Source organism: Dipodomys ordii, unplaced genomic scaffold (genome assembly GCF_000151885.1).
Source record: "Dipodomys ordii isolate 6190 unplaced genomic scaffold, Dord_2.0 Scaffold4, whole genome shotgun sequence".
NCBI lineage: Eukaryota > Metazoa > Chordata > Mammalia > Rodentia > Heteromyidae > Dipodomys > Dipodomys ordii.
The window spans coordinates 23,499,477-23,561,787 of record NW_012267220.1 but is presented as its reverse complement, the minus strand read 5'-3'; the positions used below and the strand labels follow the sequence as shown (position 1 = coordinate 23,561,787).

General features: G+C 42.2%; 1 protein-coding gene across 1 annotated transcript; it reads left to right on the top strand.

The window, feature by feature from the left end:
- Nucleotides 1-2,016: 2,016 nt before the first annotated feature.
- Nucleotides 2,017-45,805, top strand: LOC105993581 (tyrosine-protein kinase SgK223). Its single transcript, XM_013026875.1, has 5 exons — nt 2,017-2,417; nt 4,389-6,205; nt 25,115-25,272; nt 37,706-38,463; nt 44,255-45,805. The coding sequence occupies exons 1-5, from the start codon at nt 2,097-2,099 to the stop codon at nt 45,386-45,388; spliced, it is 4,188 nt and encodes a 1,395-aa protein (XP_012882329.1). The 5' UTR covers nt 2,017-2,096; the 3' UTR covers nt 45,389-45,805.
- The last annotated feature ends 16,506 nt before the right edge of the window (nt 45,806-62,311 follow it).

Sequence of the window (62,311 nt, the reverse complement as noted above, 5' to 3'; positions counted from 1 at the left end):
CCTCCTCTTCCCCTTCTCTTCCCCCTCCTCCTCCTGTTCCTCCTCTTCTTCTTTTAGAATTAGCAGCAAACTTCAGTTCTCTATGGCCTGACACTGCAGGAAAAAGAAAAACCTGTCTTATTGAAGGCCAGTGACTCCTCTGGAGAATTGGCTGGGGAAGAAACTGCTACTTGGTGTTATTTGGAGGAGAACTTAACCAATTTTTCAAGAAAGAGATTTATAAGGAAAACCCTGTATCTTAAAGATGTCATTGACACGCATGCATCCTTGTTAACTTTGGAGGGGAAAAAGAACAAACCAAAAACACTCAGTTTCAGCACTCATTGACTAAAGCAGTAAGTGTGGGAGACAAGAAAGAGAGGGCTTCCCACAAGACCTCTGGAATGATCTTTGATATTCCTGGCACAGTCCACCTTGTTAGTCTTGTTTGAAGAGCATCAACTTCATGCAAAGTGGAGTAAAACCCCTAGAGCAAAACCTTCCCCACTCCATGAGAATCTTTTTATCTCAGGGTCTCAAGAAGATTTCCTTTCTGGAAACATTCTCCTGATGGGGTGGCAGTTCATTCCCCATAGGAGAAGATGAGCGGTGAGTGTGCTGCTCAGCATCCTTAGGGGTTGCTGAGGTGACCCAGCAAGTTGGCTTCTCTTTCCCAAACCAACACACTCAGTATCAGTGGACACGTCTCAGTTTTGGCCTTTGTTGTAGTTTTACCATTTGTATGCAGAATGGAGATCCCAGCCTCCTGATGGGGTGTTATTCAGGTGAACTGCTTTATGTTTGCTGCCGCTGAGCTACTCTTTAAGAGTGAATTCACCAGGAATTGTGGGGCAAACTGGGCTTTCAACTTTATTCTCAGAAGCAATAGACTCTGGAAAGTTGATCCCCTTGTCTTCAGGTCTATGCTATTGTCAAATACCTATCTGATAACCTCCTCTCACATTCTCTCCCACAGTGCCTAGAGGAAAACTGTAGTGTCCATGCATTTCTTGCCTGTTTTCCTCCTAAGCTGACAGCACCTAGCTTTGTCAGCTTGGGGGTTGAATGAAGTATATTAAGCAAGGGGAGGGGATGGAATTCCCAAGATGCCAGACCTCCTGACAGCGTTTCCCTGGGGGTCAAGCCAAGACCACAACAATCTACCTATTCAGCAGTATATATTACAGGGGCCAATTTCAGGCATTGTGTGGGCCCAGAGATACTTTTCTTCTTATATAGTTCTTGATAAAAAAAAAATTGTGCATTGTTCCTGATTTATGGAATTGAAACTTATTTGTACAACTACTTAATAATTCCTTTTCTTTTTGTTTCTTTCTTTTTTTTTTTGTCGGTCGTGGGGCCTGAACTCTCGGCCTGGGCGCTGTCCCTCAGCTCTTCAGCACAAAGCTAGCGCTCTACCACTTGAGCCACAGCACCACTTCTGGCTTTTTTCTGCTTATGTGGTACTGAGGAATTGAACCCAGGGTCTCATGCATGCGAGGCAAGCACTCTACCGCTGAGCCACCTTCCCACCCTTAATAATTTCTTTTTAAAAAACTGACACAAAAATGGAGAGTTACCATCTGATGGCTATTGCTTTTATTTGCCACACTACTCTGTGGTTCTTGTTGCTCTGAGGAGCTCATACTCCCCCCCATTCTCAATGTCTCACAAAATGTATGACTTACAGTCACCTCAAACTTACTTTGCTGTTGGTGGTGGTAGTGGTTGTTGTGTTTCCTTGTAACTTCCCCAAACTTCCAACATTTTACAAAAGTCTTTTGTGCTTCCTGTTCATGTAACAGAGCTGGGTTTAGCTTTCACAGATTCTTAAGGCCACTCCATTATCAAGTATGGCAGAGCGTGTGACAAGTGAGTAAGTGCCCCAGAATGAATGAAATACTCACCTTTCTTCTGCTTGCCTTCTTCCTGCCCATTTTTTCCCCCAGTCTGCTAATCGGACTGTAATTGCTAGGGCACCCATCTTCTGGAGGGGAAATCCTAATCAAGCCAGCATTCTGCCTTTCCAGGAGGTTGCTCTGGGATCCACCTCTGCCTCCTACAAGTCTACACCAGAGAACTGGGCACAAAATGAACCAACACACTATTGGCTCACAATGCTCCAGACCATCCGACTGAACCCTGAGAGCCCAAAAATGTCTGCGTGCAATGACTTTGTGGAGCACATTTGGAAGCCTGGGTCCTGCAAGAACTGCTTCTGCCTGCGGAGTGACCACCAGCTGGCCATTGGCCATCCCCAGTCCAGAACAGGCAGCCTGCCCCCTCCCCCTCGCCTGCCCCCCAGGCCTGAGAACTGTCGCCTGGATGATGACGGCTCACCCTACTCGAAGCCTACCATTGCTGTGAAGCCCACCATGATGAGCTCCGAGGCCTCTGATGTGTGGGCAGAGGCTAGTCTGAGTGCTGAAGTCTCACAGGTGAGGCTGACTAACCCCTGTGGAATTTTTACAGGAGCTGCTCCTCTTCTAACATGAGGTGGCTGGATGGCAGCCAGAGAGGGCTGTTGGAGCAAGAATCCTGCAGGATGGCTGCCCATGGGCTTGCCCTGAGATTGTTTTTCCCTGGCTTCTTGCTGTTAGGCTCTTTCTACCCTCCTTTTGCTCTGTCCCTTTAAGCTAATAACTATTCATCCAATTTCCTCCAATGATTTGGAGACGTGTAAAGGCAGACAACAAAAAGCTCTTTAAGCCAGGTGCTGGTGGCTCAGTCCTGTAATCCTACATACTCAGGAAACTGAGATCTGAGGATTGTGGTTTGAAGCCAGCCCAGGAAGAAATGCCTTATCTCCAATTAACCAGCAAAAAAACAGAAGTGGAGGTAAGGCCCTAGTACTGGATAGATCTCTCTCTCACTCATATTCTCTCTCTCTCTCTCTCTCTCTCTCTCTCTCTATATATATATATATATATATATACATACACATATAAATATATTTGTGTATATGTATATATATAGCTTTAAGAATATTTTCAGAAATTATCAACCACTAGTCAATCATATATATCATATAATTATATATAATATTTCTATTATATATACATGTTTATATATTTATATGTATTTATATATGATATATAAGTGTTATGTATAATATATTAGATGTAAATGTTTTCAGAAATTTTGAACTTAATAATATATATGATCACAATGCCATTATCACAGTTAAAATATTACCACCATGGCTTATGATTATCTAGTACCCACCCAATATTCATACTTCCAGGTTAGAAGGTTGAGTTTTGCTAGCTTTGATCTATGATAATTAAAGCAGTTACATCTTAGAGGTTAGGCCCATCTGTTCATCTCACTGGTAACCCTTACAAAGCTGTAATTATTTAGGGTTTGTAGACTTAGGCAGCTGGACACATCTCAGAGGCTATATGCTTAAGACATTCCAACAATGTCTTGCTTCAGATTGACTTCTTTGTATGCTCTAGATTTTATTAGCTAAAGTAGTCAAGATATGTGGTAAGTGTATGTACAAACAAAGGTCAGTTTGAAGTCAGGAGATTCTTAATGAAGACTGGCATTTCCTGTGGTTGCAGTGAAGTCCATGTCCCTCTCAGGGCTGCTCTGTTTCCTTTTAGCTGGTTACACCCATTCACCAAGCCACTCTGGGACCCCTTCAACCTTCACCTATATAAGCCAGGAGTCTTGGGAAAGGATCCAGATGCAGGCCATACTTCAAAACTGCATTTAACAGTCTTAACAGAGGAAGTGAGGAGCTTTGAAAGGGAAAGAAGGGGGGACAGTGATTTCTTTGATGGGAATGACTGGTCCACCTCTTGTAGCCCAACCACTTAATCAAGTTGGGGCTGAGGGCACCATTGTTAACTGGAAGAGAGAACAAATGTTTGGCATGACTTACCAAGAAAAGCCCGGACCCATCCCAAAGCCCTGATCACTAGGTGTTTTAGAAATCATTTTGATTTTATTTCTTCAGAATGTGCTGGAGCAGAGTTGTTTAAAAAAAAAAGAAAGAAAAGAAAAAAGTCAGCTAGCACAAAGCAAATATAAAGCCCCAAAGCCCAAAATTGTATTTTCCAAGCCTGGAGAAGAAACTAACTCACCTAGCAATTGTGAGGGAGAAGACAAAATGTTCTATTTTTTTCCCGAAGTTTTTGTTTTTGTTTTGTTGTTTTTATTTTCTTAACTCATAGACTTAAGTGAAAAACCTTACAGACCCTGAGAAGATAGCACAGTCAGTATCTGGAAAGATAAGTGGCTAGGGAGCTACAACAATGAATATAAGCTGTGAAGAGATCAGAAGGTGGGCAGGTGTATAGCTTGCCCAGAGTCCACACCTCCCAAGTTTCCCCAGACACTATGGTTGACAATGTCCCAGAACACGCTCTAATGTAAATCTTTTGACCTTTGGGCCTGTGTAGGTCATCTGGAGACGAGCCCCGAGCAAGCTGCCCCTCCCGAAGCAGGATGACGTGCCCATAGTCTACCTAGGCAGCTTCCGAGGAGTTCAGAAGCCTGCTGGTCCCGTTGCCTGCACAGAGGGCAGCTCCCACTGCCCGCCTGCCTATGCCATGGTTGGCTTGCACAGCCTAGACCAAGGGGAAAGGAGCATTGCCTTCCACCCAGTGAGCTACCCAGAGGAGAAGGCCAGGCGAGAAGAGAAACCTTCATTTCCCTACCAGGAGCTGTCCTCTGCTCAAGAAAGCTTCCGCCAGAAACTGGCTGCCTTTTCTGGGATGACATCTGGCTGTCACAAGGGCCCTAGGCCCTGCCCATCTCCACAGCCCCTACGGGCGTCCCTGCCCTCAGAAGATGACAGTGATCAAAGGTGCTCACCCTCAGGGGACAGTGAAGGCGGAGAATACTGCTCCATCCTGGACTGTTGCCCAGGAAGCCCAGTTGCCAAGGACACCATGAATGCTGAGGGCTCCCTGGGCAGACATGGCGGAGGGGACTGCTCACCCACATGCTGGGAGCAGGGAATGTGTGCCCAGCCAGGGCAAGAGGAGAAGCGCGTTCTAAACTTCCCCAGGGAGTTTTGTGGCCAGGGTCCCACAACGAACCCACCCCATCTGGTCTCTAAGAAGCTGACCTCAGAAGCTGCCAGTTCTGATGGCCTGTCCTGTGGCAGCAGCAGTGGCACCAGCAGTCCCTTTACCCCACACCTGGAGAGCGATTACTGCTCTCTCATGAAGGAACCTGTCCCGGGGAAGCAGCAGGACTCTGGCTGTCATGTAATGACCTCTAACAAATGCCTGGGACTAGCTGTGGAACCCCAATCTCCAGCCCAGCCCAGGGAAGCAGTACAGCCTGAACCCATCTACGCTGAGAGCACTAAAAGGAAGAAGGCAGTTCCAGTGCCTTCGAGGCCACAGGCCAAGGCAGAGCAGGCAACAGCTGCTCCAGGCCAAACCCATGGCCACCAAGCATGGGCAGGGGATACCTGGGCTCAGAAAATACCATCTGGTTGGAGCCGGGACAAGGAAGGCCCAGATAAAGCTCCCCAGGTGGCAACCACCATTACAGTCATGGCAGCACACCCAGAAGAGGACCATAGGACCATCTATCTGAGCAGCCCTGACTCTGCAGTGGGGGTGCAGTGGCCACATGGACCTGTGAACCAAGACTTAGAGGCCGGTACAGAGGAAACATCAGCCCGGCAGGGACCCAGCTCCAGGGAAAGCCAGGCTCATGGTCTGACTGAGACCACCCCCAGGGGGAGGCCTGCCATTCCCCCCAAGTTGTCTAAGAGTAGCCCTGGAGGATCTCCAGCATCACCATCGGCCTTGACCCTAGCCGATGTCGGTGATGGGAGCTCCAATGGCAGTGGCTCTGGGTCCCAGCTTTCTTCTCGAGGCCCTGCCGAGCTCACTGCTTCCTGCCGAGCCAACAGTGCCACTGTCAGTGAGCCTGCCAGGTGTCCTCCTGCAGTGTCCTCTTCGGCCGTGGACCAGAGGCGGCCCAAGTACCAGACTGGCGCCTGGAGTCGGATAGAGGAAGAGGAAGAGGTGGAGCAGGAATTGTTGAATCAAAGCTGGGGAAGAAAGACAGAAAATGGCACTGCAGCCCTTTCAAACTCTTCTACCTGGCATCGACTCCACCCCAGTGATGGCTCCTCTGGGCAGAATGGCAAAGTTGGGACTGGGATGAGCAAATCAGCCTCTTTTGCCTTTGAGTTTCCCAAGGACAGAAGTGGGCTGGAGACATTCTCCCCGCCCCCTCCCCCTCCCAAGTCAAGGTGAGTACTAGTGCCTGTGTGGGAAGATACAGTCTGGCTGTAAAGGAAGCTACTCATCTGTAGGGCCTTTATTAGAAACCTTTGTTTTTGCTGTATCTAACTAAGGCCCAGTCTTAAATCCTGCCTTCCAGGCACCAGTGTCTCTGTGAAGGCCCTGGTGCTTTTATGTTAATTTCTCAGTGTAGATTTCAGGCTCTGTAAACAAACCTACCAGCAGTGCCCTGCTTGGATTGGCTATCTGAAATAAGAAACATGGGGGGCTGGTATTGTAACTCCGTGGTAGAGCTGATGCTTAGAAAGTATGGGCCTAGCCCTAGCCCCTTCCTCCCCCGCCCCAACCCCCCAAAACCCAAATGAGCTCTTGCCCATGATTTTAGAATCCAGTGCTCTTTTTGCCCACATCTCTCAGAAGTGTCTTCTACAAGCCTTTTTAAGGAAACTGACACTTCATTTTGTTTAAGCAGGCAAAAGAGGGCCAAAGGAGGTTAGGCTACAAGATTTGGAGAGGCAAAATAAGCTAAGCTAAGTGTGTGCTCCAACTCTTACTGTGATGGTGAGTAGGCTTTGGTGCCAAAATTAGAAAAGAGGAATCTTTGCACATGTGGGTTATTAGAGGAAAAGAATAGAGTTTCATGCTAGTATGCTGGAACTCACAGCTTTCTCCACTGCCTCTCTGACGTCCTACCAGTTTAAAGTACCTTTGAAAAGCTCCAAAAAGTAAATGCCTTTTTGAAGCTAGTGAGCTGTGCATGGAATTTAAATTCTGGAAGAGAAAAAATTTCCCTCAGTGAAAGCAAAACTGATTTTTATCAGAGAAAGGAGAAACCTGCTGTTTAAAAAAAGGGGAAAAAATGGCAGCCTTTCTGAACAGAGACTTTCTCTATCTGTGTCATTGCCAGTGTTCTGCCAGAGCAGATGTCTTCTAGATTGATGTCAGGGACAAGGGAATTGACCACAGAGAGAAGAGACTGCCACATTTGACTTTGAACATCAAGGCCTCCTAGGCTGTGATCTGATCTGACAGGGGCTTGTTCTCATAACCAGTGCTTTCTTTGTTCTGGGATTGCCTTGGCCGCCCACCTTGCAGAATAGACATCTTCCATAGCCTCAGATGACTGCAGACTCTCTGGTTCTTTGGCTATAATTGTATTTCATTGAATGAATGAGCAATTCAGCAGCTAAGATGAGCTCCCATTTATATAGTGCTTCCTATGGGCCAAGTGTGTACTTTAAGATGTTAGACTTAATAACTTATTTAATCCTTAGAACAACCTGATGAAGGAAGAATTATCAGCCCAGCCCACAGACAACAAAACAGAGCTCAAGAGCTGAAATAATCTGCCTAAGGATGTTACAAATCTTTTATCAACCCAGCCCTAAGTCTGTGCTCTTGAACATGTAAGAGGCATAGAAACCAAGCAGAGTGTGCACCCAGTTTTGGGTAGCTTTAATATCAGAAAACCTAGTTCATATCTAATCTTTCTTACTCTCTGGTCGAGTAACCTTGAACAAGCTATTCACTGTGTCTGAGTCCCAAGCTTACTCTTCTCTAAAAATGGGATAAGACTTTCTTAACACTTCCTTATTGAAATGAGATGTGCAACAGAGACCAATGGGGAGGCTAGTTATTATGTAGGCAGAAAGCTATATAATAGGTGTGTCAGTGGCATCCATACCCCGCAGGACTCAGCCTTGCCCAGACCTGGAAACACTGTCTGAGCCTTAGAGAAAAACTTTCTCACTCAAGCATCACAGGGTTCTGAGAAATCCTAGTAACCATGGTAACACGACTCAGAAAGTGTTTTAATTATCAGCTAGGGTGAGATCTGAGTTTTTTGGTCCAGTGTGCTATGCTAAAACTTAGATTATGTATAGCTCAAATCAGGTAGGGAACATCAAAAGTTCTAGTTTCCAACTCTTTAAGATCGAAACATAAAGATAACATTGTTTTCAGATCTTTTGGTAGAAAAATTTAATATCTAAAATGAATTTAAGGGAACATGGGGGGAAAATCTTGCTATTTTAAATAAAACAAAATTGTCCCTTTAGAGCAGAGTTTTCCAAGGGTTGCTGACATTATCTTTTGGATCATTGTGTTTCCCTTGTGAGGGGCTAGGTGGGCAGGCTTGAATACAGTACTTCCTGAGTTCTTCTGGGGAGGTTACCTGGAATCCCAAAGTGCTCCAATCCAACAGGAATTCAAGGTATAGACAAATCAGAACATTATTGTGAATAAAGACCAGAGTTGATTTGGTACCAGTATGAGCAACACTAGGAATTATGGCAGGCAGTATTCCAAGATGGAAAAATGTGTAGCCTCTTTAAACGATGAAAGAGGTTAAGTTGTTTACTTCCCATGGACTCATCTGTTCAGTGGGGCCTGTTTCTAATGATGAATTTCTTCATGTGTGTGATGTGTGCTCAGAACCCTAGAGAAAGAATTTGTGTCACAGAGATGTTTCTTCCTCCTTACCCTGTGTGGAGAGACAGCCAGACCATCTGATGCCCTTCTTGGGCCATCATTTCTACAACAAATGACACTTATTTTTAGGTTGCTTTGTGAAAGTAGCTGTGACAAAGATACATGTTCAGAATGACTTTGACTTTCCTGTTGTCTTGGTGCAATTATTCGTGGGAGTAGCCATCTGAGATTGTGTCCTCTGAAATCTATCACTTATGTGCTGGTGAAACCTCTTGACATAAACATTCTGTAAGACCAAGAGGCTCCATAGCCATGTCATATGCCGAAGTGTAGTTGTGCACCCTCTTCCCGGGCAGGTAAGGAAAAGTCTGGACCCTTCCTTGCGCTCTGTTGCTGAGGTAACTACCTACCTATATCTGCAAATTCACACAGATTTGTAATGATTGAGGCACCAAATCTCTGGGTCATTGCCCTGCCCTAATTTAAAACAGGGTAAATAGGTAAGGACTGAAAAATACTGTTGGCTGAGAAACAAACAAACCAAAACCCCCCAAGAAACTGCAGGCAAGAACTATCAGCTGTTAATTTTAATATCACCTTCAAGACTTAAGGCAGTTTAATGAGAAGCCATAGTTCCTGGGGAAAAAATTAAGATGCAAAAAACAAAATCTCAGGTTTTTTGCCTTTTATTTCCTCCTCAGATGCAAGACTATGTTGAAATGACTTGTAACTTGTGAGTGACAGGTCAGAGGAAGGAGAATCATCTGGTTAGGACAGACAAACATTTTACAAAGAAACTCCAAGTAGGCCTGAGACAGTGTGGAACTGAAGATGACAGGTGAATGAGAAATAAGACAGATTTGTGGCTTCAGTTTCTACATAGTCTGTTTCCAGGTGAGACTATTCAAAACAAAAGATTTCCCCCAGAAAGTGAGAGATGGTTTTCTTTTTAAAGTTCTCGTTGGAAAACTTTAATTTTAACCCACCTCTTCGTAAAATTTCCCCTTCTTTCTTGGCATGCTGGGCAGAGGAGGTTGAGTCTGTTCTGGGGTTTTGGTCTTTCTTAAGTCCCCTTCTGCATTGATTCTCAGTAAAGAAAGAAATAGCATCATAAATAGAGTTCTCTTTTTTGTCCATAGAAGTGATCACTTTGATAACTGGATGAACCAAAATAATGTATAGGATATTCTGTTCTGTAACATGGTCCTCTCAGCCCACGCTCAAGGATGAGAAGAGAGTAAGATGCTATTTGTGTCCAGCCTTTTTGTCCAATCTAATTAAAGCTTAAGTTCTGGACACCTTTCCTACTGTAGCAAGTTGCAAGGGTACTAGAAAATCCCACAGTCTTGCCATGGGCTTGTCTATATGGCATTTTGAAAGTCAGTTTGCATTTTATTTAGGGACTCTTCTGTAACTAATTTGAATAAGGAGTCTAGAGGTAAAGTTGGTGAGAGTGAATGAATACTGGGCAGACTTCAGTGGGAGAAACTGTTCCCCTACCCCAAACACACAGAGTTTGGCAAATGGAACAAAGCAAATGTATCAACAATACAAGTTTATAGTGTGCTCATGCCAAAGGCAAATTAATAGTTGGCCTCTCTCCATGAGTTTGTGGATGGAACCTGCAAACACAAGACCTCTTATAAACAGAGTATTGAAACTGATTCCTGCCCTCCTGTTCTAATACTTTAACTAATAGTGGCTTGCAAGTAGCATATACACAACTTTTAGGTCTAAGTTTTAGCATGCATTTTGACTATGACTAGGAAAATTCTTTAGTTCATTGGGTAGTTATAAATTGCCTCTCTTTTATTGGACTGTGCAAGGTGGTAAAACATGGTCAGGGACAGGGATTCTGTTTCTTAAGAACTGAGTTGGCATGACTTGAATCAGCAGGTGCACAAATGAACTCCAAAGGCTTGTTCCTACATTGATGAGACTGGTTCTCATAGAGTCTGCATTCTTACTACACTCTGGGTTATGTTCTTTAACACAAAGGTACAATCAGTTCCATGTGTAGAAGGAACTAGTTATAGCCCTCTCCTTTGTCAGGATTAGCACAGGTTTGTAGGCAACCAAGTGTGTGTGTGTGTGTGTGTGTGTATGTGTCCCATTTATTCCTTGCAGATAAAAGTACACTTAGCTTCTATAATTCCAGATCATCCAGATCATCTACTTTAGTGGCTGGCACTTAGTAGATGCTCAAGAATCAAGTTAAATGGATAGTTAGGATAGTTACAGGTTGAAACCAGGCCCTGTTTATTTCTCTTTCAAAGCAGCACCTATACCTTCATGCCTGGCACATGGGTGAACAAGAAAGCTAGTAGCTTGGAATATGAAACATTCTGCACTCAGACCTCCTGGTAGCCTTTGTATTCTTTTCATGCTTCTCACAGTGTGTATTGCTTTCAAAGAAATCCATGTTTATATCTCTTAACTAAAGTACGATCACTTAGGCTTGTTATTCCAGCTACTTGTGACATAGAAATAGAATTGTGGTTCAAGGTTAGACTGGAAAAAGAATGAGACTGCTCATCTTGAAAAACATGTTGGGCATGGGTACACACCCTTGTATCCCAACTCTGCAAATGATAGAGATAGGAAAATCACCATTGAGGCTGTCCTCCAAAAGTGTAAGACCTATTTTAACCAGAATAAAGGAAAACAAAGAACTGGGGCAGTGGCTCAAGTGGTTAGCACCCTTGAGCTCAACCTCCTAATATCACAAAATAAATAAATAAATAACCAAAAAGGGGGGTAGATAGGGAGGGAAGAAGAAAGAGTAAACTCCTAGGAGTTTAGGAACCAAGTCTCATGCATTCTTCCTGCATGTCTCCATAACAATCCATAGCACAGAACCAGATTCTTGGTAGGAATTCAATACAGAATGATACCCATTGTAATCCTGTGGAAGCTGAGGTTAATCATGGTTAATGCTTCAAGGTAGGCAAACACCCTGAGGGCGTAGTGCATCCTTTTCTGGATTAATTACTCTCCAGTGATTGTACATGTTACATTTTCCTTCTGCCACTGGCCTCTATCATGCTGCCTTTTTTAAAAAGGCTGAGCAGGTGTGTGGAGCCTGCCCTCTTTCCACAAAATGTTTCTTTCTGGTAGTAATTATCTAATTTTTTTTTCCACTGGTAAGTTACAAGGAATTCTAGGGTGTGGTTTTACTTCTCTGAGAACAGAGTTTTCATGCTTCCTGGGAGTGGGGCTGGAAAACACAAACTTAGGCTGGATGATCAGGTCTCCTTTGTCCATCAAGCCATCAGAGAGACTTTGTTCGAGAATGGCTTCTGCTTTGTGGGCATGGCAGTCACCAATTGGTGAGAAATTTTCCTTACTAGTGGTGCAAGGGGTGTTTGGTTGTTTGGAGATTAATGTCTTACTAACTGTATACTCCTATCAGGTTAATAGGTCAACTATAGAGAGCACTTGGTGCCTTCTTTCCAGCTAATACATTTCCAAGTTTAAACATCTTCATTGCTCAAGATTGTGTGTGTGTGTGTACATACGTGCATGCGCTTGTACTTTTGAACTCAAACCTCTTGCTCTCACTTTCTTTTCTGCTCAAGTCTCAATCTCTACCACTGAGCCATATACCTCCACTCCTGGCTTTTTGCTCACTAATTCAAAGTAAGAATCTTATAGACTCTTGTTCCTTGGATCTTTAGATCTCGGATTTCTGATTGACTCGGATCCTAGGTGTGAGCCATCAGCACCTGGCCAGGATTTCTTTGTACTGACTTTCGGGAAATCCCCCAAAGTGCTGGGTGTTTAGAGTTCTCATGCTGCTCCCACACAAATTTTACATTTATAAAATTCCCTGCTTTTATAGCTTGCTTGTTCTTTCTATTTCTCTGGCAGACTGACTTATATAAACAATTGTTCTTTGTTGGGTGACAAGTGCAACTTCTAGGTTGAAGATTGATTTAAAAAAATCCTTCCCTTTTTACTCAGATAGTGTGTTAATCTATTAATTACAATGTCTCTTACCATCAAATAGTGGCTTTGACTTCCTTAGAGTTTGGTATTTAGCTGTTTCATGTCTCTTTATATCTGTGCTTTAAAACTCTTCTGAAGTCTATAATGTAGGCCAGTAATTGGTGATACCATTGTATGTTTCTGAGTACTGAAAAGCCATTCAGAATGGCCCTTGCTCTTGTAAAACTCCATTTAGTAGCAATTAATAGGTCCAAAAATATACTGGATATATAAATATATATATATTAGTAAAATGAGCTTAAAGATCAGGAAGAAAGTGAAGGAGTGTCTGAAAATTTTATTTGTGCCAGTACTGGGACTTGAACTCAGGGCTGATGCTGTCTCTTAGCTTTTTTTGCTCAAGGCTGGTGCTCAACCAATTGAGCCATACCTCCACTTCCAGTTTTTTTGCTGGTTAATTGGACACAAGAGTCTCATGGGCTTCACTGCCAGGGTTGGTTTTGAACCTCAGATCTAAGCCTCCTGAATAGCTAGGTTTATAGGCATGAGCCATCAGATTCCAGCTGAGAATCTGAAATTAAAAAATCAATCATCACTTAAAATAATTCTTACTAATAGGTAAAGGTCAAAAGGAAGGTAAGTTTTCATGGCCATAGAGTCATGAACCAAAAGGAACATTGGTTCCTTCTATTTCAATTCTGACCAGTTGGAGTACAGCTCTGGAGCTCTGCATGAAAATTCACTGTGCTGGAAGTTTGCTGCAATTGATTAATACTGTCTTCAGACTACAGAAGTTGGGGTAAAAAGACATGTGCTAGTTATTTGCTAAATCTGCCTTCAAGCTTAAAATGCTGTATAAATAGTTTTCAAGTAGTTAGGATTATAGTAGCTAGGATTATCTAGCTTACCAGCACTTAGCTTGTTTCCAAATATTATATATCTATGGTTAGTTGAATCTGTAGGTTCCTGTGAACCTGTGAATAGGAAGATCTAAGGGTAAATTCATTATGTTGTACAGCCAAGCTCCAGAATTCATTTTGCAAAACTAAAATTCTATACCCATTAAAGAAAACTACTTTTCCCTTTACCATGACCTCTTACAGACGCCATTATTTTTCATGTCTCTTTGAATTTGATCACTCCAGATACTTCATATGTTTGGAATTACACATCTTTGTGACTATTCATTTCACTTAGTACACATCTTCAAGTCTCATTGATGTTATAGCATGTGTTAAAATTCCTTCCTTTTTAGAGCTGAATAATATTCTGCTACATTTTGCTTCTCCAGTCATCCGTTAGTGGACACTTGGGTTGCTTTCAATTTTTAGTTATCGCGAATAATACTGCTCTAATTATGGATGTACTAGTTTCTCTTTAAGACTCTGCTTTTGATTTTTTTTGAAGGGGAATATACACAGAATGGCATTGTTGGATCATCTTGTAACTCTTAATTTTAATATTTTTAGAAATAGCCACACTGTTTTCCATAACTGTTGCGCCATTTTGTATTCCCACTAATAGCGTGTAAGAGTTCCAGTTTCTCTATATTCTCTCTACACTTGTTTTTTTTTCTGGGTTTTTGTTTGTTTGTTTTTGATATTAGGCTCTTATCAGAGGCAGAATTTGCAGATATATTTTTCATCCTCAGGGAGTTCATTTTCACTCAGTTGACTGTGTCTGTTGTGGGTAGGATATGAATTTTGGGCTAAGGTGCTGGGTTAGCAGAGTGGACTTGAAATAGTTGCCAATCAAAGAGGGCTTGAAAGTTCTGAAAGCAGACTGGGCAAAACTAATTGTCTAGAGACAGAAAAAATTCCTATCAGGCATAAGTGCTGTTGGTGGATGGAGTCTTATAGGATGGACCAGAACCATAGTGACTCCTAAGTTCCTGGAAGATTGCTATTGGTTTGATTTCATCAACCACCAGAGGTGTGATCTGGGGGTAAGGAGGTAGTATGAAGATGAAAAGAATCCTAGAAGGCTAGTAATGCTTAAAGGAGATTCTTTTATTGCAAGAGAAGTCAAGCTAATATGGTAAGGTTTTTTTTTTTCTTGTAATGAAAAGGGGGTAATAGAACTTAGAAATCTGATTGGCTGGAGATGGGGTTGAACCACCTGATTGACTGGCTCCTGGGTCTGGGGCTATAGTATAGCTGATCCAGCTCTCAGCCATAGATTATTCAAGCCAAGTGTGGACCGTTATAGACCGTTTTAGGGAAAAATGTATATTCCTAGAACATTCTCTTGACTAGCTTTCTTTGTTGAGGTTCCTTGAAATGCCATAATCAAAGAGTAGGCATCAAGGTAGAGTGAACTTTTTAGGTTATCTGATCTGTATCTCTCTTAGTAACAAAAAAGATGGCTCAATTTACTGATGGTGAGGAGGTGAACTTGTTCAAAGTGCACTGTACACATCTATGGTATTATCACAGTGAGACCCCCGTGTGCTGTTAGTGTATGCTGAAGCATTTACCGGAGGCTGTTAAAGTCATCTCTCTGTTTACCCATCTACTCATCCATACTTTTAAGTGTAACGTACTTTCTATCTACATAATGCTATTTATAGCATTTTTGTAAATGTTAACTCCTTGAATCTTTGTAACATTCCTAAGAGATAAGCATTTTTGCTATCTTTATATGATAAATGGAAAGCTGAAACACAGAGAAATTGAGTCTCCTTTCTCAGGACACACAGACAGTTGGAAAGGGCAGTTCTGTCTCACTGATGAAGTCTTAGATGACTCTGCCTAGATGGCTTCTGAGGTCCTGTTACCCCGTGCCTGCCCATAGACAGGGCAGCTAGTGAGAAGTATCCTTCTGGGGATTACAGTTGTTTGGTCTTTAGCTTGCATTTGTTATTCTCTATTCGTCTTCTCTTCCCCATGCCACTCTGATGTGAACAGTTGTAAGAGCTTCCTCCCTCTGCATCCGTGCTGTGGACTTTGGACATATTATTCATAGGGAAGTGCATTGGAGATAAGTGTAGTGGGGAATGGGTCTAAGGTCTTCAGCCTTCTTCTTTGCTCCCCACTGCTCCATCTCCATCTCCAGACTCAAATGGAACTTCCCTACTTAGGAACCCCCAGTCACCTGCCTTCCTTATTCTTGTACCCAGCAGCCCAGTGCCTCTTTGGGGAAGTACATAAACATGCAGAATGGGGCCACAAATAAAAGACGGCATTTCTCAGACCAAGTGAACAATCTTCAACAGATGTTTATATCTTTCAGTGATAAGGTATATCTTGATATAGTCAGGGAAAATGCCTGCAAATTTCCGTTGAACATCTTAAGCATTTTGATCCTTTACTAAAACCAGTAACCTACATACTGTATATGTGTATTTCCCTGGAGTTACACATGTATTAGTCAGCTCTCTATCTCTATGACAAAAATACCTGAGAAAGCAACTTGAAATGAGGAAAGATTCACTTTGGTTCATGGTTTCAAGAGTATCATTGTGTTTTCAGCTGTGTGCTTTGCATTTGAGGTAAGGTAGAAATCATGACATTGGAACATGTGGCTGCTCACCTCCTGCTCACCAGAAAGTAGGAAAGAGAGAGAAAGTGCTAGGAAAATAGACTGTACTCTCCCTTCAGGTGTCATTCGCAATTGCCAGTGTTACTTGTGCTTCTGCCCAACCAGTTAAAAATCTAGCTTCCCATAACCCATTCCTCTGGCTTGATGAATATGTTAGAGCAGCTCAAAGAACTTCAGGAAACACTTGCTTCTATTTGAGGGTTTATTATGAAAGGTATCACAAAGGATAGTCATGAATACCAGATGGTGAGAGGTACCCTTCAAGACCTGTCATTAAGGATATAGACCTCCTTGTCCATTCTTAGACACCACTCTCCAGGAATCTCTACACGTTCAGCTCTCTAGGAGCTTCTAATCTCGGCCCTTTCGGGGTTTATAGAGGCTCCATTACATAGGGATGACTGCCTAAATGATTCACCATTGGTGATCAACCTAACCTTTAGCCTTTCCCCTCCCTTGGAAGGTTGGGAAGGGTGGTTGAAAATTCCAATCCTCCAGTCCTCCTTGGTTTTTCTAGCTCCCATTCCCAAGCCTCCTCAGGGCTGCCAGGCATCAGTCAACTCATTACCATATGAAAAAATACCACTTGAGAGATTCCAAGAATCTCAAGCGTCTTAATGCCAAGGAAACTGGAGTAAAACCCAAATATATATATTTCATGACATCACAGTTTCCCTATCTTTTAAAATAACTGGCTGTATTCCCATTTTTAAATGATTTCCACTGAATGTAAAAGCCTATAGTGCCCCAGCAGAATGGCTAGGCCACAAACTGCAAATGCAAATGAAAGGACCTGCCCATGGGAACTTTACAGGCCATCTAACCATAAAAGCACCAATTTTCTATATTTATACATGCAAACCAATCAGGCAGAAGCAGAATGGCCCACTCAGTTCTGGCAGGTGGCCTTTGCTCACTTGCAAAAAATAACTCTCCTAGCATCTTTATCAATAAGCACCTAAAACAAAAATACTAATGAGCTTTCCGATTCTGTTAGCTGTCTTTCTAGACCCATCTGAAAAATTTTTTTTCAACTACAAGATTTGTCCAAATTCAAGATATTGTAAGATTGTTGTATTTTCTAGCTAGGAGAAAAGTTTCCTATTAAATCATATTCCTGATCCTTGTAAGTTGCTCAATGTTCCTGTACTTTGCTCTTTTTCCCCCCAGACAACCGTAATTCTTTTGTAAAGAAAGCATTTATTCTCACAGATGCCACTGAAGTAATGAAACAGGAAGATAAACATAATCAAGGAGTATTTAATAATTACTTTCTGTTTTAGCAAATCCTGCCTGTGAAACAGCTCCTCAACTTTTTTGTAATTTTGGGGGTGATATCAAGTCTATTTCACATGAAAAAATTAGAAAAATTTATCCAGGATTATAACTAAATGCCTAATCAGGTGATTCAGACTCAGTTCAGTGTTTGATACAAAGGTGAGGGTCTGGTCAAAGAAGACTGAAATGGCTTGTAAGTGAAATTGGTACTGGATCTTAAGGATAGGTTTGGAGAGGAAAGGGGAGCAGTTCATCTGTTCCCAGGTAGAGAAAGGAGAAGGAATCAGTGGGTGTTTGGAGAACAACCAGAAGATAAACTTGATTTGAATAATAGATATATAGAGAGCTCCCAAAATAGAGCTCTTTTCCTTAAACATACTCACATGCACACACACACACACACACACACACACACACACACACACACACACAGAGGAATCTAGGTTTCTTTTCTAATGTATAGATAGAAAGGGAATTATTAGAAAATGAGATTGTTCAAGTATTTCTGTTACATGGAAGTTGTCAGATGATCCAATATGGCGGCCAAGGGAGAAGCTCTTCATAGGAACTTGTATAGGGCTATGCAGTGTCAACTATTGTGATGAGAGTAATATTTTAAGTCAGATGCTCTTCCTTAAGGCTGCTCTAAATCGTGTGTGTGTGTGTGTGTGTGTGTGTGTGTGTGTGTGTGTGTGTTGGTACTGGGGCTTGAACTCAGGGTCTTTGCTTTTTCGCTCAGGGGTGGTGCTCTACCACTTGGGTTTTGCCTCTTCTGGCCTTTTGGTAGTTAATTAGAAATATGAGTTTCAACAGGCTATCCTGCCTAGGATAGCTTTGAACTGCAGTCTTCTTGAGTAGCTAGGATTACAGGGTGAGCTCCCATCTGTTTGAAGATGTGGCTTTATGTCTAGAGGAGCTTAATAAAGATTTCCCTCCCAGTTTGCATGTTGGTTGAAGCATAGCAGCCTTGTCAGCTCTACTTAATGTATCATCCTTCAGTCACTAATACAGCACTTGGCACTGAGCAGGTAGTGAGCCCTATCTGTGGGACAACCTCATAAGGGTATTCAGGACAGACAGGAAGGGGACACATAGCAGCTAATATAGTTAGAAGAGGAAGTTATAAACGGGGTATTCATATTCACCAACTGAATTTGAATCACTTGATACATTTAGAATGTGGCTGAATAGTAGAAAACAGATGGAGAGAAACTTGATGTGGTTGAGTGTATGTGTGACTTTCTTCTAACCAGGGAGCCAAGTAAGACAATTGGAGATTAGAAGCTGCAGGTCCGAGAGGCAGAGCCGGCCCTGTTTTCCTGTGTTTCTACAGGAAGTGCATTTTATAGAAAAGTCAGAGAGGAACTGGGGGAAAGGAGCGCCCAGAGCTGGAGAGCTGACAGTGGCCCAACAAGCCACTGTGGGCTGCTGGTCCTTTACCCTCAAGGGCTGCGCCATGAGACCCCGAAGTTGCTGGCCGGCCAGCCAATCACAGACTCAGTTGAGGACGACACTTCGGGCTGGGCTGTAGGATGGTAAGCATCTACATTCTTTGATCGAGACATCGAAGGCAACTTTTCACTTCCTCTTAGTGCTTTAAAAGATGCACGGTAGATTTTAACTATATACTTTCCGCATGTGAATGCGATTCTTTGCCCTTTTTCTTTTTTAGATCTTCTTGTCATTACTAAGCCTAATAACGAATGTGACCTCTCCCCAGACTCCGTGCTCTGAGTGTTTCCTAGAATTTAAAGAGTTAGACTCAAACTGCAAGCTGGAAGTATTTGCATTTTCAGATCTTGAGTTCTAGAGGCAGAATGCTTTCCATCAAGTATACGTGAACTCTACAATCAATCAATCTGTGAGGGAAGCTTTGTCTCAGGGCCACTAAATTTCTAGAAGCCATGTGAAGTTTGAGCTAGGGGCTCTGCCACACACCGGGACCCTCGTGTCCCTTAAGGATTGTGGACATTCTGAACGCGCTCGTTCTGGAAGCTCTGGGATATTTTTAGATGAGGCTTGTTCCTATGAATGAGGAAGTCTGGCAGATGGCTCTTCCTTTTGGATTTTTTTTTTTCCAGCTTTCTACCAATGTCGGATGGAGCCTACTCTTGTGTAAAGCTTTGGTTTCCAAGGACAATGGGGGGAAAAGCCATTCAAACAGCAGTGGCAGCAGCTGCAGGGGCTGTCTGGAAGGACGTTGTGCCACCAAGTTGTATTTCACAGAGCTCTCCTGTAACCCTGTCCGCAATCAGCAGTGGGAGGCAGGAAAGGAAGTTGGAACAAGAACAAGTCATTTATCACATGGGGACTAACGACATCTGTGGAGGCCATACTTGCTGGAGCTGATAAGAAAGCCGTTCTCCCAGCAGAGAGAAGACAATAGAGTGTATTCCTTTTATTCACAGAAGCCAATTCCATAAATTAAATGGTATCGCACTTTATGGTAGAGGCTTTGCATCAGTTTGGTGAAAGATAGATGATCATTCATGACATTTTAAAACTGAGTACAACTGAGTGCTGGTGGCTCACACCTGTAATCCTAGCTACTTAGGAGGCTGAGCTCTAAGGATGGATGTTTTAAGCGAATTTGGTCAGAAAAGTCTGTGTGACTCTTATTTCAAATTAACCAGCAAAAAAGCTAGAAGTAGAAGTGTGGTTCAAGTGGTAGTATACCAGCATTGAGAGAAAAGCCAAGTGAGAGTACAGAAGTCCTGAGTTCTGTACCTGCACACACACACACACACACACACACACACACACACACACACGCAGTATAGACTTGCTATATCTTGTTGAGTTTAGTCTTCATAATACCTGGCTTTCCATCCGAGACCACTCTATTAGGGCTCAGAAAAAGTCATATTTGATATATTAGGCCTTTTTCAGGGATTCATAAGAAATCTATTGCACACGCAGAGTTATGAATCAAAGCCATCTTGATGATAGGTGTCTGCTTCGATGGCAAGCCAGCCTTTTATTTTAAACTTGATGTGGTTTTACTCATTGACTAATTAAAGTGGCAATCCTTGAAAAGTACAGTTATCACAGGTTTCCAGGGTAGAAGCTTTTCAATAGAGTTCCTGTGAAATTTGAGGTTTTATTTCTTGGGTTTGTTTTGTTGTCTTGTTTCACAGTGTTGGGGTAAAAACCAGGGTGCTTCACATGCTACCTAGGCAAGCATTCAACTCTTCCTAATATGTTAATGTCAAGGAAAAGAGCACCCCAGTGTGTGTTAGTGCCTTCCCTCCACATTTGCATTTGAGCATTCCCTGTACCTGCTTTTGTTACCCACCTGGGGAGATCCGGAACTTGGTGAGGTTTTCCAGGAAGAAAACAGCAGTTTTATTTCTCAGTCTTCCAATGGGTGCTTTCTGACTTCCCCAAACTCGCGCATAGCTCATAGAACTGAGTCTGTATCACAAACATAGACTAATTTTTTTTCTCCTGTGTCCAATTGGTAAAACTCTGTAGAACTCTGACCTCTCCTTTGTAAGACCAACACTGAAAAGGTTTAACCCCAAGCCTCATCACTAGCAAGCTCACAAGGCTATTAGAAGGGGAAACTAGCTCTCCTGTGTCTGCCTGTTCCCTCCTGGGGCCTCATGGAAGTCCCTATGGGTCTTTCTGTGTCCCTTCTGGCTCAGATGCTTGGGGTGTGGCCATCCTGGGGTTAGGGGATAGGGTCATTCAGACTTTAATTTTTTTCCTACCAAAAATGTTTAATTTATCAAGTATTCTAAGCATACAGAGATGTTCAATAATTTAATTTCAATGACCTTTCCGTGTCTTCGCAAGATTTTTCAAACATTAATATTTTACCTCTTTTAAGTTTTTTCTCTTTATTCTTCCCCCCCTCTCTCAGTTACTATGTTTTATGTTTTTGTGGTACTGGGGATTGATAGGGCTTGAGCATGCTAAACAACACCCTGCCACTTCTAGCCTCTAGACTTTTAAAAATCATTAGTGTATTTATTTATCTGTTTATATATTGCATCAAATAGTTGTACAAGGGAGATTATTTTACGTGTTTTTATATGTATCAAATGCATCTTTATTAGTCACTCTCTTTTCTAACCTGCTTTCCAAACCTGTGTCTGCACCCCAGCCTTTGATTTTTCAAAAAAAGTAAAATACTCATAATATAGTAGGAGTCTCTAGTCCATTCTCATCTCAACTTTCCATTGCTACCCGAGTAATTGCTGTCTCAGAGATCATCATTACATTTTATTTAACCTACCAAAGTTCATTTATTATGTGCTTAAATAATGTGTGTCACACTATGCTTGAGCCTTTTATAAAATTTTATTTAATTTATTGTCAAGATGATATACAGAGGGGTTACAGTTACATAAATAAAAAGTAATGAATAAATATCTTGTCAAACTTGTTACCTCTTCCTAATTTTTTTTTTTTTGGTCAGTTGTGGAGCTTGAACTCTGGGCCTGGGTGCTGGGCACTGTCCCATAGCTCTTCAACTCAAGGCAAGTGCTCTACCACTGAGTGACACTTCCAGTTTTCTGGTGGTTTTGTTGGAGACAAGTCTCACAGACTTTCCTCCTCAGGCTGGCTTTGAACCTTGATCCTCAGATCTCAGCCTCTGGAGTAGCTAGGATTACAGGCATGAGCCACTGACATCTGGCCCCCTTCCTCATTTTTCTCCCACTTTCCCTTCCCCCCAACCCCTCCCAAGTTGTACAGATTATTTCTAACATATTGTCTTGTGAATTTCACTGTTGCATTGGTTCTCCTCTTGTCCTTGAGCCTTTTGTAAACTTTTCATCCTTGATGCTTGTTTCGTGTGTGTGTGTGTGTGTGTGTGTGTGTGCGCGCGCGCGCGCGCACTTACTTTGGTTTACATGTTGTTAACTGCTACATTCTTTTTCACTGTAATACTGTGCTACAAGTTATCTGTTCCATTATTGGTGGATAGGTTTTGCTGCTTATAACACAGTAAATGTGAATGTCTATGTCCATATCTGAGAGTTTTTCTAGATTTGCCCCACATAGCACAGTAGATACTAGCTTAAAGTCAAGTTAGCCCAAATTGTAATATATGTGGTTTAAATGTAAAGCCTACCAAATTTAAGGAGTAGGAGCAAAGAAAAGGCTATAAAAAATCTCATTAAAATTTTATGCTGATTATACGTTGAAATCACTTTTTGATGTATTATGTTAAAATACATTATTAAAATTAAGGTCACCTGTGTCCTTCTACATTTCTAAGTATAATTACTAGACAACTTTAAGTTGTATGTATAGCTTACATTGTATTTTTATTCAAGACCATCTCCCATAGCAGAAGTCAGCAAACTGTTCCCTACAAGCCAGTTATCTTTTTTAAAATAAAGTTTTATAGACAAACATGACCATTCATCTAATATCTGTGGCTGCTTTCCTGATACACCAGCAGAAATGAGTAGTTGCAACAGTCTGTATATTCTGTGAGGCTCAAGTATTTACCATTTGTCTTTCTAAAGAAAAGATCTCTATTGTAGAGTAATGCTCCTTAAATATTTTCTTAAACAGTAGAAAATACATTTACTATCTTGAGCAAATACACATCTGCATATCTACAAGTTTTTACTAATGATATATATTTCTTTTTATCTTGTTGAACTAAACTGCTTGTCAGTAACTGTTGTGACCCTCTAAAAGCAATTAAGTCATTCATTCACTGTTAGTTATTTAAATGACGTTGCTTAAGGATAACCAAAAATAGAGTAACTGGGTTATAAGAACTGTACATTCATCTTCCAGGATTCATTACATTTTCAGCGTGTGTGTGTGTGTGTGTGTGTGTGTGTGTGTGTGTGTGTGTGTGTGTGTACTTCAATCTGTGGTTTCACAAATGATGTAAGAAAATTCGTTTTCCCATATCGTTAGCAATAGCTGATACTGCCAGTGTGATCTTGTTTTAGGTATAATCTGGTTACTAGTAATGTTTATCATCTTTCTATGTGTGCCTTTTCTGCATGCATGTGTCTTGTTCATGTTCATTGTCCTTTTTGTTGTGGTTGTCTTCACTTTTGTTTTTTGATTTGTTATGGTATTAATGAGGTTTGAACTCATTGCCTCAAACTCACTCAGCTTGTTTACATAACTTGCTTGGCTACCACACAACTATTGGATCCACCTTCAACCTTGCTTTTTGCTGGTTATTTTTGCTGGACTTTTCTTTTTTTTTTTTGGATCTGGTCGTGGGGCCTGAACTCTGGGCCTGGGCGCTGTCCCTCAGCTCTTCAGCTCAAGGCTAGTGCTCTACCACTTGAGCCACAGCACCATTTCGGCTTTTTTCTTTTTGCTTATGTGGTGCTGAGGAATCAAACCCAGGGCCTCGAGCATGCAAGGTAAGCGCTCTACCACTGAGCTACCTTCTCAGCCCTTTTGCTGGACTTTTCTTGTGGACTTTTCTGCCCTGGCTATCTTTAAATCACCATCTTCCAGATTTCAACCTCCTAAATAGGTAGGATTATAGGCATGAGCCACCAGCACTAGACTCCATTGCTCTTTGCAATTCATTGGTTTCTTGTGGTCACAGGCATTCTTTTTATATTCTGAGTACTGATCCTTAATTATGTAGTTGTGAACAGGCTACCTATGTAGTTCCAAGTGTTGTAGCATATTTTCTGAAGATGATCTCATGATAGCAAACAAACATTCTCTAGATAATTCTGTTAAAAACAAGGGATTCAGTGATTATGAAAACAAACCAGGCAGGGCCTGACAAAGAACAATCAATGGACTCTTGACTGTAAGGTCATGTGCATGAAGAAAAGAAGCTCTGATGCAGATCAATACTGTTTGTATGTTTCTTATAGCAGATATTGAGATGTAGTCTGCTGCAGTTGAACAAGTGAGTTATCAGGAAATATCAGTTTAGCTAAATGTGTGTTATCACTGATGAGGAAGAGCTGGACTGATGGCTGTCTGTCTTTCAAGAGGCCAGCTGTGAAGATTCATGTAATTTTTGGAAAAGGGGAAGGAGAAAGCAGTAAGCTAAGCACTCTACCTAATAATGGGATGTTTTCTCTAGGGCAAATTCTCTTTGTTTGAAGTTGGTATTCCCATCTCTCATAAGATGATAATGCTGTCTTCAAGATTCATGAAAATATTTCACAGATAATCAAACAGCAGATTCCATGGTTCAAGAAAAAAGGTTAAGTTGGCTCTATCAGGCATTTCACTAGAAATCTGGTTAAAATTTAGATAAATTTTTCCTTAATTTCAAGAAACAACATAGACTTTTCAAAGCCATGGCAAGAGAGTACCAGGAAAGGAACCCCTACATTTTTAATCCTAGTTTACAATTCGTTTGCGATCTTTTAAACACAATTCAATCTTTATAGATCTCTGAATATTGGCTTATATGATGTTTCAATTCTTATTTTTAGAGATGTTTTAAGGGATATAATAGATGGTATAACTATTTCAGCAATTGGATTAGAATGTGAAGGCAGCTCTAAGTCTTGAATTTGGCACTTGTTTGATTTTTATAAACTCTCTTGCTCTAACCCAATTCAAGAAATCTCCTGCCATTCATGTGCATAAGGTTTCTGAAGAACCCCTGTTCTCTCTCCCTTCCAAATCTTTTTTCTTTTTTCTTTTTTAACTTGCTGGCACTGATCAGGGCTCAAGAACACAGTAGATTCATGACCCATTGGCCTGGTCTCTGGAAACCAGCTGAATCACCTTCATTGTGTGTTTTTACCTTTTTCCAGGCACCTTTTAAAAATGAACAAGAGCAGTTCTGATTTGGAAAAAGCGAGCCAGGGCTCTGCAGAAAGCCTCAGCCCATCCTTCAGGAGTGTCCACGTCAGCTTCACCTCTGGCTCCACAGACAGCCTGGCCTCGGACTCCAGGACCTGCAGCGATGGAGGTAACAGATTGACCCATGACAGATAGGCTTTGGTTTTCCTGGGGCTGCAGGCCAGCCTGGGTTAATTGCCAGAGTTTCGAAGGGTTGAACAAGGCCTGTTTCTTGGTCCTGATTTCTCCGTGAAGTTTACCCCACCAAGGAACAGTTAAAGTTTGTTCCCTCATGAATATGTAACAGAAGCCTTATCCATATTATACTGTGTAATTATAAAGTGCCTTGGTGTGGTAACAAGATGGGACATGGTTGCAGTTGAAGGCATATTGGAAAACTATTGAAAGCATATTGGAAGCCATCTAAATATATATATATATATATATATATATATATATATACATTCCCCTTGTCTATGTATATGTATATATATATATATATGGGTATATATGTATACACAAATATGCGTGTGCTCAAGATTAGTTCTGTTCTCAAGATTAGTTCTTATTTTGGCTGGACTTTCAACTCAGGGTCTCATGCTTGTTAGGCTGGCACTCTGCTACTAAACCACACTCCCCATCCCTCTTAGCTTTATAATAGGTCACACGTTTTTGTCCATACTGTCCTGGACTATGATCATCTTATTTAGCTACTTGCATAACTGGGATGACAGACACATGCCACCATGCCTAACGATTGGTTGAAATCGGTCTTGTTAACTTTTCCCCTAAGGCTGGCCTCAAACTCAGCCTCCTAATCTCAGTTTCCTGAATAGCTGAGCTTATAGGCATGAGCCACCGTACCAGGCATAAGAGATCAGTTCAAAGGGCATTCCACACACATTAGCCTTCGGTGCCTTTCTCTCTCTGTCACATCTGCATGCATACATGCACATACATACAGGGCAGGTGTTTACATAAGTGTTTTTTAAATAGAACATGAAGGATTCATCAAGTCACTGTCCATCTCACATTTTATACTGTACTCTAAAACAGGATATGTCCTGTTTGGAGCTCTGATTTTCTGCATTTGTGCCCTGGGCGGGTAGTATTTAAGACCTCTTACCTTTCGACTTTCTTCATGTGTGTGTCCTCTCTTGGGCTTCCCATGGCCTTTCTTAGCATGTTACTCTAGACCCATGCTCACATGCCCCTTTTCCTCATTCCTACAAAAGCATTTTTGGTGAATAGGCAATTTTGGAGTAGAGGGCTCTATTATAAATTCATTGTCAACAGTATTTTTTTATCTAAAAGATAGATCCTGGCTAAGACTGAAGCATGTAAGTCTGACTGTGGTGTGTTGGATGGGAAATCTTTGCTAGCTCTTGCTTAAAAACAGGAAGTATCTTAGCCTTGATTTGGGAAGGATGTAGCAACAGGATTTTCATTTTTTGCAGATTTTTCCAGACTCCTATCATCTTCCTTTTCCCCTCCAGTTGTGGAAACCTCAGTGAAGTAGATTGTTCCATAGAAGGTTGGTATCAGAACCATTAGCTCTAGTGCTGGTTGGCTCATCTAAGAGACTGATATACAGCACACTCCTCTGCCAGCCACTAGCCCACTTGCACTGATGAGAACTGGACTTAATTGCTTCACTACTTTCTTACCAGTAAATGATGTCTAGTCTCATACTCCTAAAGACTCACTAGGAAGAGTAAAGAACAGATGAGTGGATAGGATAAGAGAGGACATTGGTCTGTTCAGAGAATGAAGGCTGTTATTAAGGTTTCCAGAAGAGAGAGACTTAAATGCCAAGTGAGGGCCTTTGGAGAGGGTGAGACTTGAGCTTATTTCTGCAGTGTAGCTGAAACTGAGGTGAGGAAGAGTTACAGAGGGCTTTCCAAGTTAAGCAACAGTAAAGAGGAGCCAAGAGCACAGGGAGAATGCATATGGGGATGGGAGGCCAGCCTGATGCACAGCAGTGCACATAGTGACAGGAATTGGTACACAAGGGTATACATCAAAGACTCCCAGAGCCCATCTGTGGAGGTAGGACACAGGTAACTGCTAGAGGTTTGTGGAGACAACAATGACGCCTAATTAGGACATTTTCTCACATTAGTTTCTGAATAACGTGAATTAAAATGAGGGCATTTTCACAGTCATTTCTTCTTAACAAATTGGTTATTCAGTGGAAAAGTACCCCAAAATCAACAAAAGGTATGTACTCTGTCACTAGACTGACTCCTGTGAGCTAACCTTTTCTATTATCCATTCTTTCGAGTGTCTCTCTACCAGAACAAGGTTTTGAAGCCAGAAAGAGGTCTGAGGGCATAGCTTAACCTCATAAGCACTGGGCCCTGGATTCAGTCCTAACTACTACAAAAAAAATGAAGTGAAAAAGGATGGGGAGAGGAAGGGAAGGGGAGAGAGGGGAGAAAGAAGAGTGAGAGGAGGGGAAGAAGAAGAGGGAGGGTAAGGATGAAAGGATGGAAGGAAGGAAGGAAGGCAGGAAGGAAGGAAGGAAGGAAGAACGGAAGGAAGGAAGGAAAGGAAGGAAGGAAATTATTCATTTGATAGAAATTTGTTGTATGCAAAGTATGTATTGGGTACAATTCTAGATGCTGAACTTCATCAGTGTTTGAAACTGCCCGCCTCTTACTTTCTCTATGGGGCAAACTAGCCAATGCATCAGACAGCAAGCAGTAAGTGACTTGGAGAAGGATCAGGCCCAGAAGGAGTAGAAAGGGGTGGGAATGACTGTCAACACAAGAGACAGGAAGTTCATGAAAATCAGACTTCAGCCAGAGTGAGTGAAAGCTTGACCTTCCTCTACCAAGCGCTTGCACTCCTCAAACTATCACCTGTGAGGAGAAATCATATAGGAAGTCCTGTGAAAGACATCTGAAACTGTCTACCTAATTCAGTAGATTCCCTGCTTATGAAACAGGCATGTTAGCACACTTGATCCTAAATTCATAGATCCAGTTATGCGGTTATGCTGTGATTTCTATCACAATATGCAGCCCTAGACCTCCAACAACACATCTGAATCATGGATTCTGTTCTGGGAAATCCATTACTGAAGGAAGAAGGGTATATCCCATAGGAAAACATACTCATTTTTAAATTTTTCAGTGCCCTAAACTATATTATTAGCAAAGTAAACTTTCATCTTAAACTCTTCCCTTTAAGCTGAAATTCAGAGCTTGGGTCGTCACCAATCTTTTTTTGCTAAAACTAGTACTCTACCACTTGAGCCACACCTCCACTTCCAACATTTTTGTGGTTAATCAGACACAAGACTGTCATGGACTTTCCTGCCTGGGCTAACTTTGAACCATGATCCTCAGATCTCAGCCTCCAGAGTAGCTAGGATTATAGGCTTGAGCTACCTGCACCTGGCTTTAAGCTAAATTTTAAATTGTGTATTATTATCTCAAAGTCACACATATGATAAAAATTCAAACAATACAGAACGTATATAATGAAAGTCAGTTCCATTCAAATTCTCACCGTCGCCACTTCACTCTTTTCTGTGTTGTCCCAGAAATGTCTATCCATATACCACGTCATAACATTCCTTTTCTACATATTTTTGTACTTAATGTAACCTTGAAATTTTTCAGTCAGAACCTTCAAGCCTACCTTATATTAAATTGTAACATTTTTTATCGTATTAATTAAACTCCTCTCTTACTGATGCATATTTAGATTGTGTTCATTACAAAACTGTCACAAGAACTGATGGCATGCATAGCCAGAATTTGGTGAGTCTGATCTCCAGGATAATTTTTTTCTTTATACTAGCCTACATTAGTTGTATAAGAAAGGTTTTAGAGCTGGGTATCCATGGCTCACACCTGTAATCCTAGCTAATCAGGAGGCTGAGATCTAAAGATCACTGTTCAAAGCCAGCCTAGGCAGGAAAGCCCATGAGATACTTATCTCCAGAAAACCAGAAGTGGGGCAGTGGCTCAAATAGAACACTAGCCTTGAACTGAAGAGCTAAGGGACAGCGCCCAGGTCCAGAGTTCAAGCCTCATGACAGACAAAAATAGAAAGAAAAAAAAAGATACAGGGTTTTAACTAGGTGCTAGTGGCTCACACCTATAATCCTAGCTACTCAGGAGGCTGATATCTGAGGATCATGGCTCAAAGCCAGCCCAGGCAAGAAAGACTGAGACTCTTATCTCCAGTTAATCACCAGAAAACCAGAAGTGGTGCTATGGCTCAAGTGGTAGAGTGCTAGCCTTGAGCAGAAGAACTCAGGGACAGTGCCTAGACCCAGAGTTCAAGTCCCACAATCAACAACAACAACAACAACAAAAGGGTTTTATTGTGACATTCCCACATTAAGTATATAGTGTGTTTGGATTAACCTCACCCACTCTACGGCAGCATATGAAAACAAACTTTTAGTTTAACTATCTTGGGAAGAAAACCCTTAGCAATTATGTTATCACCAGCGATTACAACTCCAGAGCAATAGTACAGCTAAGGGCCAGGCATATGGTGTTCTGTAGCCTGTTTCTCAAAGTAAGACTGGCTTCCCTTCTTTTGAATTCAAAGTACATTCTTTTCTTGATTATTGTGTCCTGGGATGATTACGTGATCACTAGAGAGTCCTCAGAAATGCCACATTTGCCATCTAATTGTAAAATACTAACCTGCGTCTAGTTTCAGATCATTATCCTGTCCTTTAAAAAGCAAATGTTCCTTTCAAAGAAATCCTATTGCGTTTCTGTGTTAAAGCAGAATCTGTTCTGATGGTGAAACCAAATGAGAGGCTGCACAATTCTCCTTTGGAGGAAAAAGTGATGTGTGACCCGACAGCATCCTTGGCCCCACCCTCTGCGTCTTCTGCTGTGGATAGGCTTAAGCCTGCATAGCTGCCACCTTGGGGGTGTGACATTGGCAAGGTGCCTGTACTGAGGGATGTATATTTTGTCACCTTTAGTAATTGGGGGTTGAAGTAGGCCACAGGACCTTGGCAAGGTTTTTTCTGTATACTTTGTCCCCAGTGCCTTGCATGGGCAAATCTATAAAGCCATTTGCTGATGGACAGTGTGTTGCCCTTGTCTAAAAACTGACCAGCTGACCCAGCTTCTAATCCTAGCTACTCAGGAGGCTGAGATCTAAGGATCATGATTCAAAGCCAGCCTGGTCAGGAAAGTCTGTAAGACTCTTCTCTCTTAATTAACCAGCCTCTAACCGGAAGTGAAGCTGTGGCTCAAAGTGGTAGAGCACTAGCCTTGACCAAAAAAAAAGACCAACATAGTGTCTTATGCATCCCATTGTTACAATGGGTCAACCTGTATCCCTATTTAAGCATTTTGGTTTTTCCCTTCCCCTCCCCAAATTAGAGAAGTGTATATACAAGATTCAGGGCACCAACATCAAATACAGTGAAAACAGGGGTTATATCATGGGAGAGGAACATACAAAGAAACAAAAAAAAATCATCACATGGCACATTATAAATACGTTAGAAACAATAACAAGGAAAAAAACCACTTGTGTCACTATCTTGGGTTCATTTCTCTTAACATCATCTTATCTGATCATATGTACATAGCTTTTTACAATTAAGGGGTGGGAGGGGGCGGGAGTGTAGTTGTAGAGTTGAGAGGGAAGGGATGGTAGGGGAAAAGCAAAGGAGGAGATAACAATGCTTGATAGGAAATGTACTCATTACTTTGCTCTTGTAACTGTAACTCATCCGCACAGTATTTTTACTAACCCATCTGTACAGTATTTTTACAATAAAAAGTATTTTAAAAAGACCAAAACAACACCACCAAAAAAAAAAAAAAAAAAGCTGAGCACTGGTGGCTCTCTTCTATAATCCTAGCAACTCAGGAGACTAAGATCTGAGGCTCACAAGTCAGTTGAAGCCAGCCGAGGCAAAAAAAGTTCCCAAAAGACTCTTATCTCCAATTAACTATTTAAAAACTGGAAGTGGTGCTGTGACTCAAAGTGGTAGTACACTAGCCTTGAGCAAAAGAGCTCAGAGACAGTGCCCAGACCCTGAGTTGAAGCCCCATGACCACCACCAACAAACAAACAAAAAGATCCATAGAATAGTTCAGTAAGGTTGTTTGCTTTGTCTTGCTCAAAGTTTGAAAGACTGAAACACAAAAGCCAAGAACTTGAAGAGCCTTCCCTAGTCAGGTCTCTCTACCTTTGTACCACCTCCATGCTTGCTCTGGCTCAGCTGTGGTCAGATGGCAGCATTGTGCCTAGAGGAGATAAACAGGACTCATTCAAAAGGCTCAAAACAGCACTAACCACTTCCTCTTTCATCTGGCTGTAGAAACAATCAAAGTACCTATTAAAACCAGCAAGAAGAGAGCACCCTGTCATAAGGTAAACCTCACAGTCCCACACTTGAACTTTTGCCCTACATTTCTACATAGAAGTTAACCTGTCTTCCCTAACCATTGAAATCTTGATATTTCCTTTGCTTTCTTGAATGGAAGGAGCACAAACAAGTGTACCATCCTCTAGCCCTTTAAGATTCTATACATTTGGGCACAGAGGGATTCTGAGTATTCTTTCTAGGTGGGTTCTTCTCTTACATGCATAATTGAAAGTTGAAAGGACAATTTAGGCACTGGTGTTTGGAGCCCTCTAGTCCAGTTCATAAACACAATTATAATAGGTAATGTAATTAAAAGGTAGATGTAGTGATCATTCTCATTCTGTTTTTACACTTACTTGGAAACTAGTATCTTGAGACACTTCATAAAACAAAGATGTACTTGAAACATCAGCATCAAACTAAGATAGAGTTGAATCACTTTCATGTTCCTTTGTTGCTGAGTCCTTTTGGATGTTGAGCAAAGAGTTGTTTAGGAGTTTTTTTAAGGACTATTTTCCTGAACCAGTGGTTTGCCTGTGATTTTGGAACTATTTTGGGGCATGTGGGCATATTTGCTCTTCTTTTTGGCCTTTCTAAATGCAGAGTAGCAGCTGCTGTGTTACCTAAGGCCATGTTTATGGGAGGCATAGTTTGCCAAGAAAATCAAGAAAGTGGCAGAGTGAGTGCCCTCTGATCCCAGCCAGCGAAGATACTCAGCTTGTCAATTTCTTCTAGAAGGGCCACCTGTTAGCATCTATTTCAAAGTAAACCTAGAAATATTAACACCTGAGATATTGCTCTGAGATGTCTGATACTTTCCAAGTGAATTCTGACCTTCTTACCAGTTTTAGCCTGTATCTAGAGAGCTTAAAAAAAAACCCAGAAGTCCAGAAGAACGCATAAAGCTGAAAGGTAATGGACCTAGTGTATAACTAGGATTATTTTTTTTCACATTAGTCCACATTTCTAGGGAGCACTGAGAAGGTTTGCTACCTCGGTCTTTTACTTCTACTATAAGGGCATGTTGTTTCTAATATGGTGCTCTCCTCTGATTGGTATCTGCACCCTTACAGAGATCCTTTTTTTTTGGGGGGGGAACACTTCAGCATCTAAGACATAAGAAAAAACTAACTAGCATACAGGATAATTCTTGGGTCATGCCTCCTCCCTAATGCCCAGTACCCCTGGCCAGATTTAGCAAAGTAGTAATGATTTTTGGATCTAATCAAAGTTACTCGGTTCCCACCAGAGAGGTACATGGACACTACAGAGAGAAAAGGAACAATCAGTTCTCTCCAGCAGCTGGGATACAGTTCCTGTATTGAGCCCTGCCCTAAGGTCTATAGCCTACTTGGTGATCTAAGGAATAAGAACCATAGTGAATTATTTCCTACAGAAAGTCCTCACCATCCTTCCAGATTAGAAGTGGCCAACTAGAGATGGAACTAGCGATGGAGGGAGTGGGTGTAGAAGCAAGGTAGGCATCTGCCTAGATATGCTTTGGTAGGGAGCACCTTGCATACAGAATACATGTTCAGAGAGGTTGCAAACAGAGAGAATGGATGAAATTATTGGTGTTGGAAAAGGCCAGTCATGCAATCCTTTTTGTAAATGAGGAAATGCAGCTCCACAATGTGGCTGGCTACTTAAAGATCCCTCTGCCACTGGCTTTCTGGGCTGGGTAGAAGCAGAAGGGGACACATTACTAACATCTGGAGATGTTAAAGAGAAAGAGGCCAATGCAGCTCAAAGCTTAAAGAAGGGACCAGCTAAGACAATGGTGTGTTAGAACACACTCTATCACCACCACCCTGCAAGATGTACTGGGAATGAGTTAAGAGTTCTGACCCCAAGCAGGCTGCCCATCCCCAGAGTCACTAATTAAAAAGCCAGACCCAAAGAAACATAGGTTACATGGTTTCCCTCATTCGTAATAATTAGAATATGCCTATAAATCTACAAGTAAACCCAATGGATAGTAAAAGACAAAAAAATTACACTTGGACATGATAAATAGATTCAATAATTAGACAGAATCTTGTTGAATTTATTCACACAGTGAGACCAAAGGAGGATATTCTTAGGAGAGGATCCCAAGTGCCCAATATCCATGTGCATATGATCATATAAAATGATGCTTATTGAAATGAAGTCCAGGAAATGGAAACAAAAGGTTTTTAAAATTGTACTGCTTGTGGTTCTTTTTTTCCTGTTCCCCCTTCCTCTTTTGCTGCTACTTTTGGTTTCTGTACTTTTTGTCTTATGTGTAAGTTTATCTGACTTGGGGAGGGGAAGGGGAAGCACAGATAAAGGGTGAACCAATTCAATAGTGATATTCACTATACACTATGTAGGAAATAAACTACAACTTGGCAAGGGGAAGACAGTCAGGAAGGAAAAAATAAAAATAAGGAGAAAATAAGGTAGGGAGTGACACTGTTCAAAAAGAAATGTATTCATTACCTGGCTTATGTAACTATAACCCCTCTGTGTGTCACCTCTCCAATGGTAGGACTTTAAAACATAAGAAAACAAACAAACAAAGCGACGACTAGGCTGGAGGTGGAAACTGAGTATCAGGGTTAGAGAGAAACTTGAGCAAAGGGTAGGTCCTACCAAGACTTCCAGCTTCCCATGTTCCCCAAAAGAGAAAGAGATCATATCTGAAAATCAAATTACAACACAAACAAAGGCTAAAGATGTGGCTTAAATGGTAAATCCCACCAAATGTAACTTTCCTGATTCAAATCTCAATAAAGTTTTAAAAGCATGGACCAGTCACTCAGACCCTTCCTCATTTCAGTCTTACCTCCAGTCTCTGCTCTGGTAATGAAAAAAATTAGCCTCATACACCTCTGTAGGGCAGGGCTAGAAGCCAGGCAGCAAATCTTCCTTTTCTCAGCCTTTTTTGCTAGAAGGAGAGGAAATGAATTGTCTGCCCTGTCTGTCTTTTACCATCTGCATTACTGGCTGAGCCCTTGGGAGCAGAGGAGCTTTCTGAGTGTGAGATCAAGGCTCTGGACTCCCGGATTGCAGAACCTGCAGAAGGCAGCAGCCAGCAATGTCTTCTGGCCTCCACCTGGCTGTTTCTTAAACACCCACTCCTCTCTGAAGGGAAATTTTTTTGAGGATGTAAAGCTCACTGATTTTGACTATGCCCAGATTGCTTGATTCATTATTAACCCAAGCCCTCCAGGAAGGGACAGAGATTACTTATTCAGCCTTACTGGTGGGAACCCACCTTACCATTTGCAAAGCAAAATGAGGTGGAGAGGACTACCGCTATGATCTTGATTAGGCACTGGGGAGCTAGAGCGATTGTTCTACATGCTGGAATGGGCAAGTCAGAGAACTCTCCTGGGTCAGCTGAGAGACAAAGAGGGTATTGGTGTGGGGCCTGTGCCACCACAGGGAGCTTCTCTTTACTGAATCCCACTGATGCCCAGCTCTTGTGTTCAACAGGCTGAACATACCAGTCTTATCTGCTGAGCTTAACAATCAGGGCTGCACTAGGTAGGGGGCCCTGAGGTCAATCACACACTGATACAGCTCCAGTCAATGAGACTGGGTCAGGAATGTAACTGCACAGAGTCAGGTGGAGCTCAGAGTCTATGGTTATCTTTCCTGCTCCATAGAGAGCCTGGAGACCCAGTGTTGATCTGGGCAGTTCATTGTTGGCGTTTTGTCTCCCCAGGGCCCGTCCTGCCCTATATGGGCTGGAGAAAGCAAGAAGGGCTTGGTGAGGGCATGGAGAGGGATCACCAAATTAGGAGCAGGACTAGGAGCTTCCCTTGTAGCTCTATACCCCTTTTATCAGGCCTGTGTGCTGAATGTACTTCTTTATTCTGCTGTCATGGCTAAGACTGGAGAGGTACAGAGAATGTATTGCCTGCCCAACTTTTCAGGGGCTATAGCAGTGGGCTCATTGAGGGATAATCATAGTGAAGATTCACTTCCTGGACCTTTTTCTCTTAATACTGTAACTTACAGGATAATAAGATGCCTTCTATAACATGAGAATATGATGAACATTACTTTTCTTAAAATCTATTTTAAATGAAGTAAATCAGAGACAAAGATATATTTTTCCTCATATGTGGAAACTAGCTTATAAATGTGTGAGTAAATACATTAGGTGGTATGCACGTCTACAAAGTAACTGAAGGGTAGATTCAAGATATGGTAGATTCAAGGGAGAACTAAAATAGTGCAATTCCTTTAAAAAGACCAAAGTTCAACAAAAATAAACACCAAGAAATGGGTATTTGAAAGGGGGTGGGCCAGGGTCTAGGAAAAAAGAGTAGACAAATGAAAAGTAGAGCAAGTTCACAATGCAATGTATATCCTATAAAATTAAGAAGAGTGAGGAAAGGGGTTGGGGTGGGTAAGCATGTTGAAGAGGTGATATTGATCAAGATGGTATGCATTCATAAAGTGCTTTGTTAAATGACAACTCCTTTATATAAATACTTAAATAGAATAATAGAATAAAATAGTACAGGCATCGAAGCCAATTCTTAGAATAAAGGGGCCACATAATACTGTCCTTTCTCCAATTGTCTATGTCTCTCTTCTTCCATCCAAGTATGAATCAGCTCAACGCTTCTTTACTTCTGAGATAGATGAGATTGGGCATAGTTAGGGTGGCATAGCAGTAGACTGTATCTCTTTATGCATATTTTATTTATTCATTTATTTATTGCTGGTTCCAGAGCCTAAACTCTAGGCCTGAATGGCTGCCCTTGACCTTTTGTGCTCAAGGTTAGCTCTCTACCACTTGAGCCACAGCTTCACATCCATCTTTTTGTGGACATAGGAATCACACAGACTTTCCTGCCTGAGCTGGCATCAAACCATGGTCCTCAGAGCTCAGCTTCCAAAATAGCTTAGGCTTGCAGGCATGAGCCCACCAGTGCCTGGCTCTTTTAAATTATTTTGCATGTGTGGTGCTGAGGTTTGAACCCAGGGCCTTTCATCTGCTAAGGAAAATGCTCACTCAACAGCCCTTTTTTTTCTGGTTTATATTTTCTTTTTGAAGTAGGATGTTGCTAACCTTGCCCCAACTGGCCTTGAACTTTTGATTATCCTGCCTTTACCTCCTGAGTTGCTTGGTCTAGAAGGATGTGTCACCACTCTAGGTTTTTGTATGTATATTTTAAACTTAAACTTTCATCTCATGATGAAATCTCCATTTCGTACATAGTGGACCAGCCTTTACCTTTTATAGACCAGGCTTGCATCTCAACATGTGTGTCCTGCCTACACAAATTAGTTGAGTGTTCTCACAATCTACAGAAGCCTGTGGCCCTGACAGAATCTCCTTCACAATCCAGCTCTATTCCCCTGTGCCCAACTTTGGGAATCTGGTACGTTGGAAAGACTCACTTTCTCCTAGATCTATTTCTTCATTTATAAAAATCACAAACCTTGCCTCCTAAATGTATGTAGAATTGCCCAGTCCTTTAGCTAGCAAATGTTTGTGAAAACAAGTAAAGATCTACACTTTGAAAAGGGGGATATCTTACTTTAGATAAACCTGCCTTTGAAAAAAAGCATCCAAATATACATGTGTAAGTTTGCTATTGCAGTTACAGCATTGCTTTGCAAAATGTTAGCGAAAACCTAAGTGTCCATCAGGAGGCGTCTAACTAAATTATAATACTTACATATGATTGTATATGATTATGATAGATAAAAGTAAGTAGCTAGATCTATACCCTTGAAAAGAAATCTCTGGAATGTAAAAGAAAAGCAATACTGCAAACAATGAGTGTCAAGTGGAAATGTGTGTGGGGAGTGCACACATATGCACGTTTATTTGGGTTGTTGGGATGCACGCACAATAGCTGGCAGCGTCCTCTGATGATTAGAGACAGAGATTTAAATGTCAGTGTGTACCTTCTTGGCCTTTTGAGCTATGTCCATTGTGTATGTATTTTCCTATTCAAGAAATAAAACATGAAGGGTAAACAAAGGAGGAGGCTGCAATGCTTGGTAAGAAATGTACGCATTATCCTGCCCATGTAATTGTAACCCCTCTGTACAGTATGTTCACAAATAAAATAAATAAATAAATAAAAAGAAATAAAACATGTTAAAGAAAATGAATTGCTTTGACCAAGAAAAATAAAAGGCATGCAGGATCTAGGCCTGAGTTGTTTTGACCCCTAACCTGACAGTTTCTGCTTCTCCTTTCCAGGACCATCATATGAGCCAACACATTCTCCCACAATCAGTGGGAAGAAGCTTTTTGCTCCTGTCCCATTCCCTTCGGGCTCCACTGAGGATGTGTGCCCCAGTGGCCCTGCACAACCTCCTCCACTCCCCCAGAAAAAGATAGTGAGCCGGGCAGCCTCTTCACCAGATGGCTTCTTCTGGACCCAAGGCTCCCCCAAGCCGCGAACTGCAAGCCCCAAGCTGAACCTAAGCCACTCAGAAACCAACGTCTGTGTCCACGATGATGCTCCCTTTAGCTACTCCCTGAGCTCTGGGAACCGCCACCCTCATGTCTTCTCCTCATCTGAGCCTCTAGAGAAAGCTTTCAAAGGCAACGGCCACTGGGTCCCAGCCTCAGGACTGGCTAGCCCCAAAAGCGACTGTGTGAATCCCAACTTCCAATGCACAGTGGCTGTGACCACGTCATCCTCCCAGCTGAGTGTGGCCAGCCAGGCCTCCTCTGGCAGCACCCAGCTCCAGCTACACAGCCTCCTGAACAGCATCAGCAGCAAAGAGGGCACCTATGCCAAGCTGGGGGGACTCTACACTCAGTCCCTGGCCCGTCTCGTAGCCAAATGTGAAGATCTCTTCATGGGTGGCCAGAAAAGGGAACTGCATTTCAATGAAAACAACTGGTCACTCTTCAAGCTGACCTGTAACAAGCCCTGTTGTGACTCAGGAGATGCTATTTATTACTGTGCCACCTGCTCGGAGGACCCTGGCAGCACTTATGCTGTGAAAGTAAGTACGCACACCCCTTCCTCCATTCTGCAGCATTCCTCATTGGTCCTAGCCAGAGTGAATCATTGCGCTTGCCCAGACATTCCATTCGAGGAGGGCTGTTAATGCTTCCTGCTTGACAGTTTCACTCTCTGCCTGTCCCAGGACAGGGTGAGATGAGACTTGTAGTATGAGTTATCAGACGTGTTCTGTGCTTCCAGGAAAGAACCTGTGGGGTCTAGTTTCAATAGGAAAATATCTACCTTTCAGTGAAACATAATTGATGCATTTATTCAGCATTTATTCACTGAGGGTCTATGTCAGGTATTTTGTGAAAATCTGAAGGTATAAAGGTGAACATAAGATTCCATACAGAGCTTCTGATCTAATAAGGGAGATGGATAATCAAGTGTTTCTTCAAGTGTTAGAGCTAGAAGGATCATTAGACCTACGCATGGGCCTTGAACAATGGAAGCAATGCTAACATTTACTGACATTCACTATACAATTAAATTCTTGGCTGGGTGTGTTAGCCATGTTACCTGTAGTCCTACAGAATAGGTAGGTTTTACAGATGGATATTTGGGGCTCAAAGTGATTAGTAGCTAGTCAGTAGTTAAAATAGATGGGTCTTTTATAAGAACAAAGGAATCAGGAAACCTGGCACAAGATACTTGGCCCTGACCCTAAATATGTGGCATAGGATTTAATATTCACCAATGATTGTGCTGGGCAAGTAGGACTTCAGGGCCTCATTTAATAACATAGAAGTAGCAATATTCCCCAATACACAATGCAAAGAAATTCAGCCTCCCCAGAGACATGAGAAGCAAGCAGTGTTTCTTATTTCATTAGAAGCCTAAGCCATGAGGAAGCAAGAAGGTAAGTCTTAGTCGCCACAAAAGTGAGGCCTAGGGGTTTCCTATTTTAATTTTTCTAGAGACTTACTAGCTCCAGGACCGTCACTACACCATGTGAAAAAGGCAGTTTGGAGAATCATATTAAATACTCAAGGGTATGGTAATCTTGAAATGAGATTACCAGGAAAGACAATAACAATTTGCAAATGTGCCTGGCCTGGTAATTGGGAGGGGGGAAGGATCTGAGCGATACTGTGCACTTGCTACAGTTCCACTTCATTAGCACTCCAGTCTAGACGGAATCCAGTCACCTGGGAGCCCACAAGAGAGGGAGTGGAGCTCCTTCCCAGTGGAGGTCTGTGTGCCCCAGAGCTCATTTCTTCTGCGCATGTTAAGCAGGGAGTTGGCAATGAAATCAGAGGCAGCCTTGCTGCAAAGTCCCAGCGAACAATAGCAAGCTGGCACCTGCTTTCCGTCATGCTGGAACTGCTGTGTGCTGGAACTGCTGTGTGCGCAAGCTCAGAGCTCTTTCTTGTAGCCTGACTTCAAGAGGCAAAAAGGGGGAGCACAATTAGCTTGTGTGCATTTGGGGAGCCAGTTTTATCTTCCAGCCATCTAAAACTCCAGTTCGTTATTAGAGACCTGTGTTAGTGTTAAGTCTCTCTGTCTCTCTGTCTCTCTCTCTCTCTCTCTCTCAATGTAACAGACATGACTTAGCCCAGATTTTCATCCTTCAAAAAGACCCTGGCTCTAGAGTTTAAAATGAAACTTAGCTCCACAAAAAGTTTGCAATTTGAACTGAGCCAAAGTTCTGTGTAAAGTTTTAAAGCCAAAAACTAGGGCAGGGATCCCGAGAAATGAGAGCCATCGTGTGTGCTAGTTTTTAGGGACATGAAAGGAGACCACCCTCTCTCTTTCTCCATCCTCCTAGCTTTCACCCAGCACTGTACGCTGTCTGGTGATCTCAGAATGCCCTTCCCAGGGCTCCCAGGCTAGTTTAAATGTTCCTCACAAAGCATTCCCCAGTGGAAGCTGGTATGACACTGTGGCCATTCCCAGAGGCCCTGCTCACTTGCTGATTTTGAAATGCATCCAGCCAGGTTGCCATTTTACCTTGCTCCTTCATTTACATCTCAGTGCAAATTGTCAGGCGCTCAAGCAGACCTCTGGCCCAGGCTTTTCATATCCCAGAAGAAAGGAGATCTTGGAAACCTTTCCCAGGACCTCACAGCTGCACACTGGGGTTGTATAATACCTGCTAGCCATCTCTAGATCACTCAGCACCACCACATGGCTACAGCTGAAACAGCCAGAGCAGTCTCCATAGCAACCTCTTCCACAAAGCCTTCTCCAGAGGCTTGACATGATGCAGAGCACCCCACTGCCTTGTTTTTTCCATCCCCACTGGCTCCCTCAGGAACTACCTAGTTAAACAGAGGAGAAAATAGACTTTAAGATAAATACCAAGATCTTTCTTATTAATGGATTCCAAATTTGCATAGTCATCTGCCCACAAAATACACCTATAACCCACAAAACGATCCTCAAATCATTTTTCAGCCCTCTGGGGACAAGTGCTGGATAAGAAAGAAACTGAGTGGAATTGAGAGATGTTCGGTCTTGTTTTAGGCCACATACTGGAACCATGGGTCCTGTTTTTGTTTGTTTGTTTGTTTTGTTTTATGGTGCCAGTCAGTACTGGAACAAGAATTCAGGGCCTGGTCATTGTCCTTTAGTTTTTTTCCACTCCAGGTTAGCACTCTACCATTTGAGCCATAGCTGCACTTTTGGCTTTTTACTGGTTAATTGGACATAAGAGTCTCATGGACTTTCCTACCCCAGGCTTTGAACTGTGATCATCAGATCTTAGCCTCTTGAGTAGTTAGGATTACCTACTGAGCCACCAATGCCTGGTTTAAGGGTCTTTGTTATGATGTACCTAGTGCCCTGCTTCTCATAACTTGTATGCGTTTGGTTGGATTTTGTTATTTGAAATGAACTCCAAGCGGAGTACTAAAGTGCTTATGTTCATGAGGCACAGGGCTGTGCGGGCCTTACAAAAAAACTATAGATAATAAATAGCATTTTGGCTGTTTATTCAATGTCAACAGTATATATTAAATAAAACAGACACATACATAAAAGGTCATGTAATAATGATTTGATGAAAGTATTGTGACCAGAGATTCACAGAAACCTGGCTCTGTATTTCCCCTAAGAGCATTGGTTCAATATTTGATAATTCAGTATTTATAGATACTTAATAGCACAGAGCTACTCTAAATAGTAAGAATTTCCTGTAACCTGCCAAAGGTTACAGAGTTGATATTGAAGGCCAAGTCGTTTGCATCCTGAAGCCCATGGAACACTTTCCAGTTGTCTAGTCATAGGTAAATCATCTCTAAGATCCTCTCCTATTAGAGTTGGGTTTCATGAGATTAAATGAGACATCCTGTGAAAATTGCATAGTGGCACAGCAGGAGTCCAGTGTGGCAGGTGTGGGTGACAGGGTCCTAGGGATGTTCTTCCGCTGTCTCCAGGTGGCACAACAGATGGTGGCTGGCCAGCAAGTAAATATTTGTATATGATTCCTTTTGAAGATGCATACTCCCAAATTTCTTTTAGTTTGATAGTTCTAGAAGACTAAGGACAAGGCAGGTGTGGTAGCATACACTCTGCAATCCCAGTCACACAGGAGGTGGAAATAGAAGGATGGAAGCCATTCATAGCATAAATAACTAAATAATAAAGAAAGAAAGAAGATGGGCACGCAATCCCAGCTATTCAAGGAGGATCCTGTGCTGAGGTTAGCCTATAGACAAGTTTGAGACCCTATCTGAAAAGTAACTAAAGCAAAAGGGTGGTAGTCAAGTGATGTAGTGCTTGCCTACTAAATGTGAGGCCCTGAGTTCAAACTCCAGTTCAGCAACAACACCACCAACAAAAACAACTACATACACATAGGGGGCCTTTAGCAATACCATTTCCACATGTATTCCAAGATCATGTTTGCTAATGTCATGGCAAGCAATTTCTGGGGTAAATATGCTTCCTTTTCTATCTCTGTTCTGGTTCCACTATAGAGAGGTTACTAAATTAATGTTCCCTATTTACTTCCCCCTAATTCAGTTTTCAAACACTTTGCTCAGAGTCCAAACTCTTTAGTGCCAGATTTCACACCAGTAGGTACAATATAAATGGATTTCTGAAAAGGTGTGTATAACAGGACTTGTGAAACCACCAGCTTTTAGGATTGTGGCACTTTGTAAACACTGCTGGCACCCTCAGCCTGAAGGGGCTTAGAGTGGTAACTGGAAGTTCACTGGAAATTGGGAGGTGTGTTCTTTACAAGATTATACCCAGACAGTTGCCTTTATGAAGCCTGAATGCTAATTTTGTATTTGCAGCTACTTGCCTAGATTGGAGATACTTTAAACAATAAGAATCTCCTGTAACTTCCCAAAGGTCACAGAATTGATATTTAAACCCAAGTCCATCTCTTGCATAATTTCTGTTGGAGAGACAGAGACAAAGAGACTATTAACCATCTTCAGTCCTGACCTGTGTAATTACAGGGAAATTGAGGCCCTAGAGAGCGCCTTCAGGGCTGGCTCTGGACTTTCCAGCTGAATAGCAGCTGGATGATGATTCGTGTGGCACAGGTGGCTGGCCCTGTCATTAGCACAAGCAGGAGAGATGGAGAGGACCCAGCTGTGTGATTCACCAGGCATCCTTTCCTTAGAGGAGCCTGAGATCATCTATCTTGTTTACTGCTTCCTTCGGCTCATTGGGTGCCCAGGGCACCATAGTTTATCTATTCCCTAGAGAGTCAGCAGCTATCCTGATTCACCTTTGGAGGAGTGTGTAGTTTTGCAGGTCATTACCAGCCAGTAGGGATGGTGTATTTGCCTAGGTCTAGAAAGTAAGACAGCCTAAGAGATGAGGGAACTAACATGGTCTACAGCCCCACTGTAGTTCTGATCATCACAGAAGTGAAACTCATTCATCGTCAGGTGGCCCCTGCCTCAGGTGAGAGGTCTGGGGAGTGAGGCCAATTCTTGCAGAAACAGATGGTGAATTTCTATAATGCACTCTATGGGCAGAGGGCTGCCTTGCTACCATACCACAGACCCACACTGCTTACTGTTCACAGGGGCTCCTCCCTCCCTGGACCATTGGTCATTTTACGTTCAACTTTTTAGAACTAGTCCAATTGTTACAAAGTGGCTATACCATTTTGCATACTCACCAGCAATGTATGAGGGTTCTTGTTCCTCCACAATCTCATCGATACTTACAAGCATGTCTTGCTGTCTGTTTTACTTGGTAGAAGTTCTTCCATTGTGGTATTGATTTTTTTTTTAATTTCCTTAATGAATGCTTTCATTCATGGATTAGGTTTCACATGATCTGGGATGACGTGCTGAGCATCTTGTCACTTGTTTAGAGCCACTAGAAGATTTTTTTTTTTGATGTATTGTCTCTATGTTTGCCTTTGGGCTGTTTTTGCATGACCAAGTTGTAAGAAGTTGTTTTAGTTTTGTGTGTTGTTCTTTTTTGCTTTTTTTTTTCTGTTCCAGTGTGATACTTATCTTTACAGTATCTGAAAGTTGTCTTTTGATGCACAAAAGTTTTCAGTTATGAGATCAAGTTTATGGATTTCTTTCTTATATAGACCATACTTTGAATGTGATAGCTTAGAAATCACTGCCCAACTCTAGGCCTCAGCTATTTTAGATTTCTTCTAATTTTTTTCGTCTGGAGTTTGTCTGTTTTAGTTCTTGCCCTGAAAGTTTATTCGGTCCCATTTGAGTTGCCTTTTATGCACCGTGTGAGGTAAGGGGTTTCTATTGCCTTTTTGCACATGGATACCAAATGTCCCAACATCTGTGGAACAAAACCATGAACAGAGCCATCGATCTCCCTCTTGACTCTTCTCCTTCTCCCCACAGATCTGCAAAACCCCTGAGCCCAAAACAGCCTCTTACTGCAGCCCCTCTGTGCCTGTGCATTTCAACATCCAGCAGGACTGCGGCCACTTTGTGGCGTCGGTGCCCTCCAGCATGCTCACCTCCCCTGACGCGTCCAAGGACCCTCTACCTGCCCTCCCCTCCCACCTCCCTTCCCAGGAGCAGGACTGCGTGGTAGTGATCACCCGAGAGGTGCCCCACCAGACAGCCTCCGACTTTGTCCGGGACTCGGTCGCCAGCCACAGCGCAGAGCCCGAGGTCTACGAAAGGCGCGTGTGCTTCCTGCTCCTACAGCTGTGCAACGGGCTGGAGCATCTCAAGGAGCACGGCATCATCCATCGGGACCTGTGCTTGGAGAACCTGCTGCTGGTACACTGCAGCCCCCAGGCCTCTCCGGGGCTGCCCTCGGCCTCCCCTGCCCCACTCGCCCCTACTACCATCCCTACCCCGGCCCCGGCCAGTGGCCCTCCTGGCCCTGCAGCCGTCCCCGCCTGCCAGGCAGCACCTGGTGAGAAGCAGTTACCCAGGCTCATCATCAGCAATTTCCTGAAGGCCAAGCAGAAACCCGGTGGCACTTCCAACCTGCAGCAGAAGAAGAGCCAGGCCCGGCTGGCCCCCGAGATCGTGTCTGCCTCCCAGTACCGCAAGTTCGACGAGTTCCAGACCGGCATCCTGATCTACGAGCTGCTGCACCAGCCCAACCCGTTCGAGGTGCGGGCCCAGCTGCGCGAGCAGGACTACCGGCGGGAGGACCTGCCCCCGCTGCCCACCCTGTCCCTGTACTCGCCCGGCCTGCAGCAGCTGGCGCACCTGCTGCTCGAGGCCGACCCCATCAAGCGCATCCGCATCGGCGAGGCCAAGCGCGTGCTGCAGTGTCTGCTGTGGGGGCCCCGGCGCGAGCTGGTGGAGCAGCCGGCCACTTCGGAGGAGGCGCTGTGCAGCACGCTTCACAACTGGATCGACATGAAGCGGGCCCTGATGATGATGAAGTTTGCCGAGAAGGCGGTGGACCGCAGGCGCGGGGTGGAGCTGGAGGACTGGCTTTGCTGCCAGTACCTGGCAGCCGCAGAACCAGGAGCGCTCTTACAATCGCTGAAGCTCCTGCAGCTTCTGTGACCCCAGCCCCCAGCCAGCCCCGCTCTTTGGCTGAACCCTTCCATGCCTGCCCCTTGCCTTGTCTTGGAGGTATCCTGTCTCCCTGGGAAATGGTACAAGTGACTATCTTGTTCGGGTGTAATGTATACATATACATATATATATATATATATATATAATATAAATATGAAAGACGAAGGATGTTGTTCACACCAGTTCATTCACAACCCCCCCCCCCACATCTCCCTCCGTGTGTTTCCTCTAATTTATGTATATTTTTAGCCCTGTGCAAGGAAAATTCTGCTGACAGAATGAAGCCTGGACTTTGATCTTGCCATATCTTTATGGAATCTCCTCACCCCCTCATCAAATTGTTATTTAAAACAACAACATCAATAAACAACAACAGCAACAAAAATCTTGGTTAAATTACAAGAAAAGCTCTTTTATGACCACATGGACTGCATGAGTGTCTTTGGTGGATACTAGTAGAGAATTCTGCAGCAGTAGCTAGGCTACCTTGAAATGCCCTTGACCTTGCACTTCTCAGTAGTCAGTGGAGGCCTGTGGGTACTGATTAATCTCCCCTGCTTCTCTTCCCACCCAGCAGCCTCCTGGGAAGAATCCAGACATAGCCTGGGAGATCAAACCCATTTCCGATTTGTTCTAACTCTGTAACCCTCATGGTTCAGATAAAAAGACAACATAACATAGGACCAGTTAGCAAGGCCTGGGCAGGACTGAAAGGACAAAAGATGATGTCCAAAGCAAGGCTCAGAACTGTAGGACGCAGCCACACACAGGAGGTGTTTTCATTGATGGACGAGTGGGAGGAGTTCCTGTTTGGTCTTCTATCCCCAGACCCCAACCAATGGGACCCTAGACAGAAAGGGAGGCTGGGTGATAGTGCAGTGCCCTAGGCAAGGAGATGCTAGAGACTGAACGTGGTGCTTTTTGGTGAGCCATTCACTGTTGTCACCTCATGCAAGAATGGAACTCTGAGTCCAGTTCCCAGCCAGTTACTAAAAGCTCATTTAACACACTATACACCCCTGCTATCTATTAAGGCTGATGATATTTATCCCCTTGCCTTTAAAAATGAACATGAGGGGCTGGGAAGGTGGCTCAATGGTAGAATGCTTGCCTTGCATGCATGAGGCCCTGGGTTTGATTCCTCAGCACCACATAAGCAGAAAAAGCCAGAAGTGGCTCTGTGGCTCAAGTGGTAGAGCGCTAGCCTTGAGCTGAAGAGCTCAGGGACAGTGCCCAGGCCCAGAGTTCAAGCCCCATAACCAGCAAAAAAAAAAAAAAATGAACATGATTCTGAGGCAGCAGCTCTTCTCTCCTCCAAATGATTTCCGCACGCAAATGATTCATTTGAAGGTAAATGGCCCAAGACCTTTGTATTCTACCTAAAGGGTAATCTTCCAACTACTGAGCTAATTAATTTCTAGGACCTAGTTAATGAGTATGGACAATTATTTTTAATGCCAAGATCTTAATAGGTATCCTAGAAATCTGGGAATGTGTTTGCAGCTAGCCAGAATGAAGAACTCTCCCAGGTTTCCGCCTGCATATTAATTAATTCCACTCCAGACAAATTTACCTTCTGGCCTCTTGACTTCACCTACACACATCCACATTTCCATGTATCTGGTGGTGACGACAGCATACCGGGGGACACTTGTAATTTCAGTTGTTGCCTGAACATTAAAAGAAGAACTGGCTATAACATAGCTTCCCAACTGTGTCCACGATAAATCTTTGAACATAGAAATCATAATTCGCTGGAGGATCTATCTGCTTCAGAGGGCATTGTTTTGTCAATTGTTTGTTCCTGGGAATTTTCCAGAAACCTTTCACCCTCAATTTGCTGTCATTTTGCTTTCTAGTCCTTTTTCCCTTCAAATAAATAAACAATAGAGAGGGAGGAAACAAACTGCCAAGGGAATGCATTGCCACTTGAAGGCATATTTTTAACCCCTGAATAATTGCACCTTCTTAAAATGCCACCCACCTTAGGGGGGAAAATAATTGAGGCTGTGCAAACAGTTTTAGAAACCAAAATGAAACTAACAGGACATAAAAGAACAATCTACAGCAATAAATTCTGCTGGGAAAAAAATAGGAGCAATTAAACTTACTTATGAGCCTGCCCACCAGCCTAGAAAAAGAAACCAAAGGGTTGCAGAATTCTTTTTGTGCAATCTAAGGGAATCATTTACCTAAGAACAGGTCTTTGCCCTGCATCTGGTTCTAAAGAAAACTTGTCAAATGGTTTTGAAAAGGCATTTTTCTAAAATACTGCTGTGTCTGAATATTTGAGGGAGAAGGAGGGAGGAGTATTGGGGCTTGAACTCAGAATCTGATGCTTTGACTGATCATGGCTGTGCTGTATCACTTGAGCCAGGCCTTCACTTCTGACTTTTTGTTGGTGAACTAGAGAGAAGAATCCCTCACAGATTTGTCAGTATGGGCTAACATCTAATCACAGTTCTGAAATCTCAGTCAGCTAAGTAGTCAGGATTGCAGGCATTAGCCACCAGAGCTCTGGTAAGCCAATTTCTTGTATTTGCTGTTGGCAAATTCGAGTGTATAGGTCACAAGTCTAGTTGTATCATGTCAATTCTTTGGAGTGATTGTCTTTCCTTCATTCCATTTACCCTTCATCATAAATGGTAAATCATGTGGCTACAGATATTAGGTTTGGCAAACTGTTTTAGCCACACCAAATACAGAGGTTCAATTGGGATGTCTGGTTTGTTTGTGTGTGTGTTTTTTTTTTTACAATCACCATCTTGTTTTTGTTTGTTTTGTTTTTTATTGTTAGGTTTGTCTGGTTTTAACTAACAGAAAACTCCCAGCATTTGATAAATGAAATCCAGAAACAATTGACTTTTTTTCTTCAGGAGTGATGGACAGATGTAACAGGGATCATTTTATGAGGATAATCACACCACATCTGGCTTCTTAATATTTTTGCTTGAGGCAGCAAGTAGGCATGGTTCAGTGGTCTAGGGTGTGTTTAGCATGGACAGGGCCTTTGGGGTAATCCACAGAATCACCGAAATGAATAAAGTGAACAAAAGCTTTTAGAAAAATACTTCTATGTGTGAGTTCCTCCCCTCCCCCTCCTACATTTTCTTGGCTTTAAGTTCAACTATTTAAATCTGCAGCGGTTCTTCTCTCCAACTCTGAGTCAAATTTTCTCCATGTTTTTATGTAATTTTTGTTAACAAGTCTTGCCCATTTTTATACCAAGATGAGGAATCACTTTTCTTCTGAGTTCTTTCCTGTAGGGGTTCATTTGCTTGCCAAAAGCAAGATAGGTACTTCAGGAATTGTTTATTATAACACATGGCTCTGTTCTAAAAGACTAGGCTCTAGGGAGCTGTAGTTACCACTTTATATATAACATGTACTAGTTTCCAAGCACGTAGGGCTGGAGAAAACCCTTTTGTGATGTACACAAAACATTGTGATGATTTTGAAGAAAGAAGATACATGTTCCTTCAATGATTTCTTTGAAATTTGCTCTAAAGACACGACCAATAAATGAGCTAGCTTTTTTCACTCTACTGAATATTTAAGAATCTTGTAGATTTAAAGATAAGCTTTCTAAATCTCATTAAAAATAATTTGAAATGTAAATACACTTTTAATAGAGAATGACATGAATGGAACTGATTCATTGGAAACCAGGAATTTAACCCATCCGGTGTCATTGCTATAGATGATAGATAGATAGATAGATAGATAGATAGATAGATAGATAGATAGATAGATAGATAGATAGATTTAGATAGATAGATAGACAGATAGATAGATAGATAATACAATTGTCGTGTCATAGGATAATAGGGTGTCTTGACAAATTATTATTTCTCCTTTCCAAAGCTAATGTGGGTGAATGGGTGCCTATGTGTAAGTGATATCCCTGGAATGGAACCCTGGAAAAGAATTAGGAGGCTGCCTGATGAGTTTTCAAGGACCTGGAAAATGAGTCTAAATTTACATGAAATTACTGCCCATTTAGGAGTTGAGCCAGAACTCTTAATAATCATTTTGAATCCTTACTAGTTCTCAGACTTCTCTGGTATCAGCCTTTCCTTCTAGGATGTACTATATGCCCTCCAACTTCATGGAGAAGGAGAAGCAAACTGAAATTGACTCAGGATTTTTCTGCATGCCAATAGACTAACTTGATCTATCCCAACAGGGCTTTGAACATAAACACTCATCACATATGATAAATGCTGCAGTCAACGCTTTCCAGCTCCTTTTCCAGGGAGGACTCCAGTCATTCTGAAGAAACACTGTCCCAGACACCAGATATGTTTAAACTGTCAAAAACTTTTTTTGGACTTCAGTTTTTTTACTTCTGCTTTTCTGGCTTAGCAGAAGTAATCAGGCATAGAAACAAGAAATTGAAGGCGGAGGTCTAAGGAAGGAAGAGAGGCAGAATGTAAAGCTCAATGTTCAGAGGCAAGCCACTGCTTCACCTAGATCCAACTCCTGATGTCTTATAGCCCTGTTCTCTATAGGGATAACACAGTTGTATTTCTATTCTCAAGGATCTCTATGAATGAGAAAACTGTTTGTTTCTAGATTGTGTAGAGTTCAGTTTAAGAGCAGATTAAAAAACAAAAACCTCAGTATCTACAAAATTCTGTCCTTGGATGTATAAGTACTTTATAGAAAACAATAGAGTATTTGTAACCTATGTACAATCTGTATGTTTTAAATCATCTTTAGATAACACTGTGATATACAATGGTAATGTTGTTCTTAGTTGATTCACTGGTAGCAGACTTAAAGATATATATATATATATATTTACATATATATTTCATTATCATCATCATCATCTTAGTTGAGGGAGGGTACTAGGAATGGAACTCAGAGACTTGCATATGCTCAGCACACACTCTACCACCCAGCTACACCCCAGCCCAAAGCTATGCCTCCTTTTAGATTCTTCACTGACCATGATGATGTAGACAAGCTTCAATTTCCCTTTAAAAATACCAGGATTGTTGATTTGTATCTGTTGTTTGAAAAGTAATGTTTTGAATATGCAAAATGTAAGTGATACAGAAAGACAAAGCTATTCAAAAAGTAAGACCACTTCCCCATTCCTTTCTATCCTGTTCCTAGTTCTCCTCCTTCCCCCTGCTCCTCCTCATCTGCTAGAGTTGCCTAAAACCACAATAGCAGATATAAGTAGCGTCAGCCTTTTGCACATGTGAACTCTAAGAGGCTCTGCATCATCAAATTCGAACAACCGGGACTTATGAATATTCTAGGAAATGCCAGCACCTATTTTGAATATGTAGAGTCTTTTGTGCATGTCATTGTTCCCTAAACAGAGCCATGCAACAGTGACATAGCATTCACATAGTATTGGGTATTCTAAGTAACCTCAGGATGATTTAAAGCATGCAAGATGTATAATAGGCCGTGCAAATATTCTGCCATTTTTTTCTAATGGACAGACAAAAACTATGCCAACAGATACTGAGAAATGTGTATTTCTCCTCTCTCATTCAGAGTTAGCAGCATAGATAGGTAAGAGCACTATGCTTTTCTCACCTACCAGTACCTCAATAGGAATGGTCTTGAAAGGGAGGGAAGGACTTGCTTTTTGCCTTAAGTCAGATAAACAACAAGGTTTGTAGCCTTTTTGAGGTGTTAAGATGTCCTGCTCAAACAGCACCAACTCATCCAATCTACTGATACTGCTCTTGGTTTAGGTCTCAGGACAACTCGTTTTATTTCCACTGTGGGATAGATTTTCTTTCTTCTTATATGGAAATTGTGAGGTTTGCTGTAAGCCACAGTTGGCCTCTGCCACAGTCCCCTAAGTTCAGTGATAAAATTTACCCTCAGGCAAAGGCCTGGAATGATATTGCTAGAGCCGGCTCTTGAACATCCAAGTCTTCCTGCATAAACTTGGCTTTGATCTGTTGCAATACAACTCAACCTTGTGACTATGAGGAAAATACTTCAGGATGGTTTTCCAGGATAGTTCAAGGACAAGTGAGGTTGTGTGACTCTGTGTACTGGGTTTTTGGAGGTTTCTCTATGGTCTTTCCATGACTTTAGAGAGTTACGATGTAAGCAGTAATAACTCCATGCATTGAAATCATTTATGGAACTGGGAGTTAACTCTTAAACAAAGAAGTCTGGTGCTGTTGGTCTTGGCTGAATCTGTCATGAGTCATGTGCTGTTTCTAGAACCTGACTGCATGTGGATAGAATGAAGGAGCTGGCTGGATGCTGGCCAGTGGAACAGTTCCCTATGGGAGGGAAGTGGGGCAGGAGCTGTGCCCCTAGCAATGAGCATATACAAGGAACAGAGCAGAGGGCTTCTCAGCCAGTGCCCACTGTGCCCCTGCAGCTGGAGTTGGCAGCCGCCTCACAGCTATGAATCACACATTTGATACAAGCCCTCATTCTGCCTGCTGACAGGCCCAGCCTGGCCTTGGCTTCCACCCGACAGTTCCCTTTGTTTCAGCTTTGAAAAGGCAATGGCCCATTGGAGACAGCAATGGAAGAAAGAAAACCAAGGGCATTGTTAAGTGGGGGTGGCAGCCATTTGTGTTCTTTCAGGAGGATAACCATTTCTAAACACCACCTACCTCACAAGCGCTCCTATAAAAGAGCTTTTCACCAGGGTTTGGGCCTAGGGTTGCTGTTCTGCTGGGGGGGGTAGGGAAATGATCACATTCCAGGGGACAAGCCCTGTGAGGTCTGGAATTTCTTCTTTGTGGCAATTCTCAACTTACCATGAAGAGAAAGAAAGGATGGAGGGTGAAGACACTTAATATTCCTGGAGTGATGTGAAGAACATACGGCAAGCCCAGAGAAAGAATGGCTACAGCTGGGCTCCGGGTGCTGACCGTGTCTGTAAATGGACCCCACTCGGCTTAGCAAACAGAAACAGGCATGACATCCGGGTCGTTTGTTAATGTGTCTAGCATACCCTTGTGATCTGTGCACCAAGAAAGGAATTCATTAATACTGGCCCTCTACCATTCATAGATTCCCTGAGTTGCATGAACAGAAGCTTTTAGTTGGTACCTGATGAAAATATTGTAAAAGTATAATAACCTCTTTGTTCTCCTGGCTTCTTTTTTCCAGAAGTCTTCATATTTAAAATATCATTTTACCTTCTTATAACATATCTGGATAAATGGAGCAATCTAAACAGACAAGCTCCCATTTAAGACAAAATGAAGATCTAGAAAGGTTAAATTGCTGGAGAAGGGTAAATTTAAAACTAGAATATGGGGTACAAGCCTTTTGTTCTCTGAGAAACTGTGCTATGTGCCACTGTGCCATGTGCATTACCAAATGCTTACTGAATAACCACTGACATCTTGGCACTCCATCCAGGGTCAACTCAAATCATACCCTACCTCATGGAAACTCAGGTAGCTTCCTCTTCTGCAGTTGCTCATTCTGGATCATTCTTGACCTGGAAGGCAAGTCCTTTTTTTCTGTTGTATAAGCAAATTCTTTCTCATTATGTAGATTGCTTGCAGGTAAGCAGCAATCATATCCTAAACTACTTGGTTCCCCCATTTCTTATCCCCTTATGCTGTAGACAGTAGCATTAATTTTTTTCCTATTAAAGATTTTTACTGTTATTATTAAGGTGATGTACACAGGAGTTGACATTTCATAAGGCAGGTAATATTTCTTTTGGGGGAAATGTCACTCCTTCCTTCATTCTCTCCCAGTTTTTCCTTCATACTTTTCTATGAATTTGTCAGAAAAGACATACTTAATCTTTAACTTCCCATCCAGTGCACCAAATATGTTACCAGAAATTTAGAGTGAGTAAAGTTCACCTCGGTCCTTGTGTCTGACAAGAGAAGAATTAAGACAATTTCTTTAGTACAGAAGAAATATGGTGAAGAAAGACAGCACCTGGCACAGATAGGCGATTAGAAGACAATACCTAAGCCTAGCTCAGCCGTCTTGGGCCATCTTCCTTATTATAGAGATGGATCTTGAGTTAAATAGTAAGAATTGGAGTCACTGAAGATGGCTTTCTGATCAGGGTCTCCTTTCTGTTTCCAGTAAGATTGTGATGCCAAAAATAACTCATTCTTTTGTCCTTCTTACTTCTTTGTTCTTTTATAGTCCCTTGCCCCCATTTTTAGTTTGGCAGGTTTGGATTTATCAGCTAATTCTGCCATCTGCAAGTTGTGTAGAACACAGTTCCCAACTCACTGCTTTTCTGTATCATTTTTGTACTTATGGCATTTATGACTATGCTTCATGGTTTACAGTTGATGGCTGTGACAACTGCTTGGGAAAAATAACACCCCACAAACCATGCAAGGCTTCATGGCTGGCCACATGTTTTACCATAGCCCTCAAAAGTTGTCCAACAAACCTCCATAAGAGCTTGACAATATGCCTCAGAAAGACTAACAGACATACCAGAGAGTCCTTGTGACTGGTGAGTGGCAAGACTCAGACTAGAACTGAGGCTTTCTGTATTCAGGCCCAATGTGTTCTCACCCAATGTTTCTAAGCAACGAGGCATGGACCCCATTGGGGCCCCTCTGCCCTTCACAAATAATGCTGACATTTGTATTTCCCATCTTAAGAAACTTCTGCTGCAAGGGTCACTGCATAGTGCTCTTTTGTTAACATCAAAAGTTAAGTTTGAACCAGGCACTTATGGCTCATGCTGCTAATTTCAGCTACTCAGGACATAGATCTGAGAATCTCTATCCACAGCCAGTCTAGGCAGGAAAATCTATGAGACTTATCTCCCAATAACCACCAAAAAGCTAGAAATGCAAGTGTGGATCAAGTGGCAGAGAGTGCCAGCCTTGATCGACAAAGATAAGGGACAGCACCAAGGCCCTTAATTCAAACCTCAGTACCAGCACAGAAAAATTAGAAGAGCATTTCATATCTTTTTATTCATTTCAGGAAAATGCATTCTACTCTCTTTAATGGGGTAATGATGAGGTAAATAGAGGTAACACTTGTAACTAATCTTTATTAGACCCGTGTTGAACTTTCTCTAAATGCACTTCTAGAGTGTAGAGGCCCCTTTCTGTTAACCTGGAGTTACCAGAATGTTCTCTCATACTGGAGTGAGAACATTCTCAGATGCTCTGCCCCATCTAAGCCAGTGCTCTGCCATGCTGCTGGCCCCATAGTTCTGAAGCCTTCATGAGGTCCTGTCAGGTGCACACAATGGAGATGTTCATAGAACCTGCCCAACCCAACCCCTTCTGTGCCCCAAATTAGGCGTGGCTTCTTCCCCTTTGGGTGTCAAACCAGACTCCCAGTCGTCTGTACTCAGACCATCGTGCTACCAGTCACCTTCCCAAGGTACCTCCATCCCTCAGACTTGTCAACGTGTCCAGGCCCAAACAAGGCAAGTAGACAGTGAGCAAATACAATTCATTGATCAGACCTCTGGAAAGAAAACTTTATTTTCTTCACATGTGGGCAGAAAGAGAACAAGAGGTTTCCAGTTTCCCAAGTTGTTTCTTTGTCATTCTGCACGGCAAGATCTTCCTTTTGAAATCTGAGCACTAGCAAGCTGTCAGCCTGGGGATACCTCAGGCTTATGGAGCTGTCCCAACACTCTTTACTACAACTGTCACAATACAACAGAGCTTCCTACATGGGGCTTAGGGTATAGAACTTGGAGGCAGAAGGCATGCTGGACAGATGTCAGCCATCTCAACCTTGTCAGTGATTTTAAAGGAGCCACTGTCTTAATTCCATGGAAACGTTCCATACATAAAAGATTCTGTTCTCTGAGTTTACCCCAATGTGGATCCGGTTTAAATGATCCACTTCCATTTCTTGGCAGTGGGGTGCTTTCTTTTGGAGCTGCTTCCCACTGTTCTGTGTTTACAGCAAGAATCCAGTTTTCCAAAATAAATTCTGTCTTTCCAGGATGAAGGGCACACAGTTGGCCTATTTCAGACCCGATGGCTGATTTCTCTGCCATTACTGATTTGTAGGTTTGTCAAAGTAAGCTAAGCCTCAAGCAGATCGTTTCATCAGGCCTAATAAAGGCATGTCAGAGCTGTGCCAGGAAGAATTTGGTTTCTGAAGCAAGTTAGCTTTGAAAGAGCCAGGGTAATCGCTCTCTGCCCAGATCCCCGAAGATCACATTGCAGGAAGTAGGAATGTGATAGCACAGCATCTTGGCAGACAAGCTTCTTCCTTGTCCCCAGCTTCCAAACAAATAGCTCTCTGGGGGAGTGATGTCTACATCAAAAGCTACTTGTCACTCAGTAGGCCTCCCAGATGAGGAAGTGTTTATGTTGGCAGAGAATGACAATTTTCTCTGCATCCGGAGCAGGGGGGAGTGGAGATGGGACTGCCTGAACCAAACTTTCTCTAGCTGCAGTGGGGTAGATTTGTGGTTGCTATATCTTCCCTACACATATCTTTCTGAAAGGCTGGGGGGAACGAAGACAGTAAGACCGGCCTTCCTTGAGCCTTCCACAAGAACTGGACATCTCCAACCCTACACAGAGGCCCCCAGGTATGAGATGCAGATCTTAAAACCTCCTCGGAGGCTTCAAGTTAAGTTAGTTAATAATACTATTCTTGGAAAAATCTGAGATCTTGAGGGAAGCTAAAATCACATTGTCGTTTTTGTTTTTAATTAACCCAAATTGGGTGCCAGTGGCATATACCTGCTATACACCTGGCTATTCCAAAGGCTGAGATCTGAGGATTGTAGTTCTAAATCTGCCAGGGCAGGAAAGCCTGTAAGACTCTGAAACACAGATAGTAGGTCTAAGTGGTGCCATCTTGGCATCTAGTGGATGATGGGGATATTCTGAAAACTCTAGAGGTGAAATTTCACTTCCTCATGCCCCACCCCCAGGTAATAGATACCTGAATTGCTAGAAGCAGATGGGGTGCGGACTTGGACAATAGTTTCCCAGACCTGCCAGATCTGTACCATGAACTGGGGTGACTTTTAGCTCTCTCTGTGACAGTGCCCCCTAACCATGACCCTATTTAGGCCTCTTGAACTTTGCCTCCATTGCAACATGCCTTGTGTCTCCTGACTCTCCTTCAGTCACTACGGTATCCCCCTTCAACTCTCCATTAGAGTTGATCTAGTTTGTTGAGATTTTGTCTGCTCTTTCTATACTACCTTCATGGCTCAGTTTCCTAACAATATTAAGTTCATTGGAGGCTGTAAGTTTTTTGGGGGGGACACAAGTCTGCTTTCAGTCACTAGCTTTCTAATAAAGACTCCCAGTTTAGCCTCTCAAAATGTGGCTTCTCTGTATCTTGGAATCAAATTCCCATATAAGAACTTTTATCTCCAATTAACCACCAAAAAAAGTCAGAAGTAGAGCTGTGGCTCAAATGGTAAAGTGCTAGCTCTGAGCAAGACAGTTTAGGGACAGAGCCCAGGCTCTGAGTTCAAACCCAGGACCAACATACATGTGTGTGTGCGTGCGTGCGGGCACACACACACAAACACACACACACACACAAAGTTGGGTACCAGTGACAATCCTAGCTACTCAGCAGACTGAGATCTGAGGACCAAGTTTCAAGTACAGCTAAGGAAGAAAAGTCTGTGGGACTCTTATCTCCAATTAACCAGCAAAAAGCACGAAATAGAAATGTGTTTCAACTGATAGCTTTTAGCAAAAAAGCTAAGCAGAATTGTAAGGCCCTGCATTCAAGGACCTCTCCTTCCCCTTAATAAAGGAGTTCTTGGATACAGAGACTTGCTCAGGAAACTTGGCTACATTTGGCTACATCAAATGATGCAAGTTAAAATCCTCAGTTAAAAAACACGTTTGTCCATTGTCAACCACTGAGCTGTAATCAGTCTCCTAAGTAGTGTGCTTAGTCACTGTGTTTTTCATTGGTAGAAATTGTAGTGCTGTTCAAGATCTCCCACATGCCTTTGAAACCCAGATAAGATTCCCACTGTGTCGAGTACCAACTGTCCAGCTCTTTAGTAACAGAAATCCACATCGATCAGTTTATGGGCAGTTGGGTTTGATTCTCATGATTTAAACATCTGTGAACATTCGTATATGAGCATTTGTGTGGTTGTATGTTTTCATCTCTTGCTGTTTTCATCTCTAGGACTGGAATTTCTGAGTCATGCCTTGGGTTTTAAAAGTATTTTCATGCTGAGATTCATGGAAAGCAAATCTTGCTATTCCCATTTTAAAAATGAGGAAACTAGCCTGGACTCACACGTATAAAACACGTATAGCAACTCAGGAGGCTGAGATCTGAGGATCCCAGTTCAGTCATTCCAGGCAGGAAAGTCCATGAGACTCTTATCTCCAATTAGCCACCATAAAAGCCAAAAGTGGAGCTGTGGCTTAAGTGGTAGAGTACCAGTCTTGAGCAGAAAAGCTCAAGGACAGTGCCTAGGTCCTGAGTTCAAGTCCTACCCTACCCCTCAAAATAGGAAATTGACCTCAATGAGGTGGACCTGCCTGTGGAGTGAAAATTGGTCTTGTCCTATGTTTTGACTTTTATAAAGTTTGTGAGTGTTATGATTGAGAAAGGTTAACATAATTTAATTGGCTTTTCCAGAGAGAATTAAAAGATTCCATTTCAGGAGAGGAAAAGATTTTGGAATACAGTATTCCTTCTTCTAGGCCTAGATAGTAAGTAGAAGCCTTTAGTTTTCAAACTGGACCTAGGTGAGAAAACAAAGTGTTTCACAACCAGGTTAATCACACAAAAACTAAGTCCAAGACTAGCGTTCCTTCTCAGCCTTCCCTTTATTAGGATGCTAATGGAACTGCCAAGGTTCCGTCTTCTTTCTTCCAGGCAGGATAAGTTTATGTCCGGATGACTGACTTGTATGATTTACTCTGCAAGACTCCATAACACCTTTCCACTTGAGTGCTCAAGGAGCTGGCCATGCAATCTAGCGTGTTCTTTCTATCATAAACCTTTCTGAACATCTTAACCTTGACTGAAATATCAATGGGAATGGTTCTTAGTATAACTACAGAGAAAAGGCAACAAAGATGTGATTAGAAGGCCGTGCATACAAGCATAAACATAGATATAAATTGTAATGGAGATATGATCTAAGGTGCAAGGACAGTAATATAAGATGAATCTGCCTTATTTATAGTGGGGAAGAAGACCTAAGGACAGAGAAACATTGAGAGTGAATTTTGATGAATAATTAGAAGTCTGCAATTTAGACATGAAAAGAATATTTTACTTAACAGCTGTTTCAAGGACATATATATATATATATATATGTACATATAGTTAAGTGCAAATTCACATGATATGTAAAACATTTGAATCTAGGAGCCATTGCTTAGGCCTTTAATCCCAGCTCCTTGAGAAGCTGAGATTGGGAGGATTGTGGGTTGAGACCAACCTAGGCAGCAAAGTTTGTGAGATACCTCCTCAACCGGCAGCTGGGCTAGGTGATATGCACCTGTCAGCTTACCCACATGGGATGATAAGATTGGGAGGTTCATAATTCCAGGCTAGTCAGTACAGAAAAGTCTACACTATACTCCATCTAAACAGAAAGAAGTATGGTGGAATACACTTGTCATATAGTAACAATAGGAAGCCTAAAATAAGTGGATGGTGGTCCAGGCATACACCTAGGCAGAAAGCTAGACCTCTCTTAAAACTAACTGGTGCAAAACAAGAGCTGGAGATGTGGCCTAGTTGTAGAATGCCTGTCTAGCAAGCATAAGGCCCTGAGTTCAAATCCCAGAACTGCCAAAAAAAAAAAAACACTTTAAACTTGATACCTACTAGTGTGGTATCACAGTATCAAAATCAAGTTAAAGATAGACATCTAACTCCTCGTTCATTAAGTTCTAATGTTTTGATATAAAAATAATATGTATTTACTAGCTATAATAATAGCAATCATACTAGCCCTCTTTTGTTGAGTATCTGAGTTGCTTCCAGTTAGAAGTTGCTAAGAACACTTGAATACACAAGTTTCAGATAGATGTATGCTTTCATCTGTGCAAATACATAGGAGTGGAATGACTAGAGAAGGTGTTAGTTTAACTTCCAGTGATTATAACAAGATATGTACTCACCTATAGCTATGAGGACCCGAGTTCCTCCATGTGAGTTGATGTGGCCATTCCTTTAATTTTACACATTTGGGTATGTGGAGGGGGTGTGAATTTCTGGTGATTCGCTTGGGGGAGAATCATGGTTGTAATTTGAGAATTAAAAAAAAACTTTATTGTTATTGTAAAGGTGATGTACAAAAGGGGTTACAGTTACATAAGTCAGGTAATGAGTACATTTCTTTCTGAGCCATGTCACCCTTTCCCTCACTCTTTTCCAGTCTCCCCCACCCCAAGTTGTATAGTTCATTTTCAACACCATGTCCAGTATCACTGATGAATTTGTTCACCCTTTGTCCCACCCTTTCTGTGCCCTCTTTACCCTCCCCAAGATGGATAAACAAGACAAAAGGAAAATCAACCAAAAACAGAAACAAAGAAAAGAAACCCTCCTGTTTCCATTTCCTGGATTTCATATTGATAAATATTATTTTATATGATCAGATGCAATAGCTATTGCATGAGAATTTTATTCATATACATATATATATGATTGGTATGGAACAAGGGATACATGCACATACACCCACAAACATACACAGTATATCCTTTGTTCCATATCATATATATATATATATATATATATATATATATAATTCTGCACTCATTTAGTCTCTTAACAGAGGTTTCATGTTATTGTCCTTTGCACCTTAAAATTTGCTTCCCTTAGAATTCCTTTTTTTTTATTTTTATTTTTGTGGGGCTTGAACTCAGGGCCTGGGCCTTGTCTCTGAGGTCTTTTGCTTAAGGCTAGTGCTCTACCACTCAGCCACAGCACCATTTCTGGTTTTCTGGGGGTTAATTGGAGATAAGAATCTCATGGACTTTCTTTCCCCAGGCTGGCTTTGAACCACGATCCTCAGATCTCAGCCTCCAGAGTAGCTAGGCTTTACAGATGTGAACCTCCAGTACCTAGCTCAGAATTCTTATACTGAGAGACCTGGTGTATCATTCTTCAGTTGGGGTAGTGTATATGGAGAAGTCTTTGAGGTATTAAGAAGCCAAAATAGTCAAGGTCTTATTTATGCAACCCAGGCTGGCCTTAAACTCAGGATCCTCCTGCTCTCCTGCTTTAGTTGTCCCAAGTGCCAGGACTACAGGCATGTGCCCAGCCTTGGGAGAGTTCTCGATATCTACCTCCATTGTGACCCCCAACTCTTCCAGGAAGACCTCCAAGGGCTACATACAGTCCACAAGGTAAGAGGAAGCTGGTAAAGTAGAGAGCTAGGAAATGCAGACTGTGATAAAGATGAGAAGAGATGCTGATACGCATCCAGGTCTGATTTCTAGACCATGAACTGTTTTCATATTTTGGGGGTTTTCTTTTTGTCTTTTGTCTTAGCAAGTATAAGGCTTACTCCGAGCTCTTTAAAGCCCTATTAAATCTACAGCTTTTACTGCCCGGCCTCTCAAGTGCCACTTATTTATAATCACTTATGAACAGACTGATTTGAAATAATCACTCCTCTATAATTTGGAGGGAGGGGGGAATTTGGCCCAGGGGTTACATGAGAAGGCAGTTGCTAATGTCTTTTCCTGTTTTATAGCTCTCCTAGGACTATTTTCCCTAAAAGAAAGACTACTGCTTCTGCCTCTTTCTTTCCAGTGGTGAAGTTTCTGTTCTCTCACAGATGTTAAAGAACTTTATATTGACTACTTTCCCATCATCTTACCTTAATGCTTAGCTTACAGCTCAGGAATTTATTTTTCCTGTCAAGTTTTAACCCACTGTGATTTTTCATACAGACACCTGGCAGTGTGTAAGATTGGACTTCTCAAACAACTGGCTCACACCAACCATAAAAGAACTAGACCTAATGATTTACTGAACATTAGCCACACCCAAGCTCAAAGGAAAGTCCTTCCAGCCTAAAGGACTCAATAGCAAACTCTAGACAGAGACTTGTCTGATGCTACTTCTCTGGTTTGGCTGTCCTTGGTGACATCTGAGCTGGCCTGGCTCGTGCTTGTAGTTAATCGAAGGGCCATGTCTTAGTGATCATGGGATGTACAGATGGACTTCTCAGATTCGATGCAGCTGTTCTTTTAACTTACAATGAAAATAATTTAAATATATGGGTGATTACGAGTCTCTCCCTATACTATTAACAGTGGTGATTATTAAGAGAGTGTCCATTCTGTTCTTCTAACTACTGTTCTTCTGATGTATCTATTGAAATTCATTGCAGCTAGCTAAGGCTTTTCTTCAGGAGGATAAGGCTGTTTTAAGATGGTCACATGGCTTCCTTTAGCATTAATTTCCCCTCTACCCTAGACATTGGTTCTTTCTTCTTTATGCATCTCAAATTACTCTTTTGTTGTCCTCTTTGGATTTCTCTTCATTTCTGCCTTCTGCTGGGGGGTGGGGAGGCATTTCAACTTCTGAAAGGCTACCTAAAGAGTTCCCGCATCCAGGAAGTTTGCCCAGAAGTGTTCCTCACTTCTCCTTTGAGTCCCTGGCCCTGCCTAAATGCTACCTCAAGGAAAGCTGTCTTTCCATCTTGCTAAGCAGAACTTCGGGCTTGAAATCCTTACCCAGAAGAGTAGTTTTTCTCTCCATACCTGAGTTTTCCTAGTCTTGCTCTAGAATAACTGAACTTCTGTAAAATTCTCTCTCTGCCTCTATTAATGTGTGTGTGTATATATATATATATATGTATGTAACTGTAACTTCTTAAGTGATTATGTATTGTCTATATTCTTTTGGGTGATAGCCAGAAATACTATTAAATCTGTTTAATGTAAGAAAGAAAGGAATGGAAGGATGTCAAAGTCACCCATTGACTCATCTGATTCCACAATGAATTGGAGACCAAATGTTATCTGAATT

Coding starts and splice junctions, on each gene's coding strand:
- LOC105993581 (XM_013026875.1), top strand. CDS start 2,097: ATGCTCCAGACCATCCGACTGAACCCTGAGAGCCCAAAAATGTCTGCG. Junction 6,206..25,114: donor CCTCCCCCTCCCAAGTCAAG/GTGAGTACTAGT, acceptor ACCTTTTTCCAG/GCACCTTTTAAAAATGAACA. Junction 38,464..44,254: donor GCAGCACTTATGCTGTGAAA/GTAAGTACGCAC, acceptor TTCTCCCCACAG/ATCTGCAAAACCCCTGAGCC.